Genomic DNA, 60,948 nt, shown 5'->3' with positions numbered 1-60,948 from the left:
TTAATTTTAGATTTCAGTTGGACCTTAACCTTTCTCCTGAATGAGTACTGTTGGGGGATTTTTCTAAACTTAGGATTATCTAGGGTTATCTGGAAAGCGAAAAAGCTCTTACCTCTTTTGCTCTCTGGCGCTCCACTTCCTCCACCTGCCTGTCTCTGCTGATAACATCCGCAGACGAGGCAGGAGGGGGACCAAGTCGGGAGCAATGATCAATACCTGCCCGATGTTACAGATGTCACTGCAACATCTGGCCCCCCTCTCCTCTCAGTTGTTTCAGCACAGATGAGCAGATCTGAAGATCCGGAGAGCAGAGGAGAGCATTCATACCACTAAATAACAGTGGTCTGCTACACATTTGTGTAAAAAAAAAGTCCAATAAATGAACCAAACTGGTTGTCAAAAATGTTTTTTTTTATTGGTTTTACAATATCTCTTAGCCTATTATTAAACTGTTATAATAATACAGAAATAAATACATATAAAGACTGTCCATGTAGTGGTTTTTCAAAAGAAAGGGTCCTGTAGTTGTGACAATTTTAACATCAGTAAAGAAGAAAAAAGCATAACAATCTATAACTTTACACCTTCCTACTATTTATAAAATCTGTAGTCACAAGCTCTTAAAGTGACTCTGTACCCACAATCTGTCCCCCGCAAACCACTTGTACCTTCAGATAACTGCTTTTAACCCAAGATCTATCCTGGGGTCTGTTCGGCAGGTGATGCAGTTATTGTCATAAAAACAACTTTTAATCCGGCAGCGCTGTGTCTAACGGCCGGGGCTTACATTTGTATATGCATTAGGCTGGCACACCCTCTCTGTCCCTCCTCCCCACCCTCCTCATCATTAGGAATGATCCAGGAACATTTACTGCTGTTTGAGCTTTGCACAGGTGTATTAACGATCCAGCCCATGTTCATTATACACACAGGTGGGGAGTAGGAAGCAATCTGCCTGGAGCATTCCTAATGATGAGGGGGGAGAGGGAGGACAGAGAGGTTGTGCCAGCCTAATGCATATACAAATGTAAGGACCGGCTGTTAGACACAGCGCTGCCGGATTAAAAGTTGTTTTTATGACAATAACTGCATCCCCTGCCGAAAAGGACCGTAGGACAGATCTTGGATTAAAAACAGCTATCTGAAGGTACAAGTGGTTTGGGGGGGTCAGATTGTGGGTACAAAGTTGCTTTAACACTGTTGTGGTTTCTCATACAAAAGGGTGGAATAGTTTGATCACTTAATGTATTTCATGCAAGAGTTAAGAATTTCAATTCCATGAAGTTCCCGAAGTTGCGTCATGTATCTAAAAAAGTAAAAAAAAAAAATAATGAATACAAATAGTATCAAGACAACACATCAATGCTCATTGCTATCACCTATTGGTATGTCATCATCATTTCTATGTAAAGAAAGTTTGCTTTTTTATTTTTTTGCATGGGGCACTTGCCTTGGCTCAGCAGAACAGAGTTTCCCCAGTGATATAGCAGCATTCTGTTGCACAGAGGGTCTTTTTGAGTTTCCACCAGCATGGGTAAGAAGCAGCTTCAGAATATCAGACTGCAACAAAGTTGACGCTGCTCCAGGAAATTCAAAGCAATTTCCCAAACACAGAGCAGTGTTTCCAACCGTGATCTCCTCCTCTGATCGCAGCAGGTTTACCAGGGTTCCAAAATCTAAGAGAAAATATTAATTAGGATAGTTTACTTTACTCAGAACATAATAAATAAGTTCAACAAACTTTTTCTGTTGGGATCCATCTTTTGTTAAGAAGGAAGTACCCTCCATCCTCTATCATCCTCTCATTCTACTTTCCTTTCTGTACTTCCAGTTACCTTCATCAAAACCTTTGTTCTTAAAGCGTAACTGTCATTTCAATGCCAATTTTTAGAAATCAATAAATATCAATAGTACAAGCGATTTTAAGAAACTCTGTAATAGGTTTTATTAAGCAAAATAGTTTCCTTCTGTACTCAAAAAGCTGTTTTCCTACCGCTCCCCTCATTTAGAAAAAGCAGAATTTCTGTGTTAATTATGCACTGTGGAGAGGGGAGGGTTTGAGAGAGGGGAGAGTGAGCATAGAAAGGAGAAAAGGCAGCCCTGCAAAACACTACATTCTGCAATCTTCTTTCGCCAAGCTCCTAGATAAGCACTAAGCTTTCTAACCAAATTGCTGGGCTGCTTCTCTGCCCTCCCTGCCCACTCATCCCCCTCGACCCCTCCCCCATCCATAGGTTATAATGGACTCAGCAAACCCGTCTTCACTCTGCTCATTTGTAATGAAGACGGCTTTGCCCAATAATGAACAGATAAAAAGTGCGGGGGTGGGGTGGAAAACAGCTTTTAGAGTATAGAAAGAAGCTTTTTTGACTTCCAATCCAGAGCACACCTGGACAGCGGATCTCGCTGTGGACCTCGCAGCGTGAAATCCACTGAGATCCAGTACGTGCAAAGGCACCCTAAATGATACTTTTGCCACTTGTGAATTTGAAATATTAGCTCATTTACCTCAATACATTACCATGTCTAATATTATTAGCTTATTTAATTGGTGTGGTTCTCTTGACCTAAACTTAGGTTGTATGAAAAAATCTAAGTTATTAGAGATGAGTGAAACTTGAGCATACTCGAGTCCGACTTTTAAATATCAGCATTTAAATACCGGGGACTGAGGACGTTGGATGCAGCTCTAGGGAGACATAGACTGTATCCATATTTTCCCAGACTCCCTAGGGCTGCATCCAACTTTTTCAGCCCCCGGTATTCAAATGCCAATCAAACTTGAGTTGCGCTTTTCTCTATAGTTATAGATCAAAATGCAAAAATCAAAAAAATTCTGAAGGGTTCACAAATTTGTTTTATTAATATCTATTTTACACGTCTTAAACATCTCATCTGATTTGACAGTATCTTCCTACACAGCTTACTGCAGGTAAAGACATCTACTAAATTTCACGTCACATGGACAAAGTCCACTAGTCTTGATAAATCTTCCTATAATGCATGGGTAGACACAATATGGATTTCCAGTTGCTCTACAATAAAATGGTAACGCTAGATACTAAGGCACGGTTACTTGACAGAGCATGCTGGGAAATACAATTCAACACAGCTGGGGAAACAGAGGCTTCCATCTAAGTTCTATACAACCATGACAGTCGCTGTTATCACACACATTACACCTGTCTTCTATCATCTTTCAGTGAGTCTTCCCAGCAGCTGGAAAGGTTGTATGAATTGATGTTAATGTCACAGCAGGGTAAAGTTTCTAAAATGTCATCAAAAAGTGAAGATTTAAACTAGTAATTGGTTAAATAATTGGTTAAAATTGCAAGTAATTGTACAATTTTACTTTATTGATTGATAAATAAATGAAGAGAAGATTAAGCTCCCGAACAGCAATCCTTAGGTTCGATAATTAATTAGGAAGTCTGCTGTCTTTGCTTGGATCTAATTGATGGTAAATTATGTAAGGGGAGGACAGATGTGAGATGATGTCTGCATCGGCAATACAACTCTAAGATTTATAACTCTTTGTGGGACAGTTACTCAACTGGCCTATTCACATGACTGCTTGAATAGGATCCATCACAAGTAGTGTTGCGCGGACACTAAAATACTCGAGTGTTCATTACTCGACTCAGGTATTTTTCAATCCTCAAATGTTCAACTCAAGTAATGAGCTCCAATAAAATCAACGGGAGACTCGAGCATTTAACCAGATGCCCCTTTCTTGGCAGAGAGGAGGGTGTCTGGTTCACCTTCAACGTGTCTTGCAGTAAAGTATTGCATTGTTTTCTTCCAAATTTTGTATAATTTGTTTACACATTCCTTCAAAGGATGATATATTAAAAACATGCCACTTCTTCAAGCAGAGGCAGCGGAGGAGTGCGCTCTCCCATAGACAGGCTATGGCACACTAAGACTGCGGACACAGGATTCCGCAGCGGAAAGTTCCGCCTGATTGTGAACATAACAAGTCTTCCAAAATTTCTTTTGGGTCTGTTGTGGCAAATTCATTTAAATTCTGGTTCGGAAGTGTCTTCATTGTCCTGCCATTACCCACACAAAGGATATACAGGAGCGGGGACACCTGTCAAATGTAGGAGTCCCGGTTATGTAAAGTTCATTAAGTGGCTAGGGTGGGTGCAGACCGCAACCTAGTGAATGTAGTCAATGGAAGCTCTAATGCATACAGCATCATCGCTTACCTCCAATGTAAAAAAGCAGGGATTAAAAAATATATAATAATTTGGATTTTAACAAATCAATTTTTTTTTCTTTTGGTGAATTTCAAACCAAAGCTAATGTGTGCCAGATTGATTCGCTGACTTGCTCCAACTATTTACTACCCAGATGTTAACTCACCCTATTGATGCTTATTCTTCACATCACTTCTGTTCTTCTCCTCATTATCCCTACATCTATTTGTGTATTGTGTTAAGCCATGCCTGATGCAGAGTCCCAGGTAGTCTTGAAAGCTTTTAATTTACTATCTTATTTTTCAGTTAGCTATCAGAAGGTATCAAGTAGAGAGAACTCTCCATTTTTTCTTTATCATTTCTGTCACGAAACATAAAATGGGACCATCATAAAAAGAGATGAGCAAAAATGTAAAGATAATATTCTTTTAGTTCTCCATAATGAGAATCACTCTGCAAAGCTTAAACTTGATGGACTAAGTCATTCTTCATGCTGATATATTATTCTAAAATTTATATATTCACAAAACTGACGATTACCGAATCACTAAACTACTCATCCCCTTTTGAACATCCAGAATGAGAGATTAATAAAAAAGATTTCCATTTAGCTCGATAACATTGTATTCTACAAAAGTTACTGAATAAAATGTACAGGCATAGCTGCCCAATTAGCCCTCGTAATGTATCTGATTGGCTGAAAAAATTAAAGGCCAGATGATTAGGTCCATTTAGTAGGAGCACATGCATTGATAAATCCTTGAATTCCAGGCTATGCCAGGTGACAAATCTCTATTAAATATAATCAATATTATATTTGACCATAGTGTTTTTGTTAGAGATAAGCAAACTTTTTAAATGTTTGGTTTCCCAGGTTCACCGAACTTTAACATAAAGTTTGTGTGTATGTCTGAACCGAATCAAACCGATTGCAGGCGTTTCCTGGATCCAAAAGATTCACTCATCTAAATTTATCTGTCCGCGCTCCTCCTGTGCCTTCTTCTCTGGTGTCCCCTGCTGCTGGCAGAATCACGTTCAGCCAATCACTGAATGAGGTGGGACAACACAGTGGACAGTGATTGGCTGAGTGGGCAGTAACTGTAGAGAGTGACAGCTTGCTCAGGGAATCACTGGCCACAGCACGGCCCCATCTCAGTCAGTAATTGGCTGAGCAGGAAAGTGACAGCCCACTCAGCCAATCACTGACCAATAGCGCCGCGGCCAGTGATTGGCTGAGTGAGCTTTTAGTCTTGTCTCAAGAGTGACAGCCTTCTAAGCCAATCACTGGCCACAACACTGTCCTGCCTCAGTCAGCCAGTGATTGGCTGAGCGGGCTATAACTCGCTCAGCCCAACACAGGCTGCTGCGCCGACCCATGTCAGTCAGTGATTGGCTAAACGGGCTGGAGACAGCTGAAAACAGTGCAAATTCAGAGGAGGACACTGCGGTAGCACAGACAGGTGAGAAACCCCTTTTTTTGTTTTTCAGCTGTGCGGCCCCCATCTTTCCAAACTTGTTGCAAACTTTGTAAAAAGTTCTGAACAAATCTTGGTTGTGTTTTTTTAAGAAAGATTAGCAAAATAAACCTATGCATTAAAGGTAGAGACTACAATTTAGTTTACGCAGATTACACTTACTTTTATCATACTTGAAAACCTCCTGCCTTGCTTGAGTATTTTCCTTAGTACATACCGCAAGCACCTTTACAACATATTGTGATGTCTTCTTTCCACCAGCCTATATCCATGAGCAAGAAAAACGTAAACAAGGAAACAAAAAACATTAACGTTATTTTCCCACTTTAGGAACATATTGGGCAAAGGTGGCCATCTTGTTATATAGACAGCTGCTAATAAAGACCATGATCGTTATTAGTGGCTGTCTACTGTATATTACGACCGCCTTTCCTGATAAGTTGGAACATAGCCTTAAGGCATTTTTCAAGGTAGGATAGACCTTCAATAGTGGATACAGTATTATTAGAAACAACAACAGAAATGTAGAGATATAGGTAGCTACCATTTCTGCAAGGACAGAATATTTTTATTTATACCATTTTTCATTTCCTGTGTGGTTCTTCATTTAAGAGACATAGGACCTTCATGAACTACGGTATGTGTCTATGTGCATGTGTTCTTTATATTGTTTATTTATGCATAGAAAACAAGCACACTACAAATACTGTAATAATGCAGTCTGTATATGAATATTTAGGATATTGCATGAAATACAAACAGCTAATTTTTACTTTGCTAGAAAAAAAAAACATAAAATATTGATCTCAAGGCGTTTAATAAAAAATTAATTGAAAAGAGGAAAAGATTTGCAATTATGTTACACATATATGCCTTGACCTTATGGAAAATACAGCCAATATTGATCTTACTTTTAACACGTGTATTTATGCACCAAAGATTTAGCCAGAGGCACCTGCAGCGCATTGCTCTCCATTCCTCATTAACTCCAACAGTACTTGATATTTGTGAATTACCTAATAGATGGCTGCTCAGGCTCAGGCATACGTAATTACAGTCATATAAAAGGTCTGTGGCCTTCTCCAGGATTTATGCTGGGTGATTATTATAATGAGATAAAAGTATCAGGAAGAATTATTCTTGAGTAGCTAATTCCCTCCTCCTCCTTGTTTCCGGGCCTCTGATGGAATACATTTTGTAACTTTTATTTATACAGCTGGTGGAATTGTACAGAAGAAAAGGAGTGTACCATAATTTGTGAAAGTTTTAAAGTATATGCCTCAACATAGGACATCTGATTATTATTATTATTATTATTATTATTATTATATATTTGTATATCCCCAACAGATTCCGCAATGCCTTTTTTTGTTGTTAACACAATAGAAATATATAAACTTTTGTATAAAAATACAAAAGCAGTGAGGGACCTGCTCACTAGGGCTTACAGACTAGGAGGATTGGAGGTGACACCAGAGGCAGTAAGTGTTCAGTTAGGAAGAGCCATAAGTTATATACAAACAGGTAGTTCTTTGTTTAGTGGTACCCCCATTCACTATAATGGGAGATACACTTATGAAAGCCATGGATCTTCCTATCAGCTGATTGACAGGAGTCTAAGGTGTCGGCAGAAAACCCTTTAAACCAATCAGTAGATGCCCTGAGTTTGCCAAGTAAGGGTGCATTCACATTACAATTGTTTAAAACTTTCAAAATGTGGTGCAAAAAGGGTTGCTACCCTACCACTAAGTATCTAGGCGTGTTTCTGGCTGTAAGGTGGGGATGGACTCCCCTCTTGTTCTTACTTTCTGTATACAGAATGTTTTTAGTCTGCATTTTTTTTTTTTATAAAAATCATTCTTTTAAAAACTTATATCTTTCTCATGCTTTTCCATGTTAGGAAACTGAAATACAAGCCTTAAAAAATTCCCCTATTGAGCTGCATGCAGCTGTGTGCTTTTATAAAAGGGTGTGTTTAATTGTAGCCTATAAAGAAGCATTTTTTTTTTCTTTCATATAATATAGCTACAATACCTTAAAAAACCCTAAAGGTTGTTTGATCCATAGAGAAAAAATTCTACTTCAAGCTATACAGGTGAAGCCCTAGCCAATTAGAGAACACCTGAGCTTGCTTAACCTAGGCCAATGGTGATGCCAAAAGAAAAGGGTCCTTTACTAATCATGATTTATTGCCCTAACTGGGGGAATTATTATATGAAAAGTTTTATTATAAAAAAAAAATTTAATACCTTAAGTAATTTCATGAGCTTTTTAATAACACCTTCTTGAACTGACAATTCTACAGCTACAGGGCATTGTGGGAGAACCCTGCTAAGAATGCCCACCGATCTCTGTAGAAAGACAAAAACATGACATGATTCAAGTGACAAAATATTACTGGTAATGACTAAGTCATTGATATTAATGTAGTCCTTGTAGCATCGTCTCATTTTTTAGGTTTGTCTCATCATAGTCTTGATAGTTAAGAAAGCATACGTTATACTGAACATGCAGTAGATCTGTAAAACTGGAAGCTGGGCCTTTGAAGATTTGAGAAAGCATCAGTTCCATTTATTGGGCATAGTGCTGATAATAAACATTCTTATCATCTTACATCTGAAGGCTGGGTTCACACTACGTATATTTCAGTCAGTATTGTGGTCCTCATGTTGCAACCAAAACCAGGAGTGGATTAAAAACACAGAAAGGATCTGTTCACACAATGTTGAAATTGAGTGGATGGCCGCCATATAACAGTAAATAACGGCCATTATTTCAATACAACAGCCGTTGTTTTAAAATACCAGCAAATATTTGCCAGTAAATGACGGCCATCCACTCAATTTCACCATTATGTGAACAGAGCCTTTCTGTGTATTCAGTCCACTCCTGGTTTTGGTTGCAATATGAGGACCACAATACTGACTGAAATATATATAGTGTGAACCCAGCCTAAAGCTATAGCATAAGAGGACACCTCTGGGGTTGAGGTCCATTATAGCGCAACCTCACGTAACTGTATATAAAGGAGTTAAATTGTCACTACACGAGATCACTCGGCCACAGTTTAAGTCTGAAAAGAATGACAGAAGGAGCTGGCCTCTGATAGCTCTTCTGGCCATAATCTCTTCTTGTCTATGTTGGAGAAGTTCATAGGCGAGAGAGAACAGCAGAAATTACACAGTAAAATAATGTATAACACAGACATTAACCCCTTCCAAACCTCATCTTGGCCCTGCCCTGCTGCTGTACCTAATAGTTGCCCCCTTACCTTTGTTACTCTAATAGTTGCTCCTGTCCCCTGTTACTTTGCCTAACAGTCATTCCTGTCTGCTGTTGTTGTAACTAATACTGTCTCCTGCCCTTGCTATTGTATCTGATATTCTACTCTACTCTCTGCTGCCATTCTGTAGCAGTCTCTATTGTCCTCCATTACTGTACCTATAGTTATCTCTATTAATGTAGCTGATATCCAATAATTTTCTCCCGTGAGTGTAATTGATTGTTGTCACTGTTAGTGTACATGATTGCTGCTGCGGTTACTGTACATAATCGTCACTCCTGTTACTAGACCCAATTGTTGACATTGTTACTGTACACTCTATAAAATCCTCAAAAATAAAATGATCTTTACCAAATGATGCTGACATAGAGTAGACATATTATAAATTTAAATTATTATCTAATTTGTGTTGCGTCACTATCTTTGTTACATGCAAAGAATTCTAAACCCAGAGAAATGCACCTTTTTAAAAATTTTTCCCTAAGAAAGGGTTACATTTGGTCACAGGAAAATAACCTCAGAAACACTTGGATAAGTTTAAATAAAAGTTATTACACCATAAAATAAGAGAGATCAGATGTGAAAAATATGGCCGAGTCCTTCAGGTCAAAAGCAGCTGCGGAGGCAAGAGGTTAATATACTTACAGTTAAAATGATTCCATCTTTACTGCTCAACAGGGACAGACACCTTCTGCTGATATCAGCTCCTCGCTCCTAAAAGTGAAATCAGCAATGTCAATATCCATAAATATTTCATACCGAAATAAGGTCAAATTTAATTACCTAAAATAACTTCAGGGATAGATTATGACTTTTCACGACCCAATTGCTGTGTAATTCGAGATTCTTGAGTAGGAATGAGCGCCGGTGTATATTGGAGCAAAAGTACAGCAAAATGCTAAAAATCCATTCAGTTACAACTCAATAGGTCTTCCTGTATAGTGAAATCATGATTAAAGGAGAAGTCCGGCACAGGGCAAAATAATTATTTCGGGTGGGGGGAACATAAAAAAGAGGTTATACTAACCTGTCCCGATGCCCGCTCCTGGACCCCAGCTGGATATCTTCTTAGCTTCCCTCCGGCTAAGTTATGACCCGGCTGATGGATTCCCTGCTCAGGGAGTCAGTGACTGAGGCGGGACACCGCTGCAGTCAATGATTGGCTGAGCGGGCTAATTCCCACTCGTTTGGGATGTTTCACTCGGAACCGAAGATGGCCCCGGCAGGGTATGGAAGCCCGGTCATGTGGAACCACGCAGGGACAGGTAAGCTTACTGTCTTTTTTTTTTTTTCCCACCCTCTGCCAGTAATGATTTTTGGCCCCCATTGGACTTCTCCTTCAAGTCTAAACCCTAAAGGGGTTGTAAACAAGTTAAAATAGGAAGGGGGGGGGGGCAGAAACACACAGTATATGCTCCGGCCAGGATTGCAAGCGGCCGCAACAAAATTGACATGTCAGTTTTGTGCGGCTGCAATTCATTGAATAGCAGCCACACAACCCCAACAGTGCACACAATGGAGAGTGCTGCTCCGGACACACTCTCCATTGTGTGCTTTGGTTAAATGGGATGCGGGCACACATGGATGCGCCCGCATCCCAATTCAACATAAATGTTGTTTAACCAGCCGGTACTGCAGTGGGATGATCTTCACTAAGACTGGCCGGTTTGTGACACGGCCTGGCCACAGAATGGCTGGTGTTTCGCAATGTGTGAACCCGGCCTTACACTGCAAGTCTGTGACATGTCAGAAGACCAATTTTGGTTAATCTTTCCCTTTGCTGCTTACTTTTTTTTTCCTCGATGTAGAAACAAGTATTCAAAGCATCAGTATTTTAATAAAAAATGAATAGAAAAATACAATAAATAATATATGCGTTACCTTTACTTCTGAATTTGTTTCAAGGGATAAGTTGAACATGATTCCTAGTATTGCAGCCAGAATGTTTCCGTGTCCATCTCCAAGGGCAGGTGAGTTGCATTTATCCTAAGATAACATGTATTGTACCATTATACATGTACAGTATTCAAAAGACCTCTTTACAGTAGGATAGTTGTAGTTTTAGTATTCCATACTTATATACCCTCCAATTTAAACAGAAGCAGCAAGGACACTCAAAGAAGTCTAGAGGGCCCTATTATAGCACCATATGTCCCTAATTTCATATTGTTTGATCAGCCAACATAATACATGAAATGGCAAACGAAATAGAAAACCCATATAGCTGTAACAAAAGCAAATACTTGTAATTTACAGGTCCCTTACCACAAGCAATAAGCAGGAATCCCAGAACTCCAATGAACCTGCCATCTTCTTTCTTATAATCCTATCTTCAGTAAGATGTCCCATTACCGCAATTCCTCGAAGGCATGCTTTCATATTTACCAGAGCTGAACACAAGGTTTTCTGTAGCATGGGGAATTTTTGCTAAGTCAGATAGGTAATGTGCAGCATATACATGGCAACAGCTATCTAGGTTGCAAACAATGTCCTTTAAAGGTGTTAGGCTGGGTTCACACTGCGTTTTCAGCATACTTTTAACGGATCCGTTTTTTTAACGGACAAAAAAATAGTGTCAGCAACGTTTTTGTGCCCGTAAATAAAAAAAACGGATCCGTTTTGATCCGTTTTTTTTTTTTATAATGGAAGTCAAGGGAAAAACGGGTCAAAACGGATGCACACAAATGCATCCATTTTTTGCAATCCGTTTTTCATCTGTTTTTTGCAAAAAAACTGATGAAAAAAAACGGATTGCAAAAACGCAGTGTGAACCCAGCCTTATCCAGGACTAAACAAATTTCATTTCAGCTATCAAGAATAGTGTCACACTTGTCCGCAATACCATACATAACCTGGGGTAATAAATATCATAGTACTGGTCACTTGCTGGAGTGTCAGTCAGAAATGTGTGTCAGTTAGAAAGTGTGTGGCAGTCAGTAAGTGTACAAATTATCCTCAGGACATGCACAACCCCTTGAAATAAGAATGGGTGCACATTGCCACATTTGAATACCGAGAATAAAAAAAAAAAAAAAAGAAAAAGTAAGCTGAAAAAGCAAATTGGCAATCCAAAAGAGTAATGAAATAATAGTACTTTATTAGAACAGGTACAAAAACACTATAAATAAATGGTTTCAATATTAAAAACAAAACATAGCCCCTGGGGATACCAGGTGCGAAAAACCCAGAACAGCAACCCTTATGCCAATACAGCATTAGGCCATGTTCACACAACGTAAGTTTCCTATTAATCACGGCCTATTTGCAACAACGGCTGTGCCTGTGATTAATAGGAAGATTATAATGTGCTGCAGTTAATGAAATCCCGGGCGGAGTGTATACACATAGTATACACTCCGGCCGGAATCGCTAGTGGCTGCACAAAACACTGACATGTTAGTTTTCTGCGGCCGCTATTCATTGAATAGTGGGCGCAAAACCCTGACAGGTCGCACAGTGGAGAGTGCGGCTCCGGCCCCACTCTCTATTGTGTTCAGTGGTGAATTGGGATGCGGGCACTCACGGATGCGCCCACATCCCAATTCAACAGACATGAAGACTATCCGGTTCACACGGGTCACAGAACGGCCAGTGTCATACATAGTGTGAACCCAGCCTTTCCTTGTTTAATATGGCATAAAGTACACTCAAGTCAACAAAAATAACAAGTCATTTAGAGTACATATACTGTAAATGTGAGACAGAAGCTCCAATATGGATATATACACCAAACAATGAGTGCATATGTTAGTGCAGTGTGTGTCAGTATTTGTCAGTCAGTTTGTGTTGGTCTGTCAGTAATGTTTGTGTGTGTCAGTCAGTAATGTGTGTCAGTCAGTAATGTGTATGTCATTAAGTGTCTGTGTCAATAAGTATGGGTGTATCAGTAAGTGTGTCAGTACATTAATTGTGGATAATGGAAAGGGGGCTCTTGTAGCCTGCTGGGCCATCTCTAACCTGAATACAAATTTAGATATGGTTGGGCATGGAGGCATACAAGTTCCATATGGCATCCTGCAGCACATTTGCCCTGCAGATGTTGCAGCTAGGCCTGTAGATCCTATATGCTAGTAGGTGGCCAAAGCTCTCATCAAGGCTGCTCCCATTAGTGCATAGTTAGTAATAAATCAGGCATTCCTGCAGAAAATGGCACAACACATCTGGCAATAGGATGCCCAACACATATCACTGAGCTGGTAGTGCCCCTCGTATCAATTCCAGGGGTGACGGATCCTATGTGATGGCTCCCAATTGTGGGTGGTAGACAAGAAAAGTGGGGGCTGCTCATGCTTGATCAAATAATCCTCTCTACTGGTGGTCTGTCTGGGCTTTCCGGAGTGTGTGTGTGTATGAGTGCCCTCATGCAACCACTGTTTTCAAAACCTTCTAACACAGGAGTCTCAAACTCGCAGCCCGCGGGCCAACTGCGGCCCCTCAGGGCACTAGTTTGCGACCCCCACCTCAATGGTAATTTTACTGTAAGTGCGGCCCAGCCCCGGATTAAATGCCTGCCGCCCCGAATTTTTTTTTCCCCCGGCATCTTGCGAGCCAAATGCGGCTCTTTTGATGGCCGCATCTGGCTCGCAGGTTGCCGCGGCTGCCCCTCCGCCTCACACACCGCCCACCAGATGTAGCGCCCGGACGTCCTTGTCCAATCAAATCAGTGCAGGGAGGGAGCGTGGAGCCGCTGCGGCTGCACGCTCCCTGCGCTGATTTGATTAGACAAGGACGTCCGGGCGCTACGTTGGGTGGGCGGTATGTGAGGCTGCCGCTGCTTCCCGAGGTGAGGAGGCCGCGGCACCCTGGGATGTGGAGGCCGGTAGGCAGAAGGAGGAGGCCGGTGAGGAGAGGTAGGATGCCAAAGGGGAGAAGGGGGATGCCGGTGGGGAGAAGGAGGAGGCCGGTGGGGAGAAGGGGGAGGCCGAAGAGGAGACATGGGGGAGGCCACAGGGGAATAGACACTTGGCCTGCTGGTTCCTTGGAGGGGTACTCTGGGATGGGGGCACCCAGCCTGGAGTACTCCTTTAATGCAAAAGATGTGTGTGTGTGGTGGGGGTCAGGCAGTGTGTGTGTAGGGTGGGGGGTTAGGCAGTGTGTGTAGTGGGGGTCAGGCAGTGTGTGTGTGGGGGTCAGGCAGTGTATGTGTGTGTGGTGGGGGTCAGGCAGTGTGTGTGTGGTGGGGGTCAGGCAGTGTGTGTGTGGTGGGGGTCAGGCAGTGTGTGTGTGGTGGGGGTCAGGCAGTGTGTATGGGGGGGGGGTCAGGCAGTGTGTGTGTGTGTGTATGTGTGGGGTGGGGGTCAGGCAGTGTATGTGTGTGTGGGGTGGGGGTCAGGCAGTGTGTGTGTGGGGTGGGGGGACAGGCAGTGTGTGTGTGTGTGTGTGTGTGTGTGTGTGTGTTCCATTCATGTTCAAAAAGTTAAATGTTAAGGAACTGTCAATACAGACATTTGAATCTGAATAATAATAGTTACATTTCTCTAGTCAGCAACTATATGTGGTTTTAACAGATGAAAAGATACAAAAACATTCCAATGTCATCAAATGTTTTTAAGAGCTTTTCTTGTGGAAACCAGCCTCACCCAGACTCTACCTCCAGCGGCCCCCGGGTAAATTGAGTTTGAGACCCCTGTTCTAACAGCTTTCTAACAGCGCTACGTCGGGTCGGCGGTATGTAAGGCTGCTGCTGCTACCCGAGGTGAGGAGGCCGCGGCGCCCGGGATGTGGAGGCCGGTGGGGAGAGGTAGGATACCGAAGGGGAGAAGGGGGATGCCGGAGGGGAAAAGGGGGATGCCGGTGGGGAGAAGGAAGAGGCCGGTAAGGAGAAGGAGGAGGCCGGAGAGGAGACATGGGGGAGGCCACAGGGGAATAGACACTTGGCCTGCTGGTTCATTGGAGGGGTACTCTGGGATGGGGGCCCCCAGCCTGGAGTACCCCTTTAATGCAAAAGATATGTGTGTGTGGTGGGGGTCAGGAAGTGTGTGTGTGTGTGGTCGGGGTCAGGCAGTGTGTGTGTGGTGGGGGTCAGGCAGTGTGTGTGTGGCGTGGGGGTCAGGCAGTGTGTGTGTGTGTGGGGGTTGGAAAAAGGCAGTGTGTGTGTGGGGTGGGGGGTCAGTCAGTGTGTGTGTGTGGGGTGGGGGGTCAGGCAGTGTGTGTGTGTGGGGTGGGGGGTCAGGCAGTGTGTGTGTGTGTGTGGTGGTGGTCAGGCAGTGTGTGTGTGTGTGTGTGTGTGGTGGGGGTCAGGCAGTGTGTGTGTGGGGGTCAGGCAGTGTGTGTGTGTGTGGGGGGGTCAGGCAGTGTATGTGTGTGTGTGGTGGGGGTCAGGCAGTGTGTGTGTGTGGGGTGGGGGTCAGGCAGTGTGTGTGCGGGGGGTGGGGGTCAGGCAGTGTGTGTGTGTGGGGGGGGTCAGGCAGTGTATGTGTGTGTAGGGTGGGGGTCAGGCAGTGTGTGTGTGGGGTGGGGTGACAGGCAGTGTGTGTGTGTGTGTGTGTGTGTTCCATTCATGATCAGAAAGTTAAATGTTAAGGAACTGTCAATACAGACATTTAAATCTGAATAATAATAGTTACATTTCTCTAGTCAGCCACTATATGTGGTTTTAACAGATGAAAAGATAAAAACATTTGATGACATTGGAATGTTTTTGTAAAAGCTTTTCTTGTGGAAAACCTGATGCGGCCCAGCCTCACCCAGACTCTACCTCCAACGGCCCCCGGGTAAATTAAGTTTTTAACCCCTGTTCTAACAGCTTTGTCAGAGCTGTCTGGATGGTGGGCATTTAGTTGAATCCACCATCCTACTTCTCTCATTCCAGTGGTGCACCCCCTCTCAAAGTTTGGCAACTGGAAAAAAAAGCACTTTTATGCCTTTCTGTGGCAAGACCAATCATGGATGGAGGCTTTCCAGATTTTCCCGGACAGTAGATGTCAGGGTGGAGGAAGATCAGGTAGTTGGATCTCCACATGTCCAATTTTGTTCCAAAGAGAGAAGACACTCTGGCAGGTGAGCCAGGGGAGAGAGCTGTGATCCTAACAGCTATCTGATATTTATGGCTATCTTTACATATGTTAGCATTCATTTTGTGCAGAATTCTGAAGGGAAGAAGACGTGTCCTAAGAATTATTTACATAAAACAAATGTTTTCCCAAACAAAATGATTCCCATTTATTGAGACTCGGCTTACAATATTAAGAATCTAAAATAGTTTTTCTTACCAAAAAAGAAATAAGTGAGGGTAGTAACTCTGATGGAAAGCTGGCTCTGAAATACGATCTCAGCCTGCAAATTAAATAATAGGAAGAACATCTAAGAATGCAAAGTGGAGATATTACAGGCCTAAGTTCTTTAACATGAAAACTTGCAGAGAATTGTCTATCCCCAAGTGTACACGCAAATTTTCAACTTAAAATATCTACCTTTCCAAGTTCACATCAGGTGGATAATGTTGAATTGAGCCTGTCGCCTCAATACAGACTTACATTACTGGTTGTTACAGAATGGAGACTGACAAGTGTTAAACCGCTCTCTCTCCTACACAGCACACATCGTCTATCTCTTTCATTAGTTGGAAGAACAGTCTTGGACCTAACAATGTATTCTGCTAGAACAGGACAATAAAGAAAGATCGCAAAACAAGGAAAACAAAAATATCTAGGTAATACTCTGTTCACACTTTTCATTAAGACAATCTTTTAGCAGTTTCCAACCAATAAAACTGTTGACAGACGTGTTAAGAAGTCAGGAGGAGACCAGTGTATCTGTATGCTGGTCTTACCTAACCTTTGCTGGATTTATTTAGGAGGCATATGCAAACATATGAAAAGTTTTGGCTTGCACCTCCAGCGTTCATGTCTTTCCTCAGCTGTCAATCAAATACGACTGGTTTACTTCAGTATATTCTATAGAGCGAAAGAGTCAGATGTTCTGCTGGACGGGCAGTGGAGTATTTTGTTGCACAATCCTCCAGGATGTATCTCAGCATCTCAATCCTTAGACCCAATGTGATTAGTAATATTTGACATGTCTAAGGACATATAGAAAGTTCTGAGCAGGGATCTAGGTGTTTAGACCCCATCCGAGTTCTCCCAGTTCCCAGCACTGTAAGTATATAGGACCATCTCCTGGCACATGCACCGAGCGAGGAGAAGCAGTGCTGAGCCATGTGCCTTTTCCTGCTTGTGCTACCCATCGGTGTGGGACTGAACATCCATACCCCTACTGATCAAAACTTTTGACATGACTCTAGGACATACAGTGGGGACATAAAAGGGATTGCAAATATTCCCACCTACAGAGAATGGAGAGGTCTTTAATTGTTATCGTAGATACACTTCAACGGCGAGAGACAGAATCTCTAAAAACACATTGGGGGAGATTTATCAAACTGGTGTAAAATAGAATTGTCTTAGTTGCCCCTAGCAACCAATCAGATTCCACTTTTCATTCATCACAGGACCTTTGTAAAATGAAAGGTGGAATCTGATTGTTTGCTATGGGCAACTAAGACAATTCTATTTTACACCAGTTTGATAATCTCCCCCATTGTGTGATTTTTAAATAAGTAATTTAGGTTTTTTTATTAAAAGTTTTTGATCACTGGAGCAGTGATTTCCCATGGCCATCGGACTCAGCTCATCTGCATATTGAGTGTACAGATGAGCCGCCAGCCACATCTCTGCGGCAGTAACGGCACCGGGAGCAGGATATGCAGGAGCGGGTATGTATGTGGGGCCCTCTCCAGGGGTGGGGTTAAGTCAGGGGGCTGCCCAGGGTCAGGGGTTCCCTATAAAAAGGGCAAAAGTCAGGAGTAAAAAGAAATAGAAGTAAAAAAAACTGATATATGGAACATTCTGAAGAAATAATAAGCAACCTGAGGACACATAGTAAAAAAAAAAATCAAAGACCACATAGTAATCCCCACGCTTCTACAGATATTTACAGCACATTATTCCTTTCTGAATTCAAAATGATATATCTTTAAAAGCTTTTCACCAGTGTGCGAACATGAATAGATAGGAAAATGGGAAAAATAACCTTCATTACCTTTCCTCCTGTGTTAGACTGTATAATATATCCATTGCTGCACATCCTCTTACATCCTTTAATCTTCCACATGTGATGAGGCTTTCAAACAGCCTATAAAATATGAAAATTCTCACTTAGGAAAGCACCTATATTTTGGATATACATATATTATTACAACCATGTTTAGAATACATTATACCCGAAATTATTCTCTAGGCAGTAATTTAAGTCGGTATACGAATCAGAGGGTTTGCATTTGTCACTTCATTTATATGAACAACAAAACTTATCCCAGACCTAAGATAATATACTATTGTGTACTATAATCCAAACTCTAGGACCCCTAACAATTCCCATTACACGGCCTGATTAGTGTAAAGTGTAAACTTTATAGATCAGAGCTTGTTTACTAAGCAATTACATGGGCTGACTATCGGGCAGCAAGGGCTGCACGGACATCATTAGCGAGTCAAATCCTGCTACCTATGGATGACATCCTTGGCGAAATTCAGTACATCCAGCTTTTTATTTCCTGACAAGTATAGAAATCACAGATATGGCACAAGACAACGCTTTTTTTAAATACTGTATTTTCCGGCATATAAGACAACTTTTTAACCCCGAAAAATCTTCTTAGAAGTCGAGGGTCGTCTTATACGCTGGATATGGTCGCCCAATATGGTGGGGGGGGCTCAAAAATGACTGCATCCCCACCGAATGGGGTGACCAATTTAAAAAAAGAACTGTTAACTCTGTGCGTCTTCTGGACCATTCCTGGCGCAGGCAGTGTGACGTACATCCCCGAAGCTCTCCCGAACAGCCGAGCATCTCATCGGAAACGCTCGGCTCCTGGGAGAGTTTCAGGAGAATGACGGAGGCTCCGGAAGTACCCAAAGCCTCTGTCATTCTCCCGAAGCTCTCCCGGCAGCCAAGTGTCTCCGATGACATGCTCGGCTGCTCGGGAGAGCTTCGGGGGTCCCCGGCGCAGTTCAGTGGAACGGGCCAGGAGACGCGCAAACAGGCTCCAGGTGAGTTGACAGTTTTTTTTTTATTTAGCTGCAGTTAACCCCTGCCTGGGGCTGCAGGCAGGGGTTAACATTTCCCGGCATATAAGGATAACCCCTGACAATCTTCTTGAAAGTCATGGGTTGTCTTATACGCCCAGTCGCCTTATATGCAGGAAAATACGGTAGATGAACATCTTGGCTTCAAGCAACATATCTCATAAAAATGAGAAATTATTTTTATTAATGGAATATGTTTTCCTGGTCTATTATACTGAAAAGAATGAAAACACCTTATAATTTGCATTTCTAAAACAAACACAGTGGGGCTGATTTACTAATGTGTTCCCAGCAGCAAATTGTTGGGTTTTTGTCCACTTTCCCTGTCGGTTTAGTGTTCCAACACATGTACTTAAGGTGTGCGAAAATTGCTATTTTAAAAAAACCTATCAATTCTATTGTGGCGGAATGGTCAGGGATTTAGTTTTGTCCTGTAAAAAACCTTCTGAATTTACTATGGACAAGCGCAAAAGAAAAAACACAACCGACAGCATAACAGCTTAAAATTGACAAATTGTTAGTAAATGAGGCCCAGTGCATTTGGAAACTCTTCAGACCCTTATTTTCTTTTATGTTTATGTTTTATGTTTATGTTTTATGTTTATGGCTTGGTGTTTCCTTTGATGTGTATTGTCAGCTGTGAGCCCTTATATAGACCAGGCGTTGTCTCTTCAGATCATGTCTAATCAACTAAATTTACCACAATTTACCACAAAGGTTTTAATTAGAGTGACTCAAACGTTACTTTTAATTCATCAGTGCAGCTAAAATCACTAGACCAACGGGTTTCACACCATGGCACTCAATCATGGTAACCATAATTAAGTGCAATGGCGCAAAACGCGTTGGTATTGTGATTTTAGCTCCAATGATAATTTAAAAGTTACGTTTTAACCCAGAATTTCTTACATGTCTGGGAGTGCTGGCTGATATACCGAATCTTTTTGTTTCTATTGTGAATTTACCACTGGCTACCGTTGGGATCTGTGCACACACACACACACACCCCTCCACCCACTTCAGTTAATGGCAAGTTGTCCACAGACTCGAGGTGAGCTGACTTTTTCGTGGTAAGAATACCTCTTTAGGGTACAAACCCACACACCGTATATGCAGCAAATACGCAACAAATACGCAACAAATACGCAGCAAATACGCAGCAGTTTGATGGTGAAGATTTAATGCTGAGTTCAGTTATTTAGATCTAATCTGCTGCGTTTTTGTTGCGTATTTGTTGCGTTTTTGCTGCGTATTCGCTGCGTATCGCAGCAGTAAATACGCTGTGTATACGGTGTGTGGGTTTATACCCTTAATAATATTCTTTTATTTGTTTAAGAGATGTTTCACAAAGCCAGAATACTGAGCTATTAGACAGTCATTGTTATATGTCATATCTGTGATCTGAATGTATAAAAGCTGGGTGACTATTTTCATTCCTAAATATTTGCAGCATTTGTAGAAGCCTAATATGAGAAGCATTCACCTAAATTTATTTGCAACCTTATTCAACTTTTCACTGTATTTAAACTTTTCTTCTCTCCCCCAAGAATCAATTAGCAATTTATGATATTGTTTTATGATTCTCCGGGCTGCATTGTACATTCTGTCTCTTTGTGAGCTCGGCTGTCGGTTCTATAGCACTTAACATTTTTTTTTTCTACCGTCAGACACAGCGGGAGCATTCCTCTATCAATTTTAAAAATGCCTCGGCTGGAATTATGAATAAAAAGTGATTGTGATTTCATCTGGTTCCTGTTCCCTTTGTTATATAGACAGTGAAACCCTTTGAAGAGCAAATTACGTCCGATCACTGCTGGATGCATCTGATGGACATAGAACGGACACCGAGTTAATCAAAATATTCTTTAAGTGCAGGTTGAGGTCAGCACATTATCCCAGTGTCCCATACCTCTCTGACGGAATATGATGAACATGATGAAGTACAAATCTATTTTTCTGGAATTACAGCTCAGAATTTTAGATGGAAAATTACTTTTTTATGAACTGTTCAAAAAAGCTTCATCATAGCCTTCACACTGTCTGCACTTACTGAAGTTTTACCCTGAGACCTATTATGTACTTTTGTCTGTTTGAAAGAGCCAATGGAAAAATTTGTCAATTGCTTTTAGACATTGTCTCGACTTAAAATGCTTTAAAAAGTGGCATAGAGCCTTGTAGAGAATTCTATTAAACGTTAACATTAGAAAGAATACCTCCTTGTGCCAGTCTAGACGGTCTTTGTCTAAGAGACATTAATCATCCAGTGAAGGCTTGTGAAGTCCCAAAAGAAGACCATAGTAAAAATAGTCTAAACAGTGTGCACATTGTGCAGAACTGTGGTACATGATGTACAGACTTCACGTGCACATTGCCTAACTGATGTATAAAGCAGATTTATTCTATGGCCTGCACCAGAATAAGGCATATATATGTCTAGGATGAGGACAGACAGCTTTCAAGAAATACGGTATGGTGCAAACATAGACATTAGAGATGAGCGAAGCTATGATCACACTACGTAAGCTATGTAGTAATCACGGCCGTTGTTGAATATTTGCAACAACAGCCATGATTGCTATGTAGCTTAAGTAGTGCTGCCTTCTATGGAATCCCGGCCTGAGTGTATACACATAGTATACACTCCGGCCGGGATCTCTAGCGGCGTCATAAAAAAACTGACACTAAAGATCTTCTAAAGACACTAATGATCTTCTCTGACACCGCCTGTACTGTGACCTGGCCGAGTCACAGAACGGCCGATGTCATACAACTTGTGAACATAGCCTCAATTCGATTCATTTTGTGAATCTGTTGATGCTGATTTGTTAAAGAGAACCAATCATTGCCGAAATGCAAAAATTTTTTTTTTTTTTTTTTTTATTTTTTTTTGCTAATTAGCTGTAAATTTAAATTTTATTAATATTTGCAAATACACTTAATTATTTTTATAGCTGTGTTTTTGAGGTATACACACTTTACTTTCCTGTCTCGCGCCGACTCTTTTCAAAAGAGACGGCGCGAGACAGGAAGCTCCCGTCATGCAGAGCGGCAGCAATGCCGGGGGCGTTGCCATATTGATGACGTCACTTTGCGTTCCACCACTGGAACGCAAGTGAATAAATTAAGATGGCGGCGCCCGGCAGCGGACAAGAGGATTGGGTAAAGTATAAGATACAGACTGCAAAAGCAGTCTGTATCTTCATAAATAGACAAAATGAAGATACAGACTGCCTTTGCAGTCTGTATCTTATACTTTACCTCATCCTCTTGTTTGGTACAGCAAGGCTGGCCGCCGCCATCTTGAATACGTCACTTGCGTTCCAGCGGTGGAACGCAAAGTGACGTCATCAAGATGGCGGCACCGGCCTTGCTCCACCGGAACAAGTGGATTAGGCAAAGTATAAGATACAGACTGCAAATGCAGTCTTTCTTCATAAATAGACTTCATAAAGATACAGACTGCATTTGCAGTCTGTATCTTATACTTTACCTACTTCTTTGTTCCGGTGCAGTAATGCCGGCCGCCGCCATCTTGATGATGTCACGCTGGAACGCACGTGCGTTCCAGCGTGACGTTATTAAGATGGTGGCGCCCTGGCATTACTACACCGAAGAAGAGGATTAGGTAAAGAATAAGATACAGACTGCTAAGGCAGTCTGTATCTTCAGGAATAGACTTAGGGAGAGGGGACCTTTAATAATAGGGACAGTGATTTTTAGGTGATAGGTTCTCTTTAAGAGATTTGCAAAAAAACATGGCACTCACACTTTAGCTGTCTGGAGGGTCACTGGGTGGAAAAAAGGGATTAACCATAATCCCTAGCACCCATCCAATCAGCTGCAGGCCCCTCGGAGATGTCAGCACCTCCCCCTCACCTTCTATATAAGGCGGTTTCTTTAAAGAGGTAGCCAGTCGGCTGTGTGTGGAGGAGAGAGCACAATGGCAGCAGGCAGCTAGAGCAGAGGAGGGAGAGACTAACAGAGTGATACAGGGACAGAGAAGAGAGGAGGGCTGATTGTGGGGATTGTTTGTTGTAGATGCCAACCAAGTGTCCAGTTTACCAAGTAAGTGGGTGCCTCTAGGAATTTATTGGGACCAGTGAAGAAACAGTCTATATTATTCACTCACTGGGCACTGTAAACTCCTATTGAGTTATACCAATTTAATGGGATCATTGAACTAAGTGCGTGCCTTACATAATCAGTGCTTGCACTCCACTCCTACTGTGTTCTAAAAATTTTAGAGAGTGTCACTTTACGCCGCTCATTTACCAATATCCACTGTTGTCCTATGACAGTTAATGTTATGCCCCTGTTCCGCCGATGTTCATTGCTGTCCATGATGGAAATTGGATGATTGACTGGCTGATTGAAATTTTTTTGGAAATTGTGATTTTTAAATTTTTGACACTTGTACATACATACCTTAACAAATTTGCCCTTCTGTAGTAGTCCTAGTAGCTACTATAGTTCGGCTCTTCTATTGAGATTCGTTAAGGTTCAATTTGCAAATATTAATGAGTTTGACCCAAAATTTGCGAAGTTCACAAAACGCCCAGCTGCTTCACTCTATTTATAATAGAGATAGTTGATCATTTTTCCCAACAGGGCTAAAAACCCTTTTCTAGGGGGGGGGGGAGACATCCTGTCATTACTAAACAATTACTTACATTACTAAAACAATGTAATTTGCTATGATATTGTAAACTTTTTTCCAGGGAAAAACTATTGATAGCCTATGCACCGCCGCTAGTACAAAGCCAACTACTTCTAACTCCATTCTCAGAGAAGAGTGGATGGGGACGCTGTGTATCATATCATATCATATCAACTACTGATAGCCTATCCACCGGATAGCATATTCCTGGAAAAGCTCTTTAAACTAGAAAGTCTTTAAATGCGCCGGATTTATCAACGTTTCTAAAGGTCTCCAAACACTTTATACTGACGACAAAACCTGCCGCCAGCTGCAGGTACAGTCAAGAGTATAGAGTGTATGGGGCTCTCCCAATGCTCCACTGACAGATGATGTTGGTGGAGATAGGGGTCTGACGTGAGGGCAAAATCACTACTCAACCCCTTTATTATCTCAACCAGAGCAGTCTGGCTGTGGCTTACCTCTCACCATGGAGAACACAGGAACACAGGATCAGCCTTGCTGACCATTCCTGTGTATGGGGAGGACAGGGGGAAGAAGGGAGTTATTAAAGGTGTATGTTCCTTCTGGTGGACCTGGCAGAAAAGTATCAAAAACCTATGCATAGACAATGCTGAGTGAGTTAAGTAAACCAGTTTTCGGTGCAAACTGTGCCCAATGTTAGGCGGATTTGCCATAGTACACAGTAGTTATCTTTACTCCTGTTCTTCAGTAGCGGTATGTGTGTAATCTTAGGCTAAGGAAAGTGGTAGGAGATCAGAAAAAAGGATGACTGCTTTCTTCCAGAAATAACACTGTTCCTAGTCATAGGATGAGTGTGGTACTGCCGCTTAGGCCAACTCGCTTTGAATAGAGCAAAGCTGCAAAACTGGAGATGCATGGGCAAATGTGATGCTGTTTCTGGGTGGAAAAAAGCTCATACAACCCCTTATCATAGGGGGCTTCCCCTTCCATATGCACAAAAGCAAATGGAAAATGAAAAGCACTGTAAAGAATTGCTCCTGCTCTGAAATATGTACAGTATATGGGTAAAATGTAATACTATGTTATACACTAGTATCAGAATACTGTACCACTATCAACATCAGTATACTGTAATATTGTATCGGGGGGCCACTGTACCACTATCGGCATCAGTATACTGGTATATTGTATATACGCTCAGGTCACCTGATGCAGCCAGCCTATCACTGCTATGCCAACATGGGTGCAGAATAGCAGGATGTGCCAGCCCCTTCCCCACGTGTTTATTGGCTGACTTAAGCCACCAAACATGCAGAGAGAAGACTTGTTATTTTACACCATGTGGTACTTGGTTAGAATCTTGAATACCCTGATACTCAAGCGACTAGAATACCATTGTAATCTAAACTTCAACATGCACGGCAGACATTTTGGGGCCCTTTGGGGGTTCCAATATTGTATCTCTAATTTTAATGGGTAATATGCAGCATGCCAGGCTATCTCATCCAGAATTTTTCAGGGAACCTACCATGGAGGTACCTAAGAAAGCTTAGAAAGCAGAATTTACCCCAGCCTTATACTCTGAGTTTAGAGGTAAAAATTAGAAAATACAAAATTTAATGTAGTTATGAAGAGGTGGCAGCCTGTATAGGTTCACACATAGAAAAGAAGGTAAGGAGGTGCAGCCAACCTGAGCTTGACCCCTCCCCCCCCCCCCCCCCACACACACACACACACCAGCTACTGCAAGAGTCATCAGTGTTATTATACCTTTCCAGGAACAGGATCAAAAAGTGTTTGGGGGCAGAAGTAGTGTTTCTCTGCTCAGTATGAATATTATGTTTAGAGTGATCTTTTTCAATACACTAAATGTTGGACAATCAACCTTAGTTATTACTCTGCCATCACTTGTGACCTTTACAGTTATCGGACTTATACATTTAAGCTTGTATGAACAATGCACTCGTATTTTTTTTTCCCACTGGTCTACTATCCTGAAAATTCAGTTAATAACAGACTATAAGTATATTATTTATAAGGCTCTAAGAAGGCCTCCATTTTTTCCTTTGAATATGAAGTCTTGTATACAATACAATCTCTATGCTAGGATACCTAGCCATTACTACTGATTGCCCTCTCGAGACACTATATTTTACAGAAATCATGGAACATATGTACATACCTAGATGGGTTTAAGTGTTTCAGAAGCAATGATCTTCCGTCTCCTTGTGCGGAATACACATTTAAAAGATCCAAAGTCTTGTTCTGTATCTCAGGGATCTTCGAGGTCAGCATCACAAAGATCTGGCTGCTCGCATTAGGGTGACTGATCAGTACTCGCTGGTTCTCTTCTACCATAGAAAATAACAGTCATTTAGAACACCAGCCATTAAAGGAATGTTTTCACATAGTCCCGGAGGTCTATAAAGAATATAATATTGATCAATCAAAGGAAAATGCTATGTCCCTAATGTGGTCACTTACCATTTCCATTGCAGACTACTTTCCATAAGGACAGGACAGAAAGACACAAGTCAGCTACCATTGTATCTTTTTGCTTAGAGTGTACGTTCCTGAAAACCAATAGAATGTGAATGAGTTCTTACATGAACATAAAGATGCATTTACATTAATAGTAGGCTCCAGCTCCACCAGGGCATGAAATACCTACAAATACTTTAATCTTTTCCCTACTACTTGGTCTCTGAATAATACATATTCACTTCCGCCCGTCTTCATAATAACAGTAACTACACCGCCGAGGACCCCCTTGATTGTAGGTATTATGGTATTATGCACTGGGCAGAACTTCTTCTGCCATATCATCTTCAATGTTTGTTCTGTTGCCGGTAGCAGTTTTAGTCTTTGCCATGTAATGGGCCCATGCTGCGTTTTTGTTGTGTTTTGTATGAGGTGATTATTCTGTCTCTATAATGGATCAATTTCTTGGTTTAAAGGCCTGGTCATATTGATTGGTAATGATTGTCTTCTTCTGAGCTGTATCTATAGTTTTCACATTGTGCATAAGGATGAATTGATATGTTTAGTTTGCAGACTACCATACGGCCATTGTGTTTCATATTGGTTTTCTTTCTTGATATTGTGTTTTGCTGTGTCAGACTGTATGTCTTGTCAAGTATGTCCCACATGGATTGGGGGGGGGGTCCTGCTATTGTTGGATGTTTCCTTTAGTCAGTGTTCCTGTTGTCCCGTTGTTTACACATTGTCTTGGCTATTCTGCTAGACTACTACTCCTTTCAGCCAGTAACTTCTAATAGCAAGTTGCCATTCGCTTTGGGCCTGTGCGACTGTCAAATCTGTCCTCGTGGGGGTATCTGAGTACTAGGAGTGATTTTTGGATCAAATAAAAGCAACTGCTAAAGGTAAAGCCTAGTTCTGCATTCTAGCAACCTATCAGCATCATAACCAAGATTCTAACAGCTTCTATAGTTATCCCATTATCCCAAAATCGTATTTAAGGACCATTATGTGAGTTCTGTGATTCTTACCTATTTATTACACTGTTGTCTGCTATAATACTGAATCCATTATTTGTTCTAAATAAAGTTTGTGCCGTACCTGGGTTAGAAAAAAAGAGAGAGAAAAAAAAATTTAGTCCATTGGGACAACCATAGAACAAAGTAAACAAGACAATAACATGGCTGCTTCCCCCCCCCCCCCCCCCCAGATTGGAGTCATGCCTCCCCCTTCCAATATCTTACTTGCCTAATGTCTACTGAATACAAGATGGAATACAAGAGGGATGGGATGATACCTTTATACTCTACTTAGAATAGCATAAGATTCCTTCCTACAGTACATAGAAAAGGTATTCTCCATCTCATACATGCTGGACATTCAGTTTCAGGCCACAATTCTGCACATTCAGTGCGTTTCTCTAAACCAGCATTTTAAACAACATACTTAAACGTTCCTACATGGGTAATGTATAGCGGGTTTCCTGCAATTGAATCTGTGTTGTGGTCAATGTATCAGTAATTACTACAGGTGTTCCCCTATGAGTAATCACATTATGACCTGTTGGAGGTATATGTGGCCCTAGGTACAGTGACCTAGGTAGCACTCTGATGGGAAAAGTCTTTACATGAGTTGGGTGCTAAACTCCAATGGTTGATGTTCGTTTTCCTATCAAGACAATAATATGCATTATACATAATAACTCTAGTGATGAGGTGGAGTAGAAACTACAAAACTCTGAGACCTGAATTCAGGTGAGCTAAATATACATATTAATAAACACTCACAGTCGTTTACAGCTTGAACTAGAAGCCGTATCCCTCCAGAGTAATAGAGAGGACTCTGCTCAGCTTTGGATAGTTTTGTAAGCAGCTGTGTAATAGATACTACATCTTCTACTCCAGCTTCTAGATCCTGCACGGCTTTCTGCTCTTCCATGTCCTTCTTCTCCTGGAAGTCCACTTGATTCAGGTAACCTGTGAGATATAAAGACACAGGACTCATTAGAACCTCATCAGGACTTACACACACTATTAGCATCTTTGTAATGATAAATATATTGAATAGATAATTGATTACAGATCAAAGAATGTACAATCATTTCGAGAATTCCTTTTTCCTTTGCATGATTAGGACCAATGGTAGATGGAAATATTTTATCATTGCCGTAATACGCACCAAACTACTAGTATTTCTGGTGCTGGACGCTTCTTAAAAAATATAATATTAAAAGTTAAGAGGACTAGATTCCCGGGCGGTACTGCAGTACCGGCCGGAATGATCTTTGCATCCAGGGATTATTCTGATTGCCATCGGAGTCGGGAAGGAATTTTTTTCCCTGATGGGATGGGACCCAGCTGGGTCACAAAACGGCCGGTATCATATAGCGTGTGAACCCGGCCTCAGGCTGTATCCATGGTTTCTGGACTCCCTAGGGTTGCATCTAACTTCTTCAGCCACTGGTAATGAAATGCCAAGCAATTAGACTCGAGCATGCTCGAGTTGCGCTCATCTCTAGTTGTTAAATATATAAAAATTTAACCCCTTCACATCAGCAATACGTACATATACCTTCTCCATGCAGTAGGAACACATATAAAAGTTCCTGTTCTGAAGGGGTTTTAATGTGTGCGGGGTCACTTCAATGTGATCTGTCTCACACACATTAGTGTCTCAGGAGCCAGAGATAATGAATGCCAGAGATAATGAATGGCAGAATGATCACGCAGCTACCTGTCATTAACCCCTTAAACGCCATGATCTATAGTAATTGCTGCATTTAAGGAAGGCAGTGACAGGATAAGCACCTGTCACTGACTGATCAGGACCCTTGCAGCATTGCTGTGGGTTCCCAATCACTTTCCCTACCAGGTGGAGGTAAAATACTTACCTCTGTCCTGTCAGATCGGCATTACTGCAAATGTTCTTTACACTAATTTGATGCCAATAAAAACTATAGATCGTGGCACAAAAAATGACCCCCCCCCCCCCCCTAAACATCCTCATAGGTAGAAAAATAAAAGCGTTATGGCTCTTAGAAAGTGAGGACGAACATTGGTCCAATTTTACCTTGACATCTGGGCATCAATCCCCTTTGGTCATGAAGGGGTTAAAAATCACACTTTAAGATACACTTCGAATATGTTTGTATATACTACAAATAGTTGTTGTGATATTTTACTGCAATCTTAAAGGGAACCTGTCACCCGGCATTCCGCCGCTTAACCCGACCCCCCGGTGCAGCCCTGGATACTTACCCTTTGCTGCAAGTCCTGCTCTGGACCCGGCCCCTGGATGGAGATATCAGCGCCTGAAGGTGAGCGCGCTGTATGCAAATTACATGACATGAGTCCGATGCGTCAGACTCATCTCTGGCTGCCGACGGCGATATCTCCGTCCTGGGACTGGGTCCAGGAGCGGGACTTGCAGCAAAGGGTAAGTATCCGGGGCTGCACCAGGGTGTCGGGCGGGCTCAGCATCGGAATGCCGGGTGACAGGTTCCCTTTAAAAGGAAAAGACCAAAGACAATTCCATAAAGGAACACTGCGGGCAGTGAGCTGATTACAGCCAAGGCATCCTGAGGAAAGAATCCAGCTAATCTTTATTTTTTATAGCTGTGAGACTGACCTTATTTCTTACTCTATGGGATACCACATGACCAATTGTGTAGCGACTCTCGCAGAGTGGGGGATGGCATATACAGCAAAGGCCTGAGGGTTAGAGATTTATGTACTAGGGAGAGAAACCTCTCAGGCTTATCTTAAAATACAGGATGTCAAAGTAAATGAAGGACTTCAGTAGTCTCCTCTCCCCATGTGTTTAATAGGATAAAGTCTGTATGAGAAGCATATTTATGTACAGCCAGCTATAAATACAGCTAGATTATTCATCTAGAAGTGGTGACCTGGCGTTTACAGAAATTAAAGCTGCGAGTAATGTATGCACTTACAGTCATCCTATAAAATGTGAAAAATATCCTCTACTAAGTCCCATTCTCTATATTTATGTGTATGTGCTGTGCTCCACACTCCAAGCCAAATGCGATCTTGGCCAGCAGCTATTTCTGCATTATGTACATGCCCTCTTGACCTGGCTGAGCATGCAAGTTTATTTTAATGGGAAGAAGAGTATAAGCTATTGCCAGACCCTATTGAGAGTCTTAAGCTCTTGTGGGAACTAAACAGTGGTTTTACTGGAGCTAGATAAGCAAATAAATAAAATAGCACCATACTTTAACGTAAAACGTAAAAAAAAAAATAATAATAATAATAGTAATAAAAAATTATGACATGTCTCAGAGGTAGGTCAAAAGTTTTGCCCATTTAGGTTTATAGGAGCTGCAGGAGAGCAAGCAAACAGAAGTATGTGTTATAGCACATTTCACCCCCGGGTTGTCTCATTCTCGCCCAGTTGGTTCTATAATAATTCTATAGGGTTCGCTGTGCTGATTGATGGAGGGTTAGAGCAGGTCAGATCTCCTCTGTTAAAAACTTTTGACATGTTTCATGACATGAAAAAGTAAATGATAAGAAATACAATTACAATCATCTGCCATTAGATGATCCTCTGGCGAGCTAGTTGTACACTTTACAAGAGCAGTCTGTCACTGTTAAAAGCACAGTGAATACTGGGGGGGGGGATTTATCAAACATGGTGTAAAGTGAAACTGGCTCAGGTGCCCCTAGCAACCAATCAGATTCCACCTTTCATTTTTTCCAAAGAGTCTGTGAGGAATGAAAAGTGGGATCTGATTGGTTGCTAGGGGCCATTTCACTTTACACCATGTTTGATAAATCTGGTTTAAGAGTAACTTGGTTTGAGAGCATTGTTTTGGTTTAAGAGCTCCCTGTACTGGGTGGGAGCGGGAGTGGGGAAGAGTCATGGTCTGCATAGCGGGGTCTACAGCTCTGTACTCTGACGCAGGAAGTCTCCCTCACCTTCCAAATCATAGCAGATCCACTTCAGGCTGGGGTTTACATAAGAGGACAGGACTATGGAGGTAATCTCTCCGTAGCTGTAACCTCTCTCTCCCCAGAGAGTGCTGCATGCATGTGCACATATCTGCCCTGCTCATTCCTCCATGCTCCCTGCAGTCTCTGTCAGCCCTTGTGTTTCTTATCCTCTTCATTACTGTACAATAATTTATAATATCACATATTCTGCTGTTTCTGAATGTTTGTTTTATTAGTTTTACATGTTATTCAGAATAATAAATCATTATTTTTGGGCTGTGGAACCAATTGTCTACATTTCTATGATTTCTTATGGGAAAATTTGCTTTGGTTTAAGAGTGGATTTGGATTACAAGCATAGTCCCGGAACAAATTATGCTCGTAATCCAAGGCACCACTGTATGTGCGTGTATATATATATATTCATTCATTCATTTATTTTAAGTTTTAATTTTTGGGGAATAATAATGTGATCGTAAGAGTCACTTACCTTGCATAAGTTTCTCCTTGGCAAAGTCTATGTCAGTAATCTTCTTATAACATTTTCTTGCCTATGGGAAAGAGATGTTTACACACACATTGCATTGCCCTAACCCCTTCCCCCCATACAAATTTTTTGGCAAACTTCTAATTCCTCAACATGATGGGCAGTTTATATATTTATGGCGCTTCTTTCCTAATTTAAAAAAAAATAAGTTTTTAGAACAAACTATGGTTTTGAATTACCATATTCTGACTTCTATAACCTCGTCATTTTTTTGTCTGTGGAGACAAAGGCTTATTTTAGTGCTACAATGTTCAGTTTTTTGGGGGAACAAACTTAGGTGGATGAGACATTTTATTTGCTTTTTATTCCAATTCTGGCATTTGGTGTCATCACCATGCAAGATCAACAATAGTTTCTTTTAATAATTCGGCCAATTCTGCATGAGGCAATATCAAACTTTTTGTTGTTGTTTATGTATTTTATTTGAAAAATAGGAAAAAGCGGGTGATTTTGTATTTTTAAAAAACTTTTTATACGTATATTTCAGTCAGTATATGTATATTTCAGTCAGTATTGCAACCAAAACCAGGAGTGGATTGAAAACACAGAAAGGCTCTGTTCACATAATGTTGAAATTGAGTGGATGGCCGCCATTTAATGGCAAATATTTGCTGTTATTTTAAAACAACGGCTGTTATATTGAAATAATGGCCGTTATTTACTGTTATATGGCGGCCATCCACTCAATTTCAACATTGTGTGAACAGATCCTTTCTGTGTTTTTAATCCACTCCTGGTTTTGGTTGCAATACTGACTGAAATATACTGACTGAAATATACGTAGTGTGAACGCAGCCTTAAAAGGCAATGTGTCATCAGAAAGTGACCTATTGTTTAAATTGTTTTTTTTTTTGTTTTTTTTTTGTTAAACATATATTTTTAAGAAATATTGGTGAAGTTTCTTCTAATTTTCCATTTTTCTATCGATATTATAAAACACTCCTGAAATATTGCAGTTTTCACTTTCATCACTGGGGCTAAAACTAAGCTGAGACTCGCTGTTGTGTCTGTGATGATAAGAGGAGGATGCTGTAAAGTGATCTGTACAGCATTGCAGCGACATGTGAAACCAGTAGAATCAGCAGAGACTGAGGCCGCAATGGAAGTATTACCCCCTGGCAACCCTAACAACCATTCATCACCCCTGTTCTGTGGTCCTGATTGGACCCCTGATGGAAGTCCGCTGCCAGTAATTGCAGACAGGTGTCGGTGGTAACAAACTTACGCCCATATTTACAAACATGGGTGTAACTATAGCATAGCAGCCATGTAACTGCTCTGGGGCCCAGATGTTGAGGTTGCCCACTTAGCTGCAAAACCTTTATATAGGGTAAAACAAGTCGGTAGCTTTCTGTTATGTATCAGTACTATGTGGGTTCTCTAATATATGGCGGTATTATCCAAATCTTGAATTGCTACTTTTGCTGTTGTTTGGTTGTACAACCCTAAGGTGGTGAGGGACCGTCTCAGAACCCATGAATTCTAACTACACATTGATTTAAAAACAGATTGTTAATATGAGATACGGTATTATAAGAGAAATACAATAAATGTGCACACAGATGTGTATACAGCCGCAGTTCTTATATACCATACTATATGTTTTATGGTGATGCATCTTATAATTTGCTCCCTATAGGGTACAGTATATATCAGTACAGATCAGCAACCTTTAAAAACTGACCTAATTGATATATACTGATTTATATATGTAGTGATTAGGTGTGGGTAGACTTTTTATTGCAGCTCCTTATTTATGTTATTTACTACACGTCCAGATCTCTAATTGCATGCATTGACCAGAAACCACCATTATTTATTTAAAGGTAAAGGTCCAGGCCCTGTGATGACAACAGAGATGTACAGCTTTGCTACAAGATTGCTATAACAAAAACCGGAACATATCCAGGACAGATGAGCATTGCTCCGAATAATTAAATAATTTAATTAAATTAAATAATAAAAAAAAAAACTCAATAACTGAAATGGGGTTACTTGTAAACTATATGGGAGTAACTTTCCATTATACAATAACTTTTATTTGCTATAACTGTAACATGAACATCCTTTGACTATTGAAACTTTCATTCTCACTAAGATTGCCTCTAAGGCAGCTATTGCCAGATTATTGGGTAAGGCTTACCTCCTCATAGTTTTTGAGACCCAGATGAGCTCTTCCCATATGCACATAGGCTTTCACACATTTATCATCACACTAAAAGAAAATAATAAAATCATATATGTTATATGTATTACTCAAACTATGATGTACATATAAATAACTACTAAACCAACTAAGTGGGAACTACTTTAAGGCTATGTTCACACTACGTATATACGTGTTAAAACTCCGGCCGGGAATTTACGCAAGTTGCGGCCCGCTACGTACGGACCGCAAACTTATGCCCGTAGTCTACTTACGCTACTCGAGCGCCCTACGTAGCGGACAGCGGTCTTTTACTTGGAAATCTTCAGCTAGCCCCGGACACCCCACAGAACCTTTTGGATCGGCAAAGAAAAGTGGAAAAATGAAGAAATCGCCACTACGTACGGGACCGCATGTTACGCTACAGGCGTAAGCTACGGCATTTTCGTCCTCAAACAATGGTCTGGTTCATTTTTTACGGCGTCGCGTATGATCCGGGCGTTAGTTCGTACGCAGTGTGAACTGTGCAGCCGTACATCGTATACTTTCCATTGTACGCAAACTACGTAAATCTCCGGCCACTTATTCACGGAACGCGCTACGTCCGGAGACTTACGTAGTGTGAACATAGCCTAAGGCTGTTTGCAAAGCTGTCACGAAAGCATATAAAGTTTTGGATCCTACTAATAATAAACATGGTATGTCATGATAAAACAAAATATTACAATGCAATCAAAGTGAATGTGTCCATGTTTTGTACAGATAGATTGCAGTCTTCTCTTTTGGCCCTAAAGAACTAAAAGCTTCACCCCATATATATAGTACATGGAAACCATGTTCTATGTAATACACAAAAAAAAACATTTAGTTTTCATCCTTGTAGGCTAAGTTCGCACAACACAAAATTTCTATTAGTCAAGGCCGTTGTAACAAAGTCCGTGATTAATAGAAATTTTGTACATTGCATTACAGCCAGAGTGTATACACATAGTCAGTTTTGTGTGGCCACTTTTAATTGAATAGCGGCTGCAAACTACTAACTGTTCACACAATGGAGAGTGCGCCTCTGGCCGCAGCCTCTATTGTGTGCTATGGTGAACTGGGATGAGGGTGCACGCGGATTCGCCCGCATCCCAATTAAGCATAAATGAAGTTCATCCGGCCAGTACTGCAGTAACGGCCGGGATGATCTTCACAGACACTGGCCGTTCTGTGATATGACCGGGTAACAGAACGGCCGGTGTCCTACACTGTGTGAACCCGGCCTTATACGGATTTACGCCACCAAGTAAATAGGGCCATCAATGTTGATTTGTATGTTTCAATTATAATTTGCAGCTTTTAAGTACAATAAGCTTTACTACAGCCATGGGGTTAATAACAAATATGGTGAACTGCTGTATCTGTGCTTTTTATTATACCTTAGTAGTAAGAAATACTGTAATTTGCTTTGGTGGTGACATTTACTATACACATGGGGTACTTATAAATGCTTCTTGTACCATACTAAGAATGTGCACAATTCTTTTTAGTACAGAGTAAAATTATATAACTGATAAAAGCATAAGAAAATTCCCCAGTGGCTTATGGTAAATTGAGTATTTGGCAGTAATGGTCAAATGTCATCTCTATGCACATATCCATGCCTTGCTCATGTTAAATATGTATGTATTCTTATTGTCCCTATCCTGTTTTTGGAATTGCCTTTTTGTATTTTGAAGACCCACTGGTGTGCTCACAGCCTCAGTCAATATAGCTTGTCGTTGGTGGTCAATTTATTCTTTGCTGGGTCTTCCCATATGCCTATTTGGCCAAGACGTCAATTGTTGGCTTCTATCCCCTTCCCCTTAAGAATTTTGAATCAACTGCAATAAGTTGCTTTAAATTCATTCCACTTTCTTCACATTCTTTATTTCCTTAGGGCCAGTTCACACAAAGTAAAATCGTCGGGAGGTGCGCACACTGTGTGAACTGGCCCTTAAGGAGTAAGGGTCCCTTTGGGCCAATTATGAGGAATGAGCATTGACAGAAACACTCATTGATCGCTAATCAGCCTGCGTAAAAGAGGGAAAACACCCGCTCATCGGTTAATTGCATCTTGTAAAGCCCTATAAATCATTGTTTATTGGCCGCACATCTCCCTGTGTAAACAGGGATGGGTGGCTGATAGCAATGTATTTAAGTGGCTAGAGGTGGCCGCACGAACAATACGGGGATCAATCGTGCTGCCCGGTCGCTTAATTATTTGTGCCCTTTGCAGCCACGGATTGTGCTAGTTTGCTGCCATGGTTGTCAAGAGGTTACACTTTCTGAAAGGACCCTAGAACTCCCTTAAAGGGAGTCTTTTAGTACATTTTAGCATATTAGGGCTCTATTCCGTGACCCAATGTGTGGTTTAAAGAGCCTATAACAGGGCTCAAGGATCACCCAGGAAAGGCCACACAAAAGATTCTTAGATCTTTCGTAAGGCCCTCCACTTCCATCATTTGTTGCTTACACATCCTTTATTATGTGAAGTCATTGAGTGATATTTTTTAGCAGGTTAAAATAACATGATTAGTTAACATAGAAGCATTTTTTTGTTCACTGACTGAAATGAACATCTCAAGCAAGTAAATCGGTGGCACTTGAGTGGCTAAGCTACACCTTACCCTGTCATAAAACTCATGTCCTGACAAATATTATTTTCCAATTTAATATTATGAAATCAAGGTTTTTCTGCTTGCTGTAATTCAGTGGTAACCTTCCCTGTTTATTACAGTAGATAATACTGCTTGTAATACTATTACAAGACTCAGCTCTGATAACTGTGCTATAATTGTAAGCTACTACTGCACCCAAGTATTCATTACATGATCAGGACAGGGAAGGGTTAAACCACAAGGACTTCAATGAGCAGACAGTGATAGAAAACATTTTTGGTACTCAGGCTGGATTAAAGAAGGAAAAAAAGGAATACTTACCTGTCCCTTGCTCTTTTTCTGCTGTCCCAATGGTGCCAAGGTACCTGCTGATCAGCACTTACTGGTCCCACGTCAATACAAGGAAATGCCCAATTAACCAATCTCTAACTAAAACAGATCATCACTATGTCCAGTGATTGGCTAAACTGAAATGTCCTAAATCAGCAGGAACCTGTACAATGAAGAAGCTTTATTTGCTGAAACCATAATAACTTGTTTTTTGAGCAGCTAATTCCCGCTTTACCAGCATAGCAGGAGCATACTCCTGTAAATTACCCTACCTGTTATATCTCCATCAGCTGATTATGGGGTCTTGGTATGTATAATAGGAGACGTGTGGTTGATGAATGATTGAAGTGATGCAGTGATCATTGGTGTAGCCCTGTGAAAATGATTACCAAACTAAACTTAATCTAGTTGCATCGGACAGCAATCTGCCCATTCATTACCAGCCTTAGAGAGGGGGGTCCTAAGTGAGTGTCACTTTTGTATAACCTGAAAAGGTGTCAGGAGCAGCCACACCCAGCTACCAGCACTGCCGGAGCATGCGGCCAGCCCCCTATGAGTGCCAACAGCATCCCTTGCAACCGTCCCGGCCTGGTGCAGGGAGCGCACCGACGGGATCCCTAGCTACTGGCCTGGTTGAGTTGCTAGGGGCGCGTCAGCTCCTGTCTATGATCTTGCCGTGGCTAAGGATCCAACTGCCCCAGCTGGGCGGCTCAGCTGGTGGCTATGTAATCATTATGACTGGCACAGCCAGTCAGCTCTGGTATATGGTTCTGGGGCTGGGACTCCATGCTCCATAAATACACTACTTTTCCTCTACTTCTTTGACTGCAAGCCTCAGTACATGAGTGTTTTCTTGACCTAGCATTTGTTTCCTGATTGTTATCCTGGTTGTTTTGACTATCTCGCTTTGACTTTGTGTCTACTCTTTTGTGTCTACTCTTGACCCGGACTCCTGACCTTATCATTTTGTATTTTGTCTGTCTTGTCCGCATTCTATGTGACACCTGTACGGGCTAGGGACTGTCGACCAGTAATCCGCTGCCACTTAGGGCAGTCTAGGTCAATAGGCAGGGACAGCATGTTTTTCCACCTTAAGTGTAGAGATTTGTTCTCTTAAGTTTTTTCTATTCCCCTTTAAGAGGCTTGTTTTTCTTTTTAAGTAATTCAAACATTAATTAAATATATAAATGGAAAAGAACTGCCGCAGATGGTTCTCAAGGCCATTGTACTACGCCGCCTCTAAAGTTGTAATTAACTCAATTTAATTTACACAGCGTTTATCTGAGCCACCGGAGTCTTGAGAGTTAGTGAAAAGTTTACGTTTAGAGGAGCGGCTTTTAATGTACTTAAAATAGCTTTTTGAACATTTCCATTGACTGTGGAGGGAACTGAGATTTAATTGCAAAGTATTTCAATGGCTTCTATTGCCACCCAAGGTGTGCAGTGAATTTGGAATAAGGATTTCTCAGTGAAAACAGACATTTTATGATTCAGTTTCTAAAGGTATTAATCCTTTAATTGCAGGATTTAAAAACATCCCAGCAGCTCCGTTAATTAATTTTAATGTGTTTTTCATGATGTTGACTGGGGATTTCTGAATAAACACCGTCCAGTTTACTTTAATTCTAAATATTCATCTAGTAAATGCCCTTGGAAATAGTATCTTACAAAATCAGAATATTAAGTATGACCCTCACGATTATGCCATTGGCTTCCACCATTCCCAACAGTTTTTATTATTCTATAATAATGTTTATATGAAATATCATCATATATCATCTCTAAGACCTATTGTTCTTATCTGTATTCTGTTCCACGTTTTCTGTACAGCTTACAAGGTCAAACACTGTTTGATACCCCAGCAAGTAATGGGGCTTATCTTTTAGGCTATGTCCGGAACACGGCTGTCATCTTTAAGTGCGCAACATTGAATGAAGTTTTTTTCAATGGGAAGGTGGTCATGTAGCATGTATAGTAGCTACTTACTTTTTTTTTCTTACATTCCCTGACACTGCAGCCATGAAGATGAAGAGTGGAAGAAATCATGGCCACCCAGTTATCTTCATCTCTTTACTACTCTGAAGCCTGGAACAGTGAAGCCACTATATATCAGGTCTTCTAGGTGACTAGACTTGCTATTAACCTCTTTACTAGCCCCAGACTACCACAGATGGTCTTAGACAACCAGATAGGTATTGACGCTAACATGTTCCATAAACTAGATCCATAGAGATATTGGACTCAACCACTTTAGCCAATTGGAACACAAGATATGGGCAGTAATTTAATGTTTGATTCCTCAGGATATTATTAAACCTAAATCTAACCTATGCAACAACGGGGGGAGGGGATTTGCCACCGCACTCCAATAGAAAAAGATCAATTATGTAGCAATAGAACTGAAACATTGCCTTGTTTTTGGCATACTTGATGGAATAAATGATTGATCTTCTACCATTGCACCAGAAAGGCATGGTAGCTTGGGGTGAACCCCAAACTGTATTTTTGCACCATAACCCATCAGTCTTAGGCTGCCACAATCCAGAGAAGGACCACGGCACGGATCCCCTAGCAGTTCTGCCCGACCCAAACACACACACGCACCATCAGGCACGGTATACCAATACCCCAACCTCACCCCACCCCCGCGCCACCAGGCATGGATTCCCATCCCAAAACTCTCCACCGCCCGGCAGAAGATTTCGGCCTGGATTTCGGCCAACTGGCAGCCGAGATGAAAGGAGCGCATAAAGTGAGCTCCTGTCATCGCATCTGACTACTTACCTACCCCCCCTTGCTGGCTGGCTTACAACGCTCACCGGAAGTGGCCTGGATTACACTGCCGGGAGAAGAAGGCAGCATAGTTGATGCCACTACTGGTGAACATGTAAGCCGGCTGGCACGGGGGAGTAGGTGAGTAGTCAGATGCCATGACAGGGATGCACATTATGCGCTCCTGTCATCTCTGCTGCCGGGCTGTGTGTGTGGGGGGGGATCCACGCCGAAATCTTCACTAGGACATGTCCTATTTTTTCGCTGTGCCGACCGTGGTTGGGTTTGCCGCACTGATCATGAGAATGGCTGCATTCACTTTAATGGTTTGTGGTCGCATTAGCGACCAAGGACAATTTTACAGGATGAGTGAATGCAGCCTTAACTAGTGTTCTGGCCACAGCTAATAATTATACAAATGTGCAAGCCAACACTTATGCATCCTCTCATAAGGCAGTATCAAAATATGACAACTTACTATGGAAGGGAGCAAGTTTCCAGAACTTCTCTCCTCCTTGGTAAAGCATCTTTTTTCACAAACACGTTATAAATAATCAGATTACTAACATCAGTAAATAACTGGGTTATAGAGCTCTTACCTCTGGACATTTTAATTGTGTAAAGCTCTAAATACAAACCCCCAAGAAATGACTTAAATAATATCAATAGTAAAAGAAACATTTCATAAGCTGTCATGTTTTGGGCTAAACTGGAGGCAGAGAACATTGGCATGCAATTATGGATTCCACCACAAACAGGTTTTATGAAAGGATTCAGCGCTCAAAGCAGATGATTGAGCAATGAAGACAACGTATTAAGGCCATGACAGCTGTAGCGTCATACAAAAGGAAGAATGAATTCTTTACATGTATAATTGCAGGTTGCTGATCTAATGTCTCTTCTTTCCTGCGTCATTTCTTCCCCCACATTAATATATTCAGCCTTCCAGTCACGCGTAACTTAAAGTGGATAAAAGACATATGTTCACCTGCTCATATCCTGTAGTAAATAATATAACCTACGGAAGAGGGATTAAACCCAACACTGGAGAACTGTCACACGCATAGCAGGCCATATCATGTCCCAGAGGGCATTATGGGAAGGAAATCTCCAGCTTACAACGTTTAATCCAAATATGCAAATCTACGCAAATACTTTTAATGTCGCTTGTCAAAGTATATGGGGATTATTTTGAAGACTTCAAACTTTGTCAATAAAAGAGGCATAAAACAAACATATGAGAAATACTTTTGGGGGTTGGACTCCTTTAATTATTCAGTGAAGTACTAGCCATGATGGTCATATAGTAATGCAAACCATATTTATGAATACAGGAACATACAGTATACGACAGGCAGCTATGTAATGTATACAGTATTTCCTGTTTGATAGAAGAGTCTTTTAAGGTGAAAGAAAATCTTGACATTACTTCAATGTACAGCCAGTTTTTATAACATAAAAACTAAAGGGATCTATAAAAGCCATAACCCTATGCTATCTACAAAGGTAACCTATTAAGGTTTTTCTAAACCTCCTGGTGTTAATATGGTGATCTGGTTTTACAAACTTTCCAATTTAGTTAACCAAAAAGCAAATAGATATAACATCATAACATAGTAACTTATAATGACTCACCTTTAACGCCCACTCACAATCACTTATAGCAGCTTCATATTTGTTCAGTTTTATGTAAGCCTGTGACAAAAAAGGGGGTATCTTCAGTTCTTAAAGCAATACTTTAGGTATCGATACACTATTTATACCTAGTGAAGGGGTTGTGTATGACTTGTCCAATATCCCCGCATTAGATATAAGGCTATATTCACACACCCGTAGTGCAGCCCGTGACCGCGGACCCGAGAAGTGCATCTGTAGTGCTCGGTGCTTCACGGAGCACTACTTTCCTACTACATTACCATAGCAATCCACATTACAGCATGTCTTTTTTTTTGCGGCACGGATCACGGTCGGATCACGGATCACTGCCATTGAATACCATTAGTCCTATGTCCTGTCCACATTTGCAGACAGAACAACGGATGTGTGAATGTAGCCTAACAGTAGTTTTACCAGGAGCTAGGGATGGTCCGAACCTGCCGAGGTTCGGGTTCGTATGAACCCGAACGCTCGGCAGCAGATTCCTGCTGTCTGCCCGCCTATGGCTATGGTTGTATCCCAGTTTTCCAGGCGGTCCTCCCACTGGATCCGCTCGCTCCACGGAGCGGGCAGACAGCGGGAATCATTACCGAGGGTTCGGGTTCGTACGAACCCGAACCGAACTCGGTTCGGACTATCCCTACCAGGAGCATTACTTTAAAGTTTACCTATCATGACATATAAAAAATAAAATCCCCAGCAAATATACAGTTAATGCTTGAATAATGTATGCTGTTCATTTTGTCATTTCAGTGGTCAGTTTAATGCCCCATTGTGCTGCTCATGCTTGTTCATCTCTGGGCCAGTGGAAGGGACTTTTTTATTAGGTAGGGTTTATTCCTATGTCCTGTATATTACAGATGCTACGGACCGGGAAGCCCTGTAATGGAATGGTTTCCCCGCCTGGTATGGTGTACCAATATGCCAGAAGCGGGGAGACTGTTTGAATCTCCGCAGCACTGTAGTGAGCCATGCTTCTCTGTGACTACAGTGCCAAAGAGATTTAAACTATTTCACTACTCCCAGCATGATATTGATACATACATTGAAACACATCAATACAGGGATCCCCCATCTGTAGCACCCATAATATACGGGACGTGGGAATGAACCCTTAGTTTACTCAGCTGCATCAGTGCACGGCTGCTGGACAATCAGCATTCATCTTTTCTGTGCCAACTATTACTAAAAACCAAATGGCCTTAGTGATGAAGCCTGGGCTGGAGTTTTTCAGTAAGTGAGACACCTAGTGGCCAAATATTTAGCATCGTATTTCATATAGCAAACAGGTAAAAAAAAACTAAATGAAGTGAATTGCAAAGATGTAGCATATAACCTCTCCAGCTTATTAAAAAATATTTATTGGTAACCACAGTGCCCATTTAAATGCCCTACCTCATCTGCTCTCCGACGCTCCACTTTCTCTTTACAACTGTCTCTGGTAATAAATTCCAAGACAAGATGGGTGCAGGAGCATGTTGCAAGAATCGATCAATAGCTTCCCAATGTTGCCGAGATATCAGACAGCTTTCAGACATTGTGTTGCGCATGGTTTCACCCGCACCCAATGCCCACATCATGCTCCCGCCCCCCCCCCCCCCCTCTCGTCTTAGAAGTTGTCAACAGAGACGGTCAAATGGAGGAATTAAAGCGCTGGAGAGCAGAAGAGGTAGGACCTTTTCTGCTCTTTGTATAACCCCTGTTAATGGATCCCCCAAATCTCCCACAAAAGACTGCTAATAATTGCTGACATAGGTGGTTTAGCCACCTGATACATAATATGTCAAATCTAGTTTACAGATTTCACCTTGTAACATGCTTCATTGGTTTGCGCCAGCATGATTTTTTATAATAAAGTCTAATAACTACTATAACATAATCCATAGTTTTATTTTGACAAGATAAGTGTGGCATATATAGGATGAGATGGGATGTCACTGAGCTACACCCTACAACTAGTGAAACTGCACAGGTGTCATATTTAGCTACATTTTACAAAGGTTAAGTATGTATATAAAGTAAACTACAATACCCTTATTGTCTATATATAACATAATATTTGACATAAGTTAGCACATAGTTTAAAGAGTACCTGTCATGAAAAATAACTTTTGACATAAACAGTATAGACAATAAAAGCATAGTGCTCAATCAAGCATCCGGGTGTTCAATCTAGCTGGATGCTCGACCAAGCACCTTGTGGTGCTTAGGTAAAGGTGGCCATACACCTCCAATAACTGAAGAACGAACATCACTAAGGCTGGGTTCACACTGCGTTTTTGCAATCCGTTTTTTGCATTTGTGTGCATCCTTTTTTCCATTGACTTCCATTGTAAAAAAAAAAAGGGATCAAAACGGATCCGTTTTCTTTGACGGACACAAAAACGTAGCTGACACTATTTTTGTGCCCGTTAAAAAAACGGATCCGTTTTGATCCTTTTTTTTTACAATGGAAGTCAATGGGAAAACGGATCAAAACGGATGCACACAAATGCATCCGTTTTTTTCATCAGTTTTTCATCCGTTTTTTGCAAAAAACGGATTGCAAAAACACAGTGTGAACCCTGCCTTAAAGAAACAAAATATACAAACATTAGAATGAAAATATTTAATAGGTTGACCACCCTTCAATCTGCCAAGCAGGGGCACCTGGTTAAATGCTCAAGTCTCCCATTTATTTCAATAGGGTTCATTACTCGAATCAAGCACTCGAGCAATGAATACGTTTTAACCATACAGTTACTGTGTAAGTGGTTTGGCTTTATGTACTTACCTGAGCTCGGTTGGTATATAAGACCTGCATGTCTTTTAGTTTCTCCAGCCCTTCGCTATAACGTTGAATTGCTGTTTCATAGTCACCTTTGGCAAATGCCTCATTTCCTTGATCTTTCAGAGCTATAAATAAAGAGTATGTAAGATTATAACAGACCAGAACCAGATTAAGTTTGGTGAAACCACTAAGCAAAAAAAAAATTGTGAGAGCCCCATTCTCAACCCTGGATCCTGAACCCCCCTGAGCACCTATCACAGCAACATATAGGAAAAGTGGCCACACCTATATGTGGCCCTTCCCACTATAGAAGTATACGGGAGTTATGGACCCTGCCCACAATTAGTGGCAGCAGACACTGCTATAGCATTCAGAGGTAGCGGATATGAAAGCTAAAAAAAAGCCCTTGTCTCACATCCAATGAAAAAAGTTAAAAGTACGTAAAAGAGGTTTTGGAGAGAAGTAAGAAAAAAAAAAGAAACCTGGCACTTTGCCGAAGACCAAAGCTACTTAAAGTAAATTTCTGCCAATTTAACACGGGGAAGTCTCCTTACAATTAACATAACAACGTTAATATATTTGCATGTATAACATATAATCAACTTTACAAAGATTATATTGGCTATGGTAAGCCTGTCTTCCAGCGTGGATCTCTTTATCTCATTGTAGACCCTTATTAGTTCCCTGGGATGGTGTAAACAAAACAACTAAATTCCGTTCTGCAATTCTGTTCTTAAACGATGTTACATTGAAAACATATTACAAAAGAATTATGAAGCAGCATACATATATACCTTGAAAACATTAGCAGTTTAACAATGAGAAATGCTTTATTGGTTATTTGTCTTTATATGCAAGAAAGGGTTCCATGGAGCCTTGGTTATGAGTCTCAAAACACAGGATTTGAGATGCGCAACCTAGACTTCACGGACCCCTTTCTTGCATATCCAAATTTATTGGGGGGCAATGTATGAATGAAGACTCTTGAATGAGTACTCCATTGGATTTTTTTGCTGATCTCTTTGCTCAGGTGGGGAAATGTTTGTAGAAAAAATGTGTGCCATTTTGTATACTAACTCTTCACATGGAAGCATGGAGAGTCCAAGTTTTATGGATATCTTTGTGAGGGCGGATGGGATTGGGTGCTGACGATCATTTCTAGTATTTACCAGGTCATGAGGGATGTGGTTAATACCTATTAGAACACATGCCCCTGCTTGTGTACCAACAAGTGTGATTTCCCTGTATAGTCTTATATGTCTGCTGTCACATCCAATGGGGGAACAGTAAGCCCTAGACTGAACTCAGCCCATTGTCCCAACCTACTTTGACATACAGTACTCTCCTAAATAGTAGAATCCAATTGGGTGATGGCCCCTATGCTGTCCATCTGCAGAGCCATCAGAAAGAATAGCCTACAATTCGCATCAAAACAAGGAGAGTAGTAAAATCAGAAAGCAAGTATGAAAACAGAGTAAGGCCAAGGGTAAAAACAAATCAGAACCAATAAGCAAACAGAAACGAAAAACACGCCAAGAGGTGAGATACATACAGTAAAGAAGTACAAAATTGTGAGGCAAAGTAACGTCAGGAAATCAAGCCAAGGGGTCAGAACTAGAGATTTACAAATTTTCAATGCAAGTGAAACGATTCGATGCTCTTGACTGGTAAATTCCTGACAAATGCCTCTTTTTCTGTTATGCTATGTGGAACCCACATATCCTTATGACTTTTAACCTTATATTAAAGGGGTGGTGCGTATGCGCACCAGCAGCCTTTTCTCTCCAATTCACTGCACCTGGACCAGGAAGTGAGGACGGCGGCCAAAGATGGCGGGGACGCAGCCAGCGGGAAATTCGAACTGTGATCATCATTGGTGGGATGGTAAGTATATTTTCTGTGTATGTCTAAGTTTTGTTTTTGTTTTTTCTTGGGGGGGAGGGGGGCTCCGCACTACCCTTTTAATGTATTTTTGAGGCTCATTGACAAATTGATCACCATTTTATATGTATATGAACAATTAGTGTTTGGGGCTTTTTTGAATAAATTACTATTAATAGTCAAGTTTTACCTGACTATATTAAGGGACCCCAACTTTTTTTTGATTAATTGAGGATCTTAGTCTGACCTTGGCGCCTAATCCTTATAGGTCTATTTGTTTGACTTTCCGCTTACTGACTCTCACTAAATCAATTGAGCCTTATAACACTAAATACTCCTACTTCATTTTGGTTTTAATATGGATTTTTTTCTTTCCGCTTTCCAGTTTGTAGCTCACAATAATTATCACATTTCATATCAATTGACTTCCCTCCGTTTGTGATGAGATTTATTATTTCTGTTCTTCAAAGGCAAATAATGATCATTACATTTTTTTCCTTCATTTCGGTAAATTCTTTCTTTGTACAGAGGATGTCATGTCTAATTAACTTTCACAATGGCTTGTCTTATGCGTGATCTTTAAAAAAAAACAACTTAAGATGATGTCTATGTTCTAAGGCAAGAAATTGGTTTCTTAATCATCTGCTTTGAAAATGTCATTCAATATTAAAAAAAAAAAATGAAAGTTTAAAAAGTTTGTTTTTCCTATGATTTGAATAGGTATTATAATTCTGAAAAATGTTTTATGTTTGCTTTTAAGTAGCACTTGAAGGCTTCTTCACAGAAATCCCAGAACAAGAAAATCTGTCTATGATCTAAATTAGACTCTGGTTGGGCGACAGATTCTCATAGTCCCCATAGAACCCTTGTGTGACCTTATCAGATCTCAAGAATTATATTGCTTTTCATGATGTATAAAACAATTATAACTGCTTGTATGAAACATATTTGCATTCTTCTACATGCACCTTGAAAGTAACCTCAAGCTTTAGATATCTACCATAAAACACTAGTACACGTAAAGTTTAGCAATAGTTTTTTGAATTTATCAGTTTTTATAATTTCAATGGATTATTTTTTTTTACGTTTTTTTCACTCCTACGTTCTTGGAGTGATAAAGTGAACTTCTTTGGGCTCATCAAGAGAAATGATTTTTAGCGCCAACCCAACATTTTTGTAAAGGTTTTATAGGATACAGTGTTTTCCCGAAAAAAAGACAATGTCTTATATTAAGATGTGCTATGTCTTATTTTCAGGGCATGTCTTATTTTTCCATGAAGAAAAATTCACACTTATTGTTGGAAAAAAAAGGAACATTTATTAAATACTGCATACAGTAGTAGTTATCACAAACCAGCATAACCAGACAACCAACCACTGTGGAAACCATTGACACTATGGGGGAGATTTATCAAACATGCTGTAAAGTGAAACTGCCTCAGTTGCCCCTAGCTACAAATTAGATTCTACTTTTCATTCCTCACAGACTCTTTAGAAAATGAAAGGTTGAATCTGATTGGTTGCTAGGGGCAACTGCGCCAGTTTCACTTTACACCATGTTTGATAAATCTCCCCCTATATTTGTAGATGACAAAGCTATAGTCTCTTTTACCATTTGCAAGCTCCTTATTTTGCCGTCTTTTTTCTGCACGTTCACTGGCATCTTTTTCCAAAATGGCGATGAAGTTTTCTATCAAAATAAACATAATGATTTTTTTCTTGTTTACTCTAACACAATAGCGAATCAATACTCCATGTTCATGGACATTGACTTTTATGGATCTGTGTCATATACTGTAGCTTTATCATACACACTCATATCCTGATACAACCCATGCTGTAAGTCTGTGCACCTTTGCTGTGTGCATGGACTCTTAAAGACAATCTGTGACCTATTTTAGAAAGTAGTTATATTCCCCATGAGCAGGGGGGTAGCTAGGATTCACGGGGCCCCATAGCGAAACTTTTAAGGGCCCCCCCTATGCACAAGACAAAGCACTGTGCATATATATATATATATATATATATATATATATATATATATTTATTCTGTACTGCTGGGGCACTGATAATTCCTGACCTCTGCATTGAGCTCTGAACATTTTCCTTTCCTACTTTTGCACAGCTGGAGAACAGAGGTCAGAGGTTATCAGTGCAGTGAAGCAGAGATCTCTGTCTTCTGCTTATTAACCCTGCTTGTTTTTTGTGTTGCAGCATGTAAGTAAACATTGTGTCACTTACACACTGCAGTACATAAGGGGTTAAGCAGAATGACACGCACTCTTACCTTCTCCCCAGGGGCCCCCTCCTGCATGGGCCCATTAGCAGCTGCCTTCCCTGCCTCTATGATAGCTATGCCACTGCCCATGAGACAAAAAATTTGTTCAATGATCGGAATGGTTCTAATGATAATTTTTGAACATATTTGAACCTGCAAACGTTTATCTCGTGCATGATTTACGCTTTGCACCTAATAATCTGTATGCATGTACGTAGACCAAAACGTGCGCTTCTACTGTATTTGTTTGTGAATGTTTGGCGAACATGAACCAAACTGATCACAATAAATTTTTAAATGTTCATTTTCTGCATCTGAACCAAACATCGGGATGTTCGCTCATCACAACTTATTAAGCTAAACGATTATCGGCCTAGTGCCTGTTATAAGTGTATTAATGTCTGTTAAAAGAACACGATTAGCCAACATTGGCTGATCCTAGTCTTTAAACAGGTTGAAAACTCACCATTATGACAGCTACGGTCTGCTGCTCGTTGCCCCATGCAATAGGAGTGGCGGCAGACCACCGCTCCCCTTAATAAGCCACCCAGATGATCTAAGGATTGTTGGGAGAGCGCCTCCCACAGCTCCCTGCAGCCCCCACTCCTCACACTCGTTGCCTGTTCATGTAATGGCATGGCAGGGCAGCATGCGGGGAATGAGAAGGAAACAAGCGCTGATCTGACAGGTCGGTGCTCGCTTCCTCCACCTAATTGTGCTGTGCCATGCTTTTTAAGCCAAGGTTTCCACAGAGAATGAAAAGAAGTGTGGGAGAGGCTGGTTCTTAAGGTCTTCTAATCGACAAATCTTGTATATGTTGGCTAATTTGTCGCAGCGCAAGGGAGGGAGTTTCTGCAACCACAATTTGGGTATCAAGAGCTTGGCAGCTGTTAGTAGATGTATAAAGAGGGAATGCTTTGTTAGATGATAATCTTGCATGGGTATTACTTGGAATATAATTTCATGATCCATGATTCACAAATTTCATTTACTAGAGATTCAACATCCAGGCAAGAGGGTTACCAGCGATCTGATTCCCTCACTAGCGATTAGCTAGTTATCCCTTTAAAGAGATTTTACCATCTCAACTAACATACCGTATTTTCCAGCTTATAAAACGACTTTTTAACCCTGAAAAATCTTCTTGGGGGTTGTCTTATACGCCGGGTATGGTCGCCCCATATGGTAGGGGGGCTAAAAAATGCCCGCATCCCCACCGTATGGGGCGACCATTGTAAAAATACAAACAGTTAACCTGGGGCCTGTTCCCGACCTCTGCGTCTCTCCTGGCCCGTCTCCTGACACTACCTGCACCGGGAATCCCCTGAAGCTCTCCCAAGCAGCTGAGCGTCTCATCGGAGGCACGGGGACGCCGGAAATGGGCCCCAGGTGAGTTAACTTTGTTATTTTGTTTAATTTAGCTGCAGTTAACCCCTGCAGCAGGGCTGTGGTCAGGCAGGAGTTAACATTTTCTGGCATATAAGGCAAACCCCTGAGGATCTTTTTAAAAGTCATGGGTCAACTTATATGCCCAGTCGCCTCGTATGCCGGAAAATACGATAGAAAAACTTGTAGGGAATGTCAAAACAAATATTTTTGCAAATACATATGGACTGGTATAGTACATGTATATAAATACAGTGTAGTCATATTGTATGACATATATATATATATATATATATAACGACGAATACTATATCTGTATATAACAGACAGACTTTTCCATGGATTTTCTAGACTCCACTCGCATAATAGAGAACAGAGCCAAACTGCAATTCCTGCGAAAACTCAACAAGAATGGTTCAACGTTTTTTGTAATCCAAGATATTCTCTTCCAAGCTTATCAGCAAATTAGTCTTACCTTGATTCATCTGAGGTATCTTCATTGCATAAAAAGAAAAGAAAAAAGGAAAAAAAGAGAATGTCAAAAATATCATTGGAGACATTCCAAAGAATATGGTAAACTGATTATTTCTACCTACATCTATATGTGTAGTACCACTCTGACCTTGCTATATCCAGCTCTGACGCAGTTCATCTGTGATTATGATTCATAAAGTAATCAGAGCAGTATTCATGGCGGAGCTGCTTTAACTGCCACATGTTAATTCACTTTAAGGAAGCAAATGTAAACCATACATAATTATAATAATATCACCTAACACCGTAACATTCATTATTTTACTACTTATACTATTAGACACTATAGGCAGATAGCTGAGGTTACGATGAGTAATGTGTTATGATTAGAGATGAATTCATTTAAAGTAAACTTCACTTTGTGGCAATGGATTTATTTCATCTGGAAAAGTTAATGTCGTGTTCAAAGAGTTAGAGTTATCAAAGATGTCTGATTTACCAATCCCAGACCCACTTTCATCTCACAAAATAGCTCTGAGGAAATGAAAGTTGAGCTGTGATTGTTTCCTATAGGTAAATCAGAAAATTTCGATAAGTCTGGGCCAAAGTGTTCCATTGGACACAGCCAAACTTTTACGTTTAAAAGGGAACCAATCTGGGCCAACTCGGCCATGCAGCTTTACATCCATTATTATAAAGCCTCCAGCACTGTTTCTAAACTTATGTCATCCCTATCAGCTCTCCTCATAGTGCCCGAAAATAAAGTTTGAAAATTTCCTGCGCAGTATGCTAATTACCGCTATGCAGGCATGTGGGCGGTCCTTGGCATCAAAGTAGTCATGGCTGGTAGTCTCGGCATGATTCTCAGTTGCAGAGCCTGCAGCATCACAGAGTGGCCATCCTTTGAGCTTCCATGGACGCTAATGTTGCGCAGAACATGAAACAGTGTGTGGGGATTGGACGGAAACAATGACTCTTCATCCAGATTACAGGAGGTCTCCTCTGTGACACTGCAGGCTCTGCAACTGAGAATCACATGCAGAGAGGCATAATTACAGAGGAAACCCCCTGCCAGCTGTGACTGGTCCGCTGCCAAGGACCGCCCACATGCCTACAGAGCGGTAATTTGCATGCTGCGCAGGAAATTCTCAAACGTAATTTTCGGGGGCTATGAGGAAAGCTGATAGGAATGACTTATCTGTTTAAAAACAGTGCTGGGGGGATTATAATAGTGGCTGTAAAGCTGCATGGCCATTTTGGCTGAGATTGGTTCCCTTAATTTGAATGCGGCACAAAATTTTCAGACAAAACAAATCGATTGCGATCAGTGAAGTTCAAACTTACAGTCTATTTATTCATTTGTAATTATAACATGCACTATAAGGCTATGTTCACACTACGTAAGTTCAGCAGACATCACGGCTGTTGTTACAATGGCCGTGATTTCTGCAGAACTTACGAAGTGCTGCAGGCTGAGGGAATCCCGCCCGGAGTGTATACACATAGTATACACTAAGGCTGGGATCCTTAGCAGCGCTGTCGAAAACTGACATGTCAGTTTTCTGCGGCCGCTATTCAGTGAATAGCGGCCGCAGAAAACCCTGTCAGTGCACACAGTGGAACGAGCGGCTCCGGCTTCACGCTCCATAGTGTGCATTGGTGAGTTTTGATGTGGGTGAGCACGGATGCGTCTGAATCAGAACTCAGTGGCGCTAAAGACCATCCGGCCAGTACTGCAATACCGTCCGGTATAATCTTTAATGAGACTCACAGTTCCATGACCCGGCTGGTCTCATACAGCGTCTGAACATAGCCTAGGGCACCTTGGATATAGTGGCATGTAACATAAGCTATGAGAAAACAGCGTAAACAGGGGTGCCACAAAAAAGCCCTACTTGTCTATAATAAATCAATGGGGGGGAAAGAACCTACAAACAAGATTTTACTTGTAGTGCTTGGTGACCACAGTTAGAATAGGTTTCAACCCAAAATTTGTCTTCCAACAGATAAGCAGAGGGTACTATAAAACATCTAGCCCACCCTTATGATATTTCCTTTATTATCATATGAAGCATCTACTACTCTTTCAGTACACAAGACTGTACTTTCTGTAGTTGTTCTGTGTTTTTCTCTTCTCTAAGCTTTTTGTAAATTCGAAGAAAAAAAATCCCCAATTACTATAAATATTTATAAATGAATCAGTAGAGAATTAGTAGATAAAATAAAAAACTAAACGCTGTTCAAGCTAGATATTAACTTTAAAGCGGACAACTGGGAAAAATATCCCTTTGATATGTCATGAATTGGTAATGCCTGTGATCTCAGGCCACCACTGACATCCAAAATGACGCTCTATAGATCAGTTAAGACCTTTTGGCACTGCATAAAAACTATGCTAATAGCAATAAATACAAGCAATAATTACAAATCAGACAGACTTCAAGAGTCTACATGACTTAAAAACAAAGTATGTAGAACTCACTGTTGAACCGGCAGATTTATTAATAAGTGTTCTGTTAGTCTTGGTTCTCAGTTCAATTTCATCATCTTCCTTCTTTTTCAAAAGAGCAAGTTTTTGATCAGCTCTTGAGATGGCTTGTTCTTGGGAAGATGTGTCTTCAGAGTTTAGACCTTGTAGTATATCAGCTGCAAAGAAGAAATGTTTAGAATAAAAATGTATAATGTATAATATGTTTAATGTTTACAAGCCCAAAGCCAAAGATTATTTCTTCTTATTAACAAGGTGAAACAAATATATTGCCAAGAATGATGATTATTCACGCAAGTATTGTGAATCTTACTTTATCTCAGGTGCTGCCACCGATCACTATAATATCCTATAGGAATTCCACTTCCATTACCTTCATAATTAAACTCATATTTTCAAAAAAATCACAAATCCGAGCTAGTGATGAGTGAACCTCCTGATGTTCGGTTTGGATCCCAAACAAGAACATAAAAAAAATTATCGTGATTGGAACATACAGTAGAAAAGCGTAAATTACGCAGTTGCGTATATTTCAGTCTACACACTTGTGTACAGATTATAAGGTGCAAAGCGTAAATTACGCAGTTGCGTATATTTCAGTCTACACACTTGTGTACAGATTATCAGGTGCAAAGCATAAATTATGCAGTTGCATACGTTTTGGTCTAGAGTTATGCATATGTGTACAGATGATCAGGTGCAAAGCTTAAATTGCGCAGTTGCATACATTGCGAGATAAATGTTTGCACGTTCAAATATCTTCAAAAATGATCACTGTGACCTTTCCAATCATCGAACAAATGGTTCGTGATTGGCGAACACCAACAATTAGCGTCATGTTCGTACAAACATGTTCGCTCATCAATAATCCTAGCCAGAAAATGTAATTTCCAAGGCTCATGGTGAAGGAACAACAGCCCCTGCTTTGAGACACTTAAACCCACACCTGATACTAGCACTATTATAGCACTGGCACTATTAGCGATATTTCGCTGTAAATTGTGCAATTGTGATAAAATACCGCTATTTTAGCGCAAAATTGTGAATTAGAGGCAAAATAAAACTAACAATAAATAATTGCAAATTAAATGCTATGTGCAAACAAAGCCTAAAAGCTGAATGCAAAGTCGTATATGATTAACTAATAAACAATAACTATACACTTACAGATTTCATCCACATCCCTCAGGAACTTCTCTAAGTTTTGATCTTCAGACATTTTGTTGAGTGCTAAAAAAAAAAAAAAATCATAAATTATTGCAGGAATGGTAATCATTTGTCTGCGAAAAAGTTGAAATAATGATCATATCATTCATTTTCAGACGTCTTTTGCAAACAGCAGATGTTATTTTTTAGTTGTTCACACACAGTTTTTCTTTTTTCGCTGTCCTTTCACCATTTTTACTATTAAATTCAATGGACTTTTCGATTAAAGCCCCACCCAAAGGCCAATTAGTACCACCTCACTAGAATAATGTACCAACAGCTGTCATTGCACTGACAGGCGGCCGAACAGCGAAATGACGGACGTCATTTTTAACGGAGAGAAAAAAAACATTGTGTGAACATACTGTGTAGCCTATTGCTGAATACACAGATGGCAGAAATCCACACTAAACAATCCTATGCAAATAAAAGCCAGTGATTTTCACTCGTAGAAGTTTCTGCCAAAATTCTTCCAAATGTGAATACAAGCATCATCCTCTGCAGTATGGAAATCCATCTAATGGTAGCTTCACACATACAGGATCCGCAGCAGATTTGATGCTGTGTTCAGTTATTTAGATCAAATCTGCTGCAGATCCGCACCATCAGTGCGGTATCTGTGAAGCTACCATAAAAGAAAGTAAAAAGCAAAAAAAAAAAAAAAAAGAACACAAGAAAAAGCTCTGTCAGGATTCCTATTTGAGATAAATACATAATCATGTAATGTAATAAGAAAGAAAAGTGAGATATTTTAATGTTATTTACCAGCAGCAGCAGATGAAGTGCGTCCAGTGCTGATCACATGTACAGGAGAGCTCAGTGCACACTGCCAGCAGAGGAAGTCCTGTCGCCTAGCTACATGTAAACAAAGCTGAGGCCTAGTAGTGAATTACACAGCACAGCCCTCCCCTGTATTGTATTCTCAGACACACCCAGCCTCCTGTATACAACTCACTTCTGGCTTTCACAGGAGCTGCACTTTGTTTTATGTGCTCAGGGAAGACTGTGGGATTTATTCTGGTGATTTCTCCTGATAAATGACCTGACAGACGAGAAAGAGCAGAGCAGCTCACCTTGGGTGATAATGGGTTGTGGAAGCATACAGCACCTTGTCCATTATTCACACATGTATCATGCTGGACTAATGCACATTGAAGATTCCTGCAAGTTTCGCTTTTTACACATGTTACTCTGTTAATTCCAAACTACATTTTCTAAGGCTGGGGGGAGGGGAAAAGATTTTTGCTGCAAGGATATTTTTTTCCTTTTGTTTAGTTTTTGGCTAAAAAATGATGTGGGAAAATGTTAGCAAAGAGTCAATAGCAAATTATTAGCAATGAGCGAACCTCGAGCATGCTCGAGTCGATCCGAACCCGAACTTTCAGCATTTGATTAGCGGTGGCTGCTGAACTTGGATAAAGCCCTAAGGCTATGTGGAAATCATGGATATAGTCATTGGCTGCATCCATGTTTTCCAGACAATCTTAGAGCTTTATCCAAGTTCAGCAGCCCCCGCTAATCAAATGCCGAACAATCGGGTTCGGATCGACTCAAACCCAAACCCAGTTCGCTCATCTCTACAAATTATGAAACTCTATACCAACGTGTTTTTCTTTTTCTTCATCCTTTGGCTATGTTCACATAACGTTTTTTCAGCTCTGTTCAAAATACGTCCGTCATTTTGAGTCTAAAATAACGGACATCATTTAGAAGCCTGGCCTTCCCTTGCAATAACTGGTGTTTGTACATTATTCTAGTTTGGGTTACAAATTGGCATTAGGGTGTGGTTTAATTGAAAGTCTATTGAATTTAATAGTAAAAATGGAGAAAGAACGGTGACAAAAGAAAAACTATGTGAGAACAACTAATACAAAACGTCCGCTGTTTGCAAAAGAAGTCCGAAAATAATGATCAAGTTCATTATTTTGGCATCCGCAGCAAAAAAGTTTGTTATTCAATACACTGTGTGCATTGGATGTCCGTCTTCCCATTGACTTCAATGCATTGCCAAAATCACAGCATAGTCAGGTATTGCATTTTTTTTCAAGAATTGGTGGCGTTTTTCCTTCCATAGGTGGGAAAAAAACTTGCTGAATTCCAGCAACTGTAGAAAAATTTGCCAGACCTACAGTAACTGCTGCATCTGATTACAGCCATGAAGAAGCATTACTAGGACATGAGAAAACTTCCTAAAGGTATGTGCACACTAAGGAATCTGGGCGGATCACCCGCGGAGGATTCCGCAGCTCGTGGCTGCACGCATCTCCGTCCTTGCCATATACTCCATCCTATGGTGAGGCAGATTCATTCTTCTGGCGGATGGCACAGACAGATATGCGCGTGGCTGTGAGCGGGGGCGAGCTGCAGGTGATCCGCCCAGATGCCTTAGGCTGGGTTCACACTGCGTTTTCAGCATCCGTTTAAAGGATCCGTTTTTTTTAGCGGTCAAAAAAGTAGTGTCAACAGTACTTTATTGTGCGTCAAAAAAACGCATCCCTTTTGATCTGTTTTTTTTTATAATGGAAGTCAATGGAAAAACGGATCAAAAACGGATGCACACAAATGCATCCGTTTTTTGAAATCCGTTTTTTGCAAAAAACTGATCCGTTAAACGGATGCTGAGAACGCAGTGTGAACATAGCCTTAGTGTGCACATACCCCAAGGGTGCCATCACACACTAAAAAAAAAAAAAAATCACCAGAAAAAGCGCAGTCGCACACGTTTTTGTTTAATGCACTTTCATTTTTTGGGCATTTTTTCTACCATTTTTGACTTAATGATTTTTTTTTGTGGTTTAGGTGTTTTTGTGTGCTGAACTTTTTTCCCTATGCCATCACATGACCTAGCTGCTGGACCACAAAAGGTGACAAAAAAAACACCAGAAAAAACAAACAAAGACCATAAAAACAGCAATGGTGTTTTGAGACAACCAGAACAATTGAAGTCTAAGGCTATGTTCACACTACGGAAAAGCACGGCCGTTGTTGCCATCGGCAACAACAGCCGTACTTTTAGCGGGGTGGAACAATGCCTTATTTTCAATGGGATCCCGGCCGGAGCGTATACACATCGTACACGCTCCGGCCGGGATCCCGTGCGGGGCCGCAAATAACTGACATGTCAGTTTTCTGCGCCCGCAACTCAGTGAATTGCGGCAGTAGGAAACCCTGTCAGTTCACACATTTAAGCGAGCAGCTCCAGACGCTTCATTGTGCGCTATGGGAAGTTCCGATGCGGGCGCACGCTGATGCGCCCGTATCAGAACACTAAGGCTATAAAAATCATCTGGCCGGTACTGCAATACAAGCCAGGATGATCTTTGCAACGACCAGCCATTCTCACACGGCCGGTCTCACACGTTGTGTGAACATAGCCTAAGGGAGAGAAAAAAAACGCCACCCTCTGCAAAAAAATTTTTAAAAATGCCACACCCTTAGCATGCTGAATTTTGACAAAATTGTCACAGAACCTTAAAAACACCACACCCAAAAACACCATGTGTGTACGGCAGATCACAAACTTTCATTGACTTCCAGACTTTCATTGACTTTCCTTAACATCTGTCTGCTGGTGTTTTTGCAACAAAAATAAAAATTGCCATGGCTTTTTTATTGGTGTTTTTGGGATATTTTAAGGCAGTGTGGAGCCAACCTAAGACTTATTGAATAAAACTCTGCTTATAAGCTAATGAAATAGTCACATCAGCAGGAAGAGGAATGATTGCTGTGGCTATGGAATAGAACAGACTTGATCTACACATCAAACTTACATTATTCATTTCGTGACATGTCTCAGTAAGTGATCAATGAACCAGCTATGTCCATCCCTTCGGGCCTGACTGCACATGAATATAAACCTCTACAAGTCTATGTGAGATGCCATCAGTAACTACCATGTGGTTATTTATTAGTCTCTAAGAAATGAGAGGAGGGGATTATACCTTGCACTCATGTGAGTAGGAAGATTATAGACATTAATAAATAGGATCTATGCCATATTAAAGTTAGCGTTTTAGCCGCAGAATAAAAACCCCATTACTTCGCAGGGTCTGGATGTTTGTACAGAGCATTTCAATCATCTGGTAATGTGGTCTGTAGCAATGGCTTATGTACAGACAGTAACACATGGTCTAAAAAATAGCCAAACTCCTATATAAGATAAAAACAGTGCGGCAAATGACAATTTTAGACACAAGCTGTAGGAGAACAGAGCAAACTCGTTATTCCATGTCTCCAACATGGCCACCATCTTGAATGTTGTCTTGCCATCTTAAGGGGTTATCCAGCGCTACAAAAACATGGCCACTTTCCCCCCTCTTTTGTCTCCAGTTCAGGTGGGGTTAGCAATTAAGCTCCATTTACTTCAATGGAACTGAGTTCCAAACCCCACCCAATCTGGTGACAAGAGAGGGGAAAAAGGCCATGTTTTTGTAGCGCTGGATAACCCCTTTAGGTCTAAATGGGAAGATAGGTATGTCATTATTCAAACTAATAGAAAATTTTTGCCAGTTTCATGTTTATATGGCTCTGTTTTTTCTCGTGATATTTCTTCAATACGGTTAATATAAATAATGGCATTATCCCAAACAGAGCGTCTTGAGATCATTTTCTCATTCTCATTTCCTGAGAATATTATACTTATATCTCAGCAGATTTTAACAAATGCCAACCCAAAAAAGCCCCCCATTACCCACAGCCAAACTTCTTGCTTAATTTAGGAAAACAGGTTCTGTCGCCTATAAACTGATTGACCAAAACTGTTACAGGGATACCATGTTTATCCAAACAGAACACAGGGTATTATATTATTTATTTCTCCTAAAAAAAAATTGCTTAGGCTTTTTTAGGGGTAGGTCTTATTTTTGAAGAAACACAATACCTCCTCTCTGCAGGCAGTCCACATATTTTATACCTTCCTCCCCCTCTGGAGTTAGCCCCGTGTATCATCTGCCCCCCATATTCAGTGTCACCTACTGTGCATCTTTATACCCCTGCTGTTTTCCCTGCAGCTTGTGTTGAACAGGTGGAGGCGGATTGGTTGATGTTCAGCCGGCCAGTGTCAGGGATTTGGTCAGCTGATTGTAACTAGGGCTTATTTTTGGAGTAGGGTTTATATTTCAAGCTTACTCCAAAATCCTGCAAAATGAAACTAGGTAATGTTTACGGAGAAACACGGTAGTACAGCAATGACTTGCCTCGTTCAGCAAGAGTCTGCAATGTAGCACCCATCATCTTGCTCTGGGAAGTGGGATTAGCCGTGCCTCAACTCAACAAATTTGGTCATGAGTGGCGATAGTGGTTAGTGGGTCCCCAGATGCACGTGGTCCGCACATGCCAGGTGCTGACACCTGTCGGGGGAACCTGCTAGAGCCAATACACGTTAAGGCCGGTTTCACACTACGTATAACACCAGCCGTTCTGTGACACAGGCGGTGTTACTGAAGATTGCAAATTGCAACAACGGATGTGATTTATGCAAAACATACGTTGTGTGAACATAGCCTAAGACCGTCGACAAAAGCAAAACCTTTGCAGATAGCGTTAACCGCCTAAATCCTCGGTGCCAATACATCTATCTTATTCTGTATGTTGTATATCCAATTCATTTACCTTATCTTGGCAGTAGTAAGGATGGGAACTCCCAACCATTTATAGCCACACTATAAAGCCCTCGGCGTATTTCTCGGTGACATTTCATCTGCTCAGGACACATGCATACAAAATTATCAGGTTCAGTACAGATTATAACAGAATAGATTATCCCACCTTTAACATGCGTCATGATTGATGGTGGCAGAAGCATGGCAACCTATAGAGGTGTCACATTGATTTAAAACCCAATTTACCTCCCACTTCATCTGAATATCTGGAGCCAGGTGCCTTCTTAGTGAGTAGAATGCCTGCCTGAGTGGGCGACTAATGAGCCTAATAGTAAAGTAGTGACACTCAACAGGGTTACAATGGAAAGAAAGGCAGATGTAGCAGCTTGTTCTGGTAATGGATATCTAAAGCCGATATATGCCTATATGCCGGTATATGACTGTATGTGGTGACCATGTCCTCGTAAATAGGAGCTCAATGTTGTAGAGCTTCTGTATTGCAGATAGTAGGGTGTTGCATGCTTTTGATAATGTCATGTTTTATTTAGAGGCCTAATTTAACACTTATCTTATGGGGTTATTACATCTAGAAATGCACAGCATTTAGTTAAAGAGAACCTGTCTGAACCCCAAGTCGTTGGGGTGAACCTTAGTGGCTTCTCCACACTCCACTGCCCTTGACTGAAGCTCTGTTTGGGTAAAGGAAGACATCTTTCAATCAAGTCATGTGATCAGGTGAGGCACCAGGGACAGACAGATGACCCATGGCTCATGCAACATTAAAGGGGTTGGCCACTTTACAGTAAAATAGTTCAGTGTACAGTATTAGTAAGTGTGCTCACTGTATATACTGAAAACAGCTCACTGTGTACCTCATAAAGCTAAAATCAGACTCCCCTCCTCCAGGCTGTGCTGCCCTGCTTTGTGGTGAGTCTGTACATAAGATGGCTGACATGGAGGAGCATGTGACCATGCCCTTCAGTGTCCACTATAGGCATATACAGGCTCAGTGGTGTACACTGGGGGGCGGGGCATCGTCACATGCTCCTCCATGTCGGACATCTTATGGACAGACTCACCACAGAGCAGGGCAGCCTAGTCTGGAGGAGGGGAGTCTGATGTCAGTATATACAGTGAGTACAGTTACTAATACCATACACTGAGCAACTTTACTATAAAGTAGCCAACCTCTTTAAAGGGATGACAGCTTCCCTACCCTTTTGCTGCCAAAGACTCTGCTGGCTGCCCTAGCCCTGTAACATAATACCCTAAACTGCTTGGTGGCATCCTCCAAATGCCACACCACGACCTCCAGCTTCACCCCTATCATAGCACTCCATAAAGAATAAAAGGCTTTATCTAGCATTGTGAGCCACTGTCTCCTCATTACTTGACCCAAAAGAACAGAGAAATCACAGCTTGCAGGTAACACGCTGACTTTTTTCTACTGAGACCTAGTCTATTGGGCAATTTTGGTACTTACAGTCCTGTAACTCCCACTAAAGAGGTTATGATGATGAACACCGGATGGCTTCCAGAGTACTAGTAGATGTCTTGATGCTCTGCAATGCCCATTGGTGCAGGAAGCCCTCTCCTGACACTTGTAGATGTCTTGATGCTCTGCAATGCCCATTGGTGCAGGCAGCCCTCTCTTGACACTTGTTGATGTCTTGATG

At 41.1% G+C, this 60,948-nt stretch overlaps 1 protein-coding gene across 1 annotated transcript; it reads right to left on the bottom strand.

Annotated features, from left to right (window-relative positions):
• Positions 1-1,172: 1,172 nt before the first annotated feature.
• On the bottom strand, positions 1,173-54,688 carry TTC12 (tetratricopeptide repeat domain 12). The gene is made up of 22 exons (XM_069947749.1): positions 54,438-54,688; positions 53,634-53,696; positions 52,461-52,624; positions 49,980-49,998; positions 47,453-47,530; positions 43,963-44,084; positions 41,169-41,228; positions 33,787-33,858; positions 31,587-31,647; positions 27,932-28,120; positions 27,176-27,245; positions 26,151-26,239; positions 25,849-26,017; positions 18,000-18,092; positions 16,172-16,235; positions 11,226-11,366; positions 10,842-10,946; positions 9,606-9,674; positions 7,927-8,028; positions 5,840-5,939; positions 1,451-1,676; positions 1,173-1,306 (listed from the first exon to the last, which is right to left on the bottom strand). The coding sequence occupies exons 2-22, from the start codon at positions 53,683-53,685 to the stop codon at positions 1,237-1,239; spliced, it is 2,115 nt and encodes a 704-aa protein (XP_069803850.1). The 5' UTR covers positions 53,686-53,696; positions 54,438-54,688; the 3' UTR covers positions 1,173-1,236.
• Positions 54,689-60,948: the final 6,260 nt, after the last annotated feature.

Source organism: Dendropsophus ebraccatus, chromosome 12, assembly GCF_027789765.1.
Source record: "Dendropsophus ebraccatus isolate aDenEbr1 chromosome 12, aDenEbr1.pat, whole genome shotgun sequence".
NCBI lineage: Eukaryota > Metazoa > Chordata > Amphibia > Anura > Hylidae > Dendropsophus > Dendropsophus ebraccatus.
The sequence above is the reverse complement of the archived record's forward strand: the minus strand, read 5'-3'. Positions and strand labels throughout refer to the sequence as shown.

Bases quoted from the DNA above. Each gene is read 5' to 3' on its own strand.
- TTC12 (XM_069947749.1), bottom strand. From the start codon at position 53,685: ATGTCTGAAGATCAAAACTTAGAGAAGTTCCTGAGGGATGTGGATGAA. The intron at 26,018-26,150 runs GTAAGTGACCAC...TTTCTATGGTAG, and splicing joins AGTAGTCTGCAATGGAAATG to AAGAGAACCAGCGAGTACTG. The intron at 18,093-25,848 runs GTATGTACATAT...CATATTTTATAG, and splicing joins AAACACTTAAACCCATCTAG to GCTGTTTGAAAGCCTCATCA.